The 64,220-nt window shown below is 36.7% G+C and overlaps 1 protein-coding gene and 1 non-coding gene across 2 annotated transcripts; both read left to right on the top strand.

The window, feature by feature from the left end:
* Positions 1–22,506: 22,506 nt before the first annotated feature.
* DGS1 (dgd1 suppressor 1) lies at positions 22,507–51,232 on the top strand. The gene is made up of 14 exons (XM_039046718.2): positions 22,507–22,947; positions 25,026–25,158; positions 25,862–26,065; positions 32,807–32,944; positions 33,052–33,207; positions 34,912–35,106; positions 42,468–42,568; positions 43,795–43,884; positions 44,720–44,792; positions 44,870–44,898; positions 44,991–45,114; positions 45,850–45,960; positions 48,773–48,873; positions 50,827–51,232. Exons 1-14 carry the CDS (start codon positions 22,739–22,741, stop codon positions 50,945–50,947), a joined length of 1,785 nt encoding a protein of 594 aa, XP_038902646.1. The 5' UTR covers positions 22,507–22,738; the 3' UTR covers positions 50,948–51,232.
* On the top strand, positions 47,398–47,607 carry LOC120089589 (small nucleolar RNA U3). The gene has a single exon (XR_005485263.1). It is a non-coding gene; the product is annotated as a small nucleolar RNA U3 (small nucleolar RNA).
* Positions 51,233–64,220: the final 12,988 nt, after the last annotated feature.

Below are 64,220 nucleotides of genomic sequence, written 5' to 3' on the forward strand. Positions count from 1 at the left end.
GGCTCATCGACATTTTGGTCAAAGCCATAAGATTTGGATGCAGTATCAAACCTTATATTCCAAGATTGAGATGCATATTTCAGTCCATAAATGGATCAAGTCAGCTTGCAAACCTTTTGCTTTTGACCTTGGACTATGAATCCTTTGAGCTGCACTATATAAATGGTCTCCTCAAGATTACCATTTAGAAAAGCAGTCATCCATTTGTCATATCTCATAGTCATAATATGAGGCAATGGATAGGAGGATGAAGATAGACTTTAGCATGGCAACAAATGAGAAACTCTCCTCATAGTCGACTCCCTCTAACTGGGTATAACCTTTTGCCACCAATCTAGCCTTGAAGGTTTGCACCTTCCCATCAGCACCCTGTTTCCTCTTATAGATCCATTTACAACTTATATATTTAACCCCATCAAGTTAATCTGCAAGATCCCAAACTGAATTGAAGTACATAGACTTCATTTCGAGATCCACGGCTTTGATCCATCCATCTCGGTCAACATCCTCCATTGCCTTCTTATAAGACAATGGATCCTCAACCTCACCATCAACTATCATAGCTAGTATTTCAGTTAAACTCATATAGCAAATAGATGGGTTCGCAACCCTCCCACTACGTTGAGGTTCCCTCAACACTTGAGGTGGATTTTACCTACTATATGAACCTACGTCAACAACTTTTGTTGAGGTAGTAGGCTCTTCAACAACTTTTGTTGAAGATTCAGTAGTTTCTTTGGAAAGCTCATTCAACACGATTTTGCTTCTAGGTCTGTGCTCCCTTATATGATTCTCCTCAAGAAAAGTAGTGTTTGTCGATACAAACACTTTGTTTTCTTTAGAATCATAAAAATAACCCCCTCGTGTCTCTTTTGGGTAGTTTACAAATAGGCATATCTCGAACGTGGTTCCAAATTCTTAGGATTAGCCTCAAACACATTTGCTGGGTAACCCTAGATGCGAAAATGACGTAAACTAGCTTTACAACCATTCCACAACTCCAATAGTGTTCTGGCAACACTCTTGGAGGGAATACAGTTCAGGATGTAAGCTGTAGTCTCTACTGCAAAACTCCAAAACGAGTCAGGTAAGGAAGTGTAACTCATCATCGACATCTTATCTGCGGGACATGTGGCATCTTGTCTAGGGCAAGTGGGTGATGACACTGGGGTATGCCCTAGTTTATTGTATATTGTACATGTTTTATATTGTATTGTACATTAGTCTCCCGAGGCATTAGGACAAGTGGGAGATTGTTGGGATTAGTGTCCTAATTCTCTCGGAGTCTCGTTGTTTGTAATTACACACATTGTTTTATGAATAAAATAACTGTTATTTCATTCTGGCATTTACTCATATCCAATAAACAAAGCTCCATGGTTATCTTATGTAAATTTAAGCGTGTATATGTGATATACCAGTGGATCATGCCTTAAGTGATACCTAAATAGGTCTGTAGTATAAGGATTAAGGTGAGATACCTGATCTTGGTGACGCTACGAATACGGAGACATGTGAGCGAGGGTGTCCTATACAAAGAGTTTGTATAAGATCGGACCACAAGATGACTAGACTTTATATATAACGTCGTTGATACTGGAGACTTACATCTCACCTAAACGACCATAGGTGACACGACCTTAATTCTGAGTGTTTTGGGAACTCTTGCCTTTGAGGGCAGTCCTTTGATTAGTATGAGTGAGAGTGGCCAGATTGCCAACTCAACATGTCTACCTTTTTGGGGACTTGTCTAATACGGGAGTTGGGAACTCACTTACACAAGATGGAATTCACTCCTTCCCTGAAGCAGGGGTAAGTAGATAGATTACCCCCCTAAGGGCTGATTCTAGGGCTTGAATATAGTGGCCATAACTTCTCTTTGGAAGAGAGGACTCATCCATAGTAGGACTATGACTTACGTTCATTAGAGAATTCAGTGGTACTTAAGAAGTTAGATGTAACTACAGGGACATAACGGTTATTGGCCGAGCTATACTTACTAGCAATCTGTGAAGGGTTGTCGCATTGCTCATTGGTTAAGATGGACACATAATATATCTGTTGTAAGGAAAGTTCAGTATTCGGTCTTTAGTAGAGTGTCTGATAGTTAATGAATGGTGGATCTCGTGACCAAAGAGTTTAGTCAGTTATTCACGTACCGTTGGAGCTTTGAGCTACAGGTCCATAAGGTCCCCTTGGTAGCTCAATGGATTCAAGCTGAGGATCAGTTCTTGGTGTTGATTTGAAATGTTAAAGTTTACAAGAGGTAATTTGATTATATATGATATGATCGGTATGATGTATGAGATATATCTAGTGGAGGATTAATATAAATGAGATTTACATTAAGTGTCATGGAATAGAAAAAGAGCTATGAGTTATATGTTTTATAAGATGAAATATTAAAACTATAGGTTATAAATATATTATGGTAAGTTAGTTATGTACGATTGTGGTTCCTCCGTTTTTCTGCCTCAAACCAAGTTCACACAAAGCCCACTCTCTGGATTCTCACACTGAGAATACCAAGGTAACCTACTTGGTGGTGTTTTACTCAACTCGACAATGTCGAGGTTCTGTGGACCCTATTCGTGGTGTTCGTGACCTTGGCAATCGCTTAGTTCGAGTGCGCGATGATCGTGTAGTGTAGTAGTCGTGTTGAACGAGCATTCGTGTGTTGTTGTGTTGCTGTGATCGAGTGTTCGTGATCAAGGAACATGAAAAAGAGTCTACAAAGGTTTGTTGATTCTTCCATTGATCTATTGTATAACTTGCTGTAATTTTTGTATTTCACATAACCTTATGTTTTTGTTTGTGATTGTAATTATGATGTTCACATACGATTGTAATTTGGAAAGATCTTTCCACTGCTCATGGAAATCCTCGTGTTGGTTTCCTTCATAAAATCTCTATGTTATGGAGGGAATTTTTTGCTAACGGCCTTAGCCTATACAAATTATTTTCCAATTCAGCCGAACATATATCATCACCATTTTTCAAAATAAACACTTTATTTACAGAAAAATTTAGGGTATAATTACATTCGAGTAAAGACTTTACAAAAATTAAGTTCCACTTTAACTCGGGAACTACATAAAAATCATTCAGAATGATAAACCTATTCTGTAAAGTCAACCGGAGATCTCCCACTACCACAGCTAAAACGACATTCTCAGTTCCAACTCGCATCGTCATCTCACCAACACCAAGCTGCCGTTAGGAACTAATTCCCTAAAATGAATAACAAACATGGTTAGTGGCCCAGAGGTAATAATCTAGGCAAAATCATCATTCTCCACTCAACAAGTTTCCAAAACTAGTAAATTGTATTTAGCTTGTTTGGCCTTCTTCTTCTCAGCCAAATAATGTGGGCAGTTTCGCTTCCAGTGCCCATCCTGATTGCAATGGAAACACTTCCCTTTGTCAACCCTCACTGGTTGCCTACCCCGTGGAGCAGCAGGTTGTGGGTCAGCATGCACCTTTCCCTTACTACCCTTCTTCTTCTTCCACTTGCTAGTGGCAGAAGAAAAAGGTGCAGATTTAGTTCCTGAAGTCGAACCTTTATGGAACTTTTTGGATGATGAAGCAACATTTGCCTCACCAACCTTCTTTTCCTTGCTTTTCAACAAAGATTGAAAAGTCTACAACTCATTTGTAGAGTTGTAAGGTTGTAATCAACCTTATTTAGAATAGCATTGCTTACGAAATGAAGGAAGCTTTTAGGTAACAACTCCATAATTATGCTAACCTGGCTCTGATACCAATTGAAGGAACTCTAATTACAAAGAACCTTTTAGTGAAAGCGGATTGTCCAAACCTCATTATGAACGAACTCATGCGTTTACAGTCATACAGAAAGATTATGCATTATAAACAAAATTACAACATGCTTTGAATGTAAAAACAAAGAATAAAAGATTATACCTTTGAATTACCCTTCTTCAAGATAATCCCTCCATCGTTCACGAACCCAACGAACAACTTGATATCCCTTGAACAAACAACAACTCGATCCTCGAACTAACCATACACTACCACTATATTACCTTAGTATTCTCGGTGTAAGAATACAGGAGTGGTAAGAATACAGGAGTGGTGGACTCTGGCTTATTTTGGTTAGAGGGAAGATTTAGAGTGGAGGAGGAAGAAGATCGAGTAAACGACAACAATATCGTGTAGATAAGAAAGTCTATCGCATAAACTAGATAATTGATAACGGGCAGAAATGCACGTTATTACAGTACTAAGTTATTAAACAATGTAGGTTTGCGTTGATAAAATAAATAAGATTGCGTCCAAAAAGCATTAAGTTCATAACATTGTGGTCGCACGCGTCCATCGCATGAAAACAGTTAACTTTTGTATTTTTGTGCAGAATATGCGTTGACACAAAGCGTAAAATGTGATCACAAGAAAGCAACGGTCGAGCGCAGCGTTACCGCAAGGCTTTGCGGTGATTTGTGCTCGTAAACATCTGCTCAAGAAAGATTGCCACATAGAGCCAGTGCAACTTGGTGGGCGCATCTGGGTGAAAAGCATAATTAGAGATAGGATATGATTATGTGCAGTCACCTTGTCTTTGTCTGCATCTTGCATCATCGTATAGGAAAAGAGTACAGACTTAGGAATAGGCTCTATAGACACTATTGCATTCAACACATGAGTCCTAGAACTAGGAGCACCTCATTTGCATTGGAAAATGATTTGCTGTCGTATGAGTGTAACATGATCGCATAGTTTAATGCATTCTCGGTAAACGCTAGCTAAAGACTTTCTCAACCCGTTCCTTCATATACTCAATGTATCTACCGCATAATTGATCTTTTCTTAAATCTGTCACATACATTTATTTTATACCGCAAACAACAACCCAAAAGAACTATTTGATTATTTGATTACCACAAAGTCTTCTTAGAAATTATCACCGTATACTGTTTTCCCTAGTCCCTGAGTTCGACCCTAGACTTACCAGGAAACTCAGTGGGGTTTATACTTAGAATCCACTGAGACAACTTGTTGCTCAACGTATTTCCATCACCGCATTTCATTCCATAATTTCACCACATAAAATAACGCATCAAGTTTTTGGCGCCGTTGCCGAGGACTTCGGCAAATCAGTGTGCTAACGATAATTTTTCTGATTTCTTTGCAACTCTTAATCTCTGGCGAATTACGACCCGGAGATTGAGAGGACGTTTCGATGAAGGCTAAGAGATAGCCGTCGACAACAACAACCAAATAAAGACGATATGGTGGAGTAGCCTGGAAATAGAGCACCAAACGAAAACAATGTCATGGAAAATCCAATTCTATTGGAAAACGATCGCAATAGGCCCATTCGGGACTATGCATTGTCAAACCTCTACGATTTCTCTCCAGGAATCATGAGGCTTGCCCTTGATGGATCCTGATTCGAAATGAAACCAGTGATGCTATAGATGATCCAGATTACAGGACAGTTTGGAGGAAGGCGTGGTGAGGACCCGCACACTCACCTCCGGAGCTTCATAGAAATCTGCAACTCTTTTTTGTTCCCGAACATCTCCACCGAAGAAGTTCGACTAACTTTGTTTCCATTTTCTCTATGTGATCAGGCACGAAAATGGGCGTATTCTCTCGAGCCGGGAGAGATAAATTCGTGGGAACAGGTCATGGAAAAGTTCATGAAGAAATATTTTCCATCAACCGAGAATGCAAAGAGAAGGAAATCAATAACAAATTTTGAACAAGAAACTGATGAATCGCTCAGCGATGCCTAGGCGAGGTTTAAGAGGCTGGTAAGAGACTGTCCACACAACGGATTACCAGATTGCTTGTAAATAGAGTTCTTTTATCAAGGATTGAACCCTGCTTCGCAGACCGCTGCCAATGCGGCAGCAGCTGGTGGTCTGCTCGACAAAACATATGAGGAATCCAAAAATATACATGACCGCATTTCCAAAAATCACGAGGACTGGCGAGAAAGCGATCAAAGATAAGAATTGGAACCAATGATGCAAACAACGGGGCCATCGTATCCCTTCAGAACCAAATGACTGCGATGATGAGTTTGATACAAGGCATCACAATTAATTGCATGGGAGCAAACAAAGGGCAGGGCAACGCAATTGCTCAAACGACCGCAAGTTGTGTCATCTGTGGAGACGCGCATCCAATGGAAGAATGCTCAGGAAACCTGTAGTCAGTATGCTTCAAAAAGAATAATCCTTATTCTGACACATACAACCCCAGATGGAGAAACCACCCTAATTTCGCATGGAAAAATCAACAACAAAGCTTTCAACCAGTGGTGCAAAAAGAAGGGCCACCCGAATTTTTCTCGTGAACCAACGGTCTAACGCACAGCCAAGCCAGTAGTTTGCAGACATCGTAATCTTCGTCCTTAGAAAGCTTGCTGAAGCAGTACATTGAGAAAAACGAATCAGTGCTTCAGAATCAAGCAACGTCCATCCGAAATCTCGAAATTCAACTAGGACAGATTGCGGGTGAACTTAAAAAAAGAACGCAAGAAGCTTTGCCGAGCTCAACTGAGGTCCCTCGCAATGCTGGGGGTACGGGGAAGGAACAATGCTTAACAGTCTCCTTGCTAAGCGAGAAAACGACTACGGAAGTAGAGGAGGAACCCATTACGACCAACTTGAATGTGGTAACAATCGAGGACTCGTTGACTTGTAATTCAGAAGAGCCCAAGCAAATGAAACCAGAAGTTGCATCCATCCTCAAGCCTCTAGATCATGAGATAGAAAAAGTCCAGCTACCACCATCTTCGCAAAGATTGAAAAAGAAGCAGAATGATGAAAAAACGATTGTGACAGTGGTAGTAATGCAAACTGCGATGATCCCACCAAAAATGTGTGACACAGGAATCTTCACGATACCATGCTACATTGGAGGGGTCTACAGTGGCCAAGCACTATGCGATCTTGGGGCGAGTATAAACATAATGTCGCTATCAATCTTCAAACTATTAAATATTGGCACACTCACGCCCATGACAGAGACTCTCCTACTTGCGGACAAATCCCGAATACATCTCGAGGGAGAGTTGAAAGATGACGCAATTTCAATTGATAAATTCATCTTGCCAGCAGACTTCATCATTTTGGATTATAAAGCGAACGAAAATGCATCCATCATATTGGGACGACCATTCCTCTCAACCGGTCGCGCTCAAATTGATGTGCACAAGGGGGAAATCATAATGAACATCAATAGGGAAAGGCTCCGGATTAAGGCAGTCAATATCCCAGAAGATTGAGAAAAGAAGAAAAAGCCACCATGGACGTGAAAAGCCCACCTTGGAATAAGCAGTCCTTGAGTTACTATGTGATTCAACCTCATCAGGGACGCAAACATTTTGAATATCCTTGTTCTACATCAATACTTCATGAACTTTCATCACCTTGTTATTATCTGTTATCACTTATCTACTTCTTTGCTTATCTAAAAAAAAAAAAAAAGCAATCGTGCTGAACGATTGCGATAAAAGATTTTGTTAAACTCTGTTTTTTTAATATTATCTGATCCTCTAATGCTTGATTTTATAAAGTGGAAATGTGGATGATATGTGTTGATGAAATTGCGTTGTGCACTCAAGTTTCCCTAGCGGAATCTAAGTGTAAATTCCTCTAAGTTTCCTAGTAATTCCAGGCTCGAACACAGGGACTTGTGAAAATAGATTGCATTGGTAATTTTTATGAAGAACTTTGCGGTAACCAGATAAATAAATAAGTTATTGGGTTTGTCATTTGCATTGATGAAAAATAAATAAATGCGGCGGCTTTGAGAAGAGGTAGTTGTGTGATAGATGCAATGAGTATACGATAAATGGGTTGAGAAAATTTTTAGCTAGCATTACTTGGGAATGCGTCAGACTATGCGATCATGTTACAACCATACACAGCAAGTCATTTTGTAATGTAAATGTGATGCTCCTAAGTCTAGGACGCATGTGTTGAATGCAAAAGTTTCCATAGAGCTTATTTCTAAGTCTCTACTCTTGTCCTATGTGATGATGCAAAATGCATGAAGGCAGGGTGACCGCATACAATCATATCCTATCTATAGGATGCATGCAATGCGTTAATAACAAATAGTGCTCATTCCTAAGTGTCTATCTCTTGATTATGCGTTCTAATCTGGCTCTCCCAAGCCTAGATTCTAATCTGACCTTCCAAAGTCTAGATCCTGTCCTTAACCTACCCTCCCGAGTATCTCCAATGGATGAATGAAGCATACATAATACAAGATAATTGCAAAGAATGAAGATTCCATAGTTGTGCTAGCTAAATGCTTCTCAACCCATTCAATTGATTTAGCAACTTATGCGTGAATAACAAAGAGTGAACAAATATAGAGAAGGAAATTCCATTTTTTATAAATGAGTTTGAGTACAAACTAACTATGGAAGTTAAAGGTAGAGAGCCTGGTCGCAATTCCTTGCCGACCGAGGCTTTTTACACTGAAATCTCTATTTTGTTATAAAGATGTTCCCGCTTCCGTAGGCGTCGGCCCTCTCTCTATCCTTGAAGCTTCTGGCGCTCTCCCAAGCTTACCGGAACGATTTACTGGCACAACTTCCTCCCTTGCGTCCGCCTTAAAATGAAAGAGAACTATGAACAAAAGCGTGCGAACTGAAGTATGAAATCTCTAATTGTTGAACCCCTTCTCTGAAGAATGCCCTTGGTATTTATAGAGAATCCATGGTGAAAGGTGGCTTCTCTCTCATGGTTGTACAGATGTGACGACTTTAATTCCTGACTGATGCACCGAATAATTGTCACCGAAAAGCTGAATGTACTTTGTGACCATTAGCGACTGTCAACTTAATTCGGATTCGACTATCATCAGCTTTCTGTCCCATCGCGCTTAATTAGGCTTTCACCCAGATGCGCCCGCCATGTTGCGCCAACCAAGTTGCGGCGATCCTTCTCAGGCGAATGTTTGCGAGCACGATCAACGCAGCCTTGCGGTGAAGTTGCACTCGACCAATGATTTCCTATGATCACAATTCCTCCATTGCGTTAACGCATATTCTGCATAAAAATACAAAAATCAACAGTTCTAATGCGATGAACGCATGCGACCGCAATATTATGAAAATGATGCTTAATGGACGCAAGTTAACATATTTCATCAACGCCATTGTTTAAGAACTTAGCACTATGATAACGTGCATTTCTGCTCATTATCACACCCCTATATTTAAACAATGCTTGTCCTAGCATAAGCTAAAGATTCCTTTAGCAAGTCAACTGCAATGGACGAATGAAGCATACATAATACAAGATAATCGTAAAGAATGGAGATTTCCTATTTGTGCTAGCTAAATGCTTCTCAACCCATTCAACTGATTTAGCTACTCATGCGTGAATAACAGAGAGTGAACAAATATAGAGAAGGAAATTCCATTTTTATAAATGAGTTTGAGTACAAAATAACTATGGAAGTTAAAGGTAGAGAGCCCGGTAGCAATTGCTTGCTGACCGAGGCTTTTTACACTGAAATCTCTACTCTATTCTAAAGATGTTTCCGCTTCCGCAGGCGTTGGCCCTCTCTCTATCCTTGAAGCTTCTGATGCTCTCCCAAGCTATCGAAACGATATGTCGGCACAACTTCCTCCCTCGCGTCCACCTTAAAATGAAAGAGAACTATGAACAAAAGTGTGCGAACTAAAGTATGAAATCTCTAATTGCTGAACCCTTTCTCTGAAGAATGCCCTTTGTATTTATAGAGCATCCATGGTGAAAGGCGGCTTCTCTCTCATGGTTGTATAGATGGGACGACTTTAATTTCTGACTGATGCGTGATGACATGCAGAAATGCATGTCATCTTAGGCCTTTTACTTAGAATTATGAAGGTTGTTAGGCAGAATATGCGTCGATCATGATAGGAATTCACAAGAATATGAGCTTGCGTCAATCAACATGTCGAATCTCAGCTAACCCGTTATTTTGGGTTAATTATGCGTTCAATGTTCTATTTTTGTAGGCAATGCAAGAAATGAATGAAAACGTGGAAATCGGACCATCGCATAGACAACCGCATGTGGAGAAACACTCCATCGCAAGGCAAATGAATGGATGTTGCTGTAATTAGCCGTATGCGTTCATTGCATGAGACTTGCGCTCGTCAAGTGATTGTGGTCATCATGTAGAGTTGCGGTATGAAGCAAATGTGGTCATTGAATAATTGCGACTGCGCGACAATGCAACTAATGGGATCAACGCAAGGTAGGTGGAATGAACGCATCAACGCATCTACCTCGAGAAAATCCAAAGACAATGTTGAAATTTCACCTACCATGCAGTTAGTAGCAGAGGTTCAGAAAGGACTAACGCGCCGAACGTCAGACTCAGAGCAGTCTAATTAATTTTATCGGCGACCCAAGCTCTATAAATAGAAGCCGATGAGTTGATCTTCATTTCATCCAAGGTTTTCGCCTAAGGTTCGCCTATGGTGGATCTTTGCGATCTAGAAAAACACATGAGAAGACGGCTGAGAGTTCTTCACCTCCTTCATCCATTCCGAAAGACGACCGGAGCCTTCAACTGGAGTTAGATCTCGAGAGAGTCAGCTCCTCCACCCATCTGTGGCACCACCAGCAACCTTGACGCACATCCGCTGAAAGCAAAGTTTTGCTTCTAGCCGGTCATTTCTTTTTCCTTTCTTTTCCTATATTGTATTGTATGACATTTTGAATTAAGAAATTAATATAATGTGTTTTTCAATGAATTTATCTATTCCTTCGACTTCATCTCCATCTTCTTACTTAGCATCATTACTATCATTGCACCACTTAGTGTAGATTAGGAATATGAAACATTAGCAACTCGTCGAGAGGTGTGCGTTGCGTGAGTGTGTGAGTAATCTTATTTGCTTAGGGTGAAGCTGCTGCAATGCCTGTCTATGGGGTAATGCATTGCTTGCCTATGAGTGAAGTCAGCAATAATTAACTGCTCGAGAGGGTAAGTGGTTGGACGCATTAAGCAAGGTATGCATTGTTCACTAGGATAGTAACAATCTTATGTCAACCAAGTTCATGCATTTTTCTAGTCTTTTGTTATGCCCAACACCCTTTTAGAGCTACTCGAGAGAGAATCTAAAGAAAGAACCTAATGACTCGAGAGAGCTAGGTTAGAATCTAGACTCGAGAGAGCAAGATTAGATCAACATAAGCAAGAGATAAGAACTTAGATATAAGCTCTGTTTGTCAACACTGCATTATATGCACCCTAGGAATAGGAATGATGATATGTGGTCGCCTTGTTTGTGTATCATCACATAAATAAGACTTAGAGGCTTATGTGTAGGCCCTACAAATACCTCTGCACATACATCGCATGCGTTCTAGTATTAGAAGCCATAGCATTCGCACCGAGAGGTGGTTTACTGTTGTATGAGTGTTGCATGATCGCATTAGTTTACGTTGACTAAGGCTGCCCTTACAATCACTCTTAAGTTTTGCAATGAAAACATCTTCGCATTTTATCTATTTTCCCACACATCTATTTCATGGCAAGGTTTGTCGCATCTCTACCTTTCATGCATATTCTCATTATGTTGTCTGATAGATAGGAGTAGGAGTAAAATTAACTTAACAACATCCCCTCCATTCTTTTATTCAACCATCGCATGCACAATCACTGCAAACATATAGTTACAAGCCCCTATGTTCGACCTCGGATTACTCGAGAAACTTGCGTTCATGTTATACTTGGCGTGAACGCAAGAAAACTTGTGGCAGGACGCATGATCATCACATACATTCATTAACGAAATTTTCATTCCAACACATGACCATCGACGCATGACTATCAATGCATATCTAGGAACATGCTTCGCATAACGCGTCCAAGGGAAGTTGGTTGTTGAGTAAAATTGACTTCCAATTTCCCGTCATCAATGCACGAATAATTATCACCGAAAAGCTGAATGTACTTTGTGACCGTTATCGGCTGTCAACTTAATTTGGATTCGACTGTCATCAGCTTTCTGTCCCATCACGCTTAATTAGCCTTTCACCCAAATGCATCCGCCATGTTACGCTGACCAAGTTGCGACGATCCTTCTCGGGTGAATGTTTGCGAGCATGATCAACGCAAAGCCTTGCAGTGAAGTTGCGCTTGACCAATGATTTCCTATGATCGCAATTCTTGCATTACGTTAATGCATACTCTGCACAAAAATACAAAAATCAACAGTTCTAATGCGACGAACGCATGCGACCGCAATATTATGAAAACGATGCTTAATGGACGCAAGTTAACATATTTCATCAACACAATTCAACATTGTTTAAGAACTTAGCACTATGATAACGTGTATTTCTGCGCATTATCAACCTCTCAACGTTTTTTTTTTTTGCAAATGATCAAGGTACACGATTGCAGAGGCACTACACAAAGACATAACTACTTTATTTCGTCACCGCAATCTAAAGATAGTAGATCGCTGCAAAGCAGAATGTGCCAACAAACAATGCGGGCGACAACACAAATTTGGGGGTTGTATTTCTCCTTGACTTTATTCCAAATTCTGCATTATCGCATCGCATTTTAATTTTGAAAATTTTATCATCGCATCCTCTTTGGTTACCGTAATCATTTAACGTTGATAAATTTAGTAAGTCACCGCATGCTTTCTCTTTGCCAATTATGATTTCAATAATGAAACACATGCTTATATTTTTTTTTTGTATATACTAGAGTCAACTTAATTTTAGGACAGTCACCTCATGAAATATTTCTAAAAGTTAGTGGTCTGCTAGCTTTCTTTCAAACTGACTCTTTACATAGCTTCCTAAGAACATCGCATGACTTCTTTCAATCTATTGACAATGAGGACATTGCCGCATTTTAAATTTGGAGGTGAGGTGTTTATTTTCGACCTTGCTATTTTCAGTTCTTAAAAAAAAAGGGAAAATTTTGAGAATAAGAACTCCACTGTCAATGCAATGGGGAAACCCATGTTGATAAGAGTTAAGATGTGAAGGGCACTTAACCGTAGTTGGATGTCCGCATGACACATGTGGGGGCAAGCCAAAACGAAAGTAAATTGCCAGGATCAACGCATAAATAAATGACCGCAACTCCACTGCCAAGTAAGTATGAGTTTAGCCTGAGAAAGAGTGCCTTGCTCTAGTTGAATGTCCGCATGACACACGTGGGGGCAAGCCAAAACGAAGGCGAGACATTTGGATCAGCGCAAGGTCAGAGAAAAACAATAATGTCAAAAATATGCAAGGATAAAAATCAATTAACACCCCAATGAAAAAATTTTATTGAAATAAATCATACGATGTCCTGGAATCTAGTAAAGTACTTTTGAAGGTTAAACTTGCGGTCCTTAGATTTTAGAAATATTTTAAAAAGAGACTTGAATAAGAATTAAGGAAATTTTGGTGTATAGGATTTGAATGAAGTATCCTTGAGAAATCTAGGAAAAGAGATTGCGGTCGACTTTCTAAAGGAAATCTTTAGCTTATGCTTGAGGGCAAGCATTGTTTAAATTTGGGGGTGTGATAACGGGCAGAAATGCACGTTATTACAGTACTAAGTTATTAAACAATGCAGGTTTGTGTTGATAAAATATATAAGATTGCGTCAAAAAAGTACTAAGTTCATAACATTGCGGTCGCACACATCCATTGCATGAAAACAGTTAACTTTTGTATTTTTGTGCAGAATATGCATTGACACAGAGTGTAAAATACGATCACAAGAAAGAAACGGTCGAGCGCAGCATTACCGCAAGGCTTTGCGGTGATTTGTGCTCGCAAACATCTGCTCAAAAAGGATTGCCGCATAGAGCTGGTGCAACTTGGTGGGCGCATTTGGGTGAAAAGCATAATTAATCATGATGGGACAGAAAGCTGATGACAGTCGAGTCCAAATTAAGTTGACAAGCCGCTAAAGATCTACTATAGCAAGTACACTCAGCTTTTCGGTGACAAATATTTGGCGCATCAGATAGAGAATTAAAGCCATTCCATCAGTGTAATCATAAGAGAGAAGACGCCTTTCACCCAGAAGCTCTATAAATACCGAAGGCAATCTTCAGTAAAGGAGTTCGAATGGTTCGGATAGTTCGAACACTTAGATAATTTTCTCCATAGTTAGAATAATCTTGTTTTTAGTTTTTCTTTTATTTAAGGCAGAAGCGAGAGAAGCGAGATTGTGATGAGAGATCGTTCCGGTGAACTTGGAAGAGTGTCGGAAGTGTCGAGATCAGAGAAAGGGCCAGCTCCTGCGGAAGCAGGAATATCTTTTGAACAGAATAGAGTTGATAGTGTAAAAGCCCTAGGAAGCAAGGGATTGCTACCAGGCTCTCTATCCTTATCTTCCATTGTCATTTTGTACTTAAACTTATCTATAGAAATGGAATATACTTCTTTATATCTTTTCACTCTCTTTTTTCTACGCATGAGTAGCTAAATCTGTTGAATGGGTTGAGAAGCACTTAGCTAGCTTAACTGGGGATCTTCATTCTATGTGATTATCTTGTATTATGTATGCATCATTCGTTCGTTAGAGATACTCGAGAGGGTAGTCTAAGGGCAGAATCTAGGCTTGGAAAAGTTAGGTTAGAATCTAAACTCGGGAGAGTTAGATTCGAACACATAATCAAGAGACAGGAGTTTAGGAATAAGCACTATTTTCTATTAACACATTGCATGCATCTTAGAGATAGGATATGATTATGTGCGGTCACCTTGTCTTTGTGTGCATCTTGTATCATCACATAGGAAAAGAGTAGAGACTTAAGAATAAGCTCTATGTACACTATTGCATTCAACATATGCGTCTAAGAACTAAGAGCACCGCAATTGCATTGGAAAATGATTTGTTGTCGCATGAGTGTAGTGTAGCATGATCGCATAGTTTGACGCATTCCCGGTAAACGCTAGCTAAAGATCTTTTCAACCCGTTCCTCTGCATACACAGTGTATCTACCAAATAATCGATCTTTTCTCAAATCCGCCGCATACATTTATTTTATACCACAAATAACAACCCAAAACAACTATTTGATTATTTAATTACCGTAAAGTCTTCTTAGAAATTATCACCGTATACTGTTTCCCCTAGTCCCTGAGTTCGACCCTGGACTTACTAGGAAACTCTGTGGGGTTTATACTTGGATTCCACTGAGAAAACTAGTTGCTCAATGCATTTCCATCATCGTATTTCATTCCATAATTTCACCACATAAAATAACGCATCAAGTTTTTGTTTGCCAGCTAATTGTTTGTTGAGTTTTGTGTATTTGCAGGCACCTTTTTATCTTGGGAGAATTACAGCTTGTGCGACTAAGTTGCAACCAATATTGAAGTGTAGACGATGCGTTGAAAGCCATTATTGACCCCAAGGTAGAAGGGCAATCAGTCACAAGAGCTGAAGGTAATTCTAAACATGATGGCCAATATGTGTCCAACAATTGCCGGAAGTTCCAATGGTCAAGGCATCTTGACCCAAGCAGTCGAGAGCAATCTCCTGCATGGGAGACTTCTTGTAGTGATAACACTCCAATTTTTCCAGGGACGTTTTCTTCTCTATCTTTATCTTGCTTTCTTAGTTTAGTTTATTTTTATTTTTATTGTTATTTTGGATTGTGGCTGCTTCCTTGATTGTGGTGCGTTTATTCCTTGTAGATGCAACAATAAGTCTCCTTGGTGTGCAGTTCAACGAAAGAATTCCCTCCATCCTTCAACGCATGGCTTTGATCGCGTGAATTCCAATGCATGATCGCATGCGTTATTCCGCTTAAGGTTCTTTTCTTGTTATCCTTTATGCATTATCCTTTTGAAATACTTTCTTTCCCGATTGCGTTGCTTTCGGTGTTTCTATGATGGTACATATAATTCACTGCATCTTCTAACTAAGCATCGCAAGGCACTCCTTACTTTTAATAGCTTCTTCAAATTTGAAAGTCTTAAGTTTTATTGCGTGTAAACCTTTGCTCAAACATTTATTACCGCATTCCTATTGAGTTTGCTTTTAGCTTTGCGGTGAGCTAAGTTTGGGGGTGGCAGCGGTCTCGGAGAAATTGCATTCATTACATTGCGATCATTTGAAAAAAATAGAGAATTTTGAGAATAACAACTCCTCTGTCAATGCAATGAGGAAACCTATGTTGATAAGAGTTAAGTTGTGAAAGGCACTTACCCGTAGTTGGATGTCCGCATGACACACGTGAGGGCAAGCCAAAATGAAGGTAAGTTACCAGGATCAATGCATAAGCGCAACTCCTCTGTCAAGTGCAAGCCTAATTAAGCAAGATAAGAGTTGAATTGAATATGGAACACCACCAAAGTTGGATGCCCGTATGACACATGTGGGGGTAATCCAAAACGAAGAACGTAATCAAGATTAACGCTGCATTTGAATAAATCATCGCAAATTTTTGAAGTGTTTTGAACGAATACATTCTCAAAAGCTAAACGCAAAGTTGTGGTGAATGAATAAAAAGTTTTTAAGCAAAGTCTTGTCAGATTTAAACTTGGTAAAGATCTTTTTGAAGAAGCAGCCAAAATGGAGGAGAGCATTACGGCGATGGTTAGAGGCATGAGTATTATATTCTAAGAAGTTGGTCACCACAAAGGAAAGCCGAAAGGTGAGTTAGAATTTCTTGAGTATAATGCATGCTTGAGGGCAAGCATGATTCTAAGTTTGGGAGTGGGATGACATGCAGAAATGTGTGCCATCTTAGGCCTTTTATTTTGAATTATGAAGGCTGTTAAGCAGAATATGTAGCAATTATGTTAGGAATTCATAAGAAAATGAGTTTGCGGTGTTCAGCATTGAGAATCTCGGCTAACCCATTATTATGTGTTATTATGCGTTCAATTGTCTATTTTTGTAGCTAACGCAGGAAGTGGACGTAATCGCGGAAGTCGGGCTACCGCATAGACGACCGCATGCAGAGATACTCTCCATCGCAAAGGCGAACGCATACGATCAATGCATGGGTGTTGCGGTGATGAGCCATATGTGTCCATCGCATAGGATTACGATCGTCAAGCGATTGCGGTCATCGTGTATAAGTTACTGTATTAAGCGAGTGCGGTCACTGCACTATTGCGACTACATGATAACGCATAATAGAAGGATCAACGCAAGGTTGGTGGAATGAACGCATTAACGTATCTCTCGGGAAAATCAAAAGATGATTTTGACATTTCACCTACCACGCCGTTAGCAGCAGAGATTCAGAAAAGGACTAACGCGTCACGAATGTCAAAATCAAAGCAGTCCATTAATGCTGTCGATGATCCAAGCTCTATAAATAGAAGTCGCTAAGTAGAAGTTCAAATCATTTAGGGTTATCCCTGTGATCCAGAAAAATGCGTGAGAAGAAAGCTTGAGAGTTATTCATCTCCTTCCTCCATTCCGAGTGACGACCGGGGTCTTCGACCAGAGCTAGATTTCAGGAGAGTCAGCTCCACTGCCATTCCATGGCACCACCGGCAGCCTTGACGCACATCCACTGGAAGCAAATCATTGCTTCCAGAGCCGGTCATTTCACTTTTCCTTATTTTCTTATAGTATTGTATTACATTTTGGGATTGAGGAATTAATACATTATGTATTCAATGCATTTTTGTGTTTCCTTCGATTCCATCTCCATCTTTCTTTACTTAGCATCCTTAACTTTTATTGTATCACTTAGTGAGATTGCTAGAGTATCACATACTTAGTCATGTGGATTAGAGATATGAAGCTTGTAGCAAACCACTGAGAGGTGTGCGTTGTGTGAGTGTGTAAGAAAATCTTATTTGCTTAGTGTGAAGCTGTAGCAATGCTTGTCTATAGGCGGATGCAACGCTTGTCTATGAGTAAAGTCAACAACAACTAATTGCCTAGGAAGGTAAGTAGTTGGTCGCATTAAGCAGTGTAAGCTATTGTTCACTAGAGATAGGAATAATCTTGTGTCTGTCAAGTTTATGTGGTTATCTTGTCTTATGTATGCGTCCACCACACCTTTAGAGCTACTCTGGATATAATCTAAATAAAGAATCTAAAACTTGGGAGAGCTAGGTTAGAATCGATGCTCGGAAGAGCTAGATTAGGTTTTCATAAGAAAGAATGAAGACTTAGGAATAAGCTTCGTTTGCCATCACACAGCGTATGCACCCTATGGAGAGGACAATGACTGCGTCCAAGAAGTAGGATATGATGGTGGTATGCGGTCATCTTATTTATGTGTGAGAGCACATGAGCAGGAATAGAGACTTAGGAACAAGGCCTCTCGACAGTTCACATACACATCGCATACGTCCTAGATTTAGGCACAAGTGTGTATAGCATGATCGCATAGCTTGCGCAGGCTGAGGTTGCCCTTGTGGTCACTCTTAAGGGTTGCGATGAAGACATCTTCACCTTTTATCTACTTTTCCATCCATTTATTTCACGTCAACGGTTGTCGTGTCTCTATCTCTCATTCATACTTTTCATTGCATTGTCTGTTAGTTAGGAGTAGGAGTAGTGTTAGCTTAACAACCCTTCCATCGTTTTTTTTATTCAACCTCCGCATACACATTACCGCATACATCTAGCTACAAGTCCTTGAGTTTGACCTCGGATCACCCAAGAAACTTGCGTTTGCGTTATACTTGGCATGAGTGCAAGAAAACTTGTGACAGGAACGCATGGTCATCGCATACATTCGTTAACGCATATTTCATTCCAATGCATGACCACCGACGCATGATAATTAATGCATACTTTAAAAACATGCATCACATATTGCGTTCACTTAATTTTAGTTATTAAGTCCTTGACGATTTGGTAATCTAAATTTTCGTCATTAATAATTGATCATTTAGATATTGAAACTATCGTATAGTCTCTCAAAGTAATCGTGTAGGCACTCGATTGATAATCTCGTCCGTTTATCACTTATGTTTTGGAATAATTAAAACAATTTTATTTATCTCACTTTTTTCATAAAACTTAATAACTACCCACTAAGGGTCGTTATGAAGAAAAAGAAATCAATTATCATATAATTAATAAATTATAAATAAATATGACAACTAACTTATCATATTATATTTATAACCTATAGTTTTAATATTACATCATATACGATATATAAACTATAGTTCTTTTTCTATTTTATGGCATTTAATATAAATCGCATTTATATTAAATTTAATAACTATGAATCTAATTCATAGAAAATATATTTGAATCATATTCAAATATTAGTTCCTCTAATCAAATAATAATGTATCAAATACATTATATCAATTATATCATATATAATTTAATTAATTTAATTATATCATATATAATCAAATTCTCTCTTATTAATTTGAAAATTTTAAAATAATTCCTGATTCTCAACTTGAATCTATTGAGCTACCAAGGGGACCTTATAGACCTGTAGCTTGAAGCTCCAACGGTACATGAATAACTAATTGAACTCTTTAATTACATTATCCACCATCCGTTAACTGTCGGGCACTCCACTAAAGACTGACAATTGCACTCTTTGCACTACAGATATATTTCTATGTCCATTGGATATAACTAATCAATAGTACGATGATCCTTCACAAATCGCTCGTAAGTACAGCTGAACCAAATTACCGTTTTGCCCCTGTAGTTACATCTAACTCCTTAAGTACCATCGATTCCTCTAATGAACCATAGATCATAGTCCCATCATGACTAAACCCCTCTCGAGCCAAGAAAGTGTGTGGTGCCACATTGTTCAAGATCCAGAATCAGCCTTTACGAGAGCAATTTATCTACTTACCCATGCATCGTGGAAGGAGTGAATTCTATCTTGTGTAGCTTATTTTCTAGCTCTCCAATAAGACGAATCCCCAAAATGGTAGGCTTGTTGAGTAGGCGATCTAGCCACTCTCACCCATGCAAGTCAAAGGACCGCCCTCATAGGCAGGAGTTCATAACTTACTCAGGATTAAGGTCATGTTACCTATGGTCATCCTAGTGAAATGAAAGTCTCAATTATGAACGCCGTTATATAATGAGACTAAACATTTCATGGTCCGGTCTTATACAAATTCCTTTGTATAGAATATCCCCACTCGTATGTTTAATACATGAATGATTAGGATTAGATCATTTGTAACACTTTACAATAATTGTAACACCTACAAAGTGGGCCATACTCATAGTGTCACCAAGATAAGGTATCCGGTCTTATCCACATATTACAGACCATTTAGGTTATCACTTAAAACACGATCCAATTGTATATTTCTACATACATGTTTAAGTTATAACAATAACCATGGATCTTAGTTTATTGGTTTGTGGTTAATGCAACTAAAATATCATATATTTCATAGACAACGTGAATAAAATATCATATATTATAAATCACAGAATGTTTGTTCATACAAGTGTTTACAAACTATAGGACCCTACAAGATTTAGGGCATCAACTCCAATAGTACCCTATGTCTCCAGTTATCTACTCGATCTTACCCTTGAAATGGGAGGCTTATTGAGCCAACATTGTTGAGCCAACTCTCACCCATGCAAGTCTAAGGATAATCCCGAATAAACAAGAGTTCATAGTTAGCTCATGATTCATGTTAAGTTACCTAGGCCATCGTTGTGAAATAGTCAGTCTCAAACAGTAAACAACATTTAGAGTAAGAGTGACTTATTTCATAGTTCCATATTGCGCAAACTCCTTACACAGGACGCCCCCACTCCTCATGTCATTACATGTACAAATTAGGATCACTTAGTCTGTAGCACTTTACAACTTCTTATAACAACTACAAAGTTGGTCGCATCTGATAGTGTTACAAGAATAAAGCACCAAACTTTATTCATATACTATAGACCATTTTGACTATTTACTCGAACCTGATCCACTTTTATGTCTCCACATAAAGTTCAAGTACTCATGTAATAATCATGAATATTTTAGTTTATTAGATTTATTTCTAAAACAAAATAAGTAATTCATATATTCAATAACAACTTTATTGAATTTTCAGAACAAGTTTAGTATTTACAAACCATGAGTTTTAGGACATAAAACCCAACAGTTTTGTAATTGAGTCTCAAACCAATTGTTCATTAGGGGAACAGTGGGACTTAAGGAGTAAGATGTAACCTTGGAGGTAAAACAACTTTTGACCTGACTGTTATTACGAACAACCTGTGAAGGGTTGATTTACTGATTATGGTTATATCAAGTAGACAGAAATATATCTACAGTAATGAGAGTGTAGTTACGGGTTTTAGTGGAGTGACCCGATAGTTAATGAATGTTATTAATTCAGTTTAAATAGTTTAGCCAATTAATTTCGGATTGTTGGAGCCCATGATCTTTAGGTTCATTAGGTCCCCTTACTAACTCACAAATGAATTAAATGGAATAGCGTGATAAGTAATTTTGAAGTGTTCAAATTCAGATTAAGGGAATCAATAATTATATACAATATAATTACATGTTTAATTATCAAATTAAACAAAATTGGAGAATTGAATAATGTTTAAATTTGATTTAAATATTAAAAACATGAATAAAGATTCATTTTTTAGGAATCTGTGTTTAATTAATTTAATAGTTGATATTAAATTAACTTAATTAATTAAATTGTTTCATTAATTATTAAGAATTAAATTTAAAAATTAATTATAGAATTAATCTTTGATAAAATTAAAGAATATTAATTATTGAATTAATAATTTCAGTTTATATTTGAAATTTTGATTTCAAAATTTAAAAATTGAATTTGGAATTCATTTTAAATAATTGAAATAATACTTAGTGGTTTTTTCAAACTAAAACACCTCACGTTCCATCTTGATCATGTAATCTTGGTGTCAAGCTCTCATCAAATATTGATTACATATTTAGCTTGACAAAAACAATTGATTTTGCTGAGAAATTAATGGATGTTGAATGTTAGAAGAGAGAAAGAGGGTTTGCTCATGTTCTTCAAACACCTCAAAATTCTCTATTGTTCCCTTTAATTCTAACTCATTTTGGAATCCACCTTCCAATCTAAAGTCTAGAAGATAGTAGAGAAGATTAAGTGATGATCTACAAGGAATTGTAGAAAACTCGAGCTGTATTTGGAGATTGGAGAGTTCTCCAAAAGTATAACTTCAAAATCCTATTTTCTCTTATTGAACATGCATGTTTCTATGCTAAAATTGATGGAAGTAGAGTGTTTAAAATCCTAATTGCTTTTGCTAATTACATGACTCCAATAAATATGATGTTTGTTTAGTATCATAATTAATTTAGTTTTATTTTTATTTATAAGAGGATAGATTTGAATCTTTTAACTTCTTAATCAATGACATACGTCTCAATTGTGAGTTAAGTTCAAGTCGACTTTTATATTATAATTTCTTTTTGATAATATTTGAGGTGGATGATCGAATGTCAAATCTCAAAATTGATAGTTTAAATTTGTACTGATTTTTGTATTGCTTCGGTGAAACCGATTAGGTTATGTTTATACAATCAGGTCATCTTATTTTTTTTTTCTTTCTTTATTTATCCCTTCTTTTTTAGAAAAACTTCACCATGATCCTTATATCTAGCAAGACACAAAGGCAAGCGGACGGTTCTTACGAGAGAAAAAAAGGTTGAGTGTTGTAATCAAAAGCGAGAAAGAATAAAGAAAAAAATGAAAAGACATTGTGCAAATTTGTTTTATTTCAACTTCCCAAGTTTCCAGGTGCTCGCTTCCTCAACATAAATTTGCTGAAGAGAAGAAGCACAGCTCCAATGGAGGCAACGCCAAAAGAAAGTGAAGACAAAGGCATCAGAACCTCAATTTCATTGTACTCCCTTCGTTTATGGAACCAAATTGTATCATTTTTGCCCTCTCGTCGTGATTCCAATTTTCTTTGGAAGCTTTCGAATCTCCTTCGTCGGAGGAGACGTAAGACTGGTCTTCCTCTTCCTCTACCTTTGAACTCGATAAACTCTTCTGTGTAAGTCGCTTCGGTTCTACACCTTTTTTGTGCCTTTATGGTTTGTTCCATTCTACTCTACATAGCATCTTCACTTTCCTTGAAATCTATGTTTGTATCGCTGTTTACAATTGCTACTGTTTTTATCGCTAATGACATGAGTCCTCACCAGGTTGTGCCGGGTGAAATGGATATCGATATCCTTAATTTGAAGTTTCATGAAAGACTAAGGCTATGATGTTATATGAAATTTAATGAAATTCAGAATGTCCACCATAAATAGAAATGGATTCCCTTGCATTTATTTTTTTGTCAGATAAGGGGTTACATTCGGTGGCTTCTATCGGCCCCCCTTGGATCATGGTAGTCCTCTCACTGTTCGTGAGTCTTTGGAGGTAGTGGGTCTTATTTCCATTGTTTCCGATAAAAGGGGTTTTGTCGGGAGAAGGGATGTTTGGTTTTGAATTCCTAATCCGTCCAAAGGTTTCTCATGTCGCCTATTTTCTCCTCATTCTTTGTTGCCTCCCATTTAAGAGACCTCAATTTTTGTCTCTCTTTGGAAGGTGAAAATTTCTAAGAATGTGAAGTTCTTTGTTTGGCAAGTCTTACATGGAAGAGTGAACACCCAAGATCATATCAAATGACATTCTTCCTTCGTTCTGTGTCTGCTGTGGTGTGCCCTTAGTCATTGGAAGGAGGAGGTTCTTGACCATCTTCTATGAGATTGCCAGTTTTCTTATTCCCCGTGGAGTCATTTTTTCGGATGTTTGTGGGGAGTGTGGATTGAGAGGAATAGTAGAATTTTTAGAAGTATAGAGAGGTTTTTGTAGGAGGTGTGGGAGGTTGTTAGGTTTAATGTGTCTTTATACGCGTTTGTTGATTGGTCTTTTTATAATTATCCGCTTGTGTTATACTTTTGGATAGGAGTTCTTTCTTGTCTAGTTGTGGACTTCTTTTGCGGGCATGTTTTTGTATGGCCTTGTAATTATTTCATTTCTGCAAAATGAAAGCTCAATTTCTTTACAAAAAAAAAAAAAAAAAAAAAAAGGAAAAGAAAAGAAAAGAAAAGAAAAAGAAAAGTCAACCACAATGCCAGTGACACAAGTTCCTATTGTGTTGAACCGCATGCTTTCTAGAGTTTACAGAGGTGGTGTTTGTATATATATTTTTAGCATGGTAAATTTTATCACCTAACTCTAATCTATCACTCGCATTTGGCATCGTGAATACGTTTATGCTTGCCGTTTGCACTCTCTACGACATGGTTTACTTACTTTGAACAAAACAATTTGGGAGTTTGGTTTGTCTGGAACGTCTCATGCTAAATCTTAATTTTTTGTTGAATGCTTTTAATACTTCTCAAGTTGCACACGACCATCTGGCCATTGAAGACGATCATTAAGGTTTGCCTCTGTAATGGGTTGCTAGTTATTGGGGAAGTGAATACCACGGAGTTTACTCAAATTAGATACAAACATTGTGATTTTGTTCATTATATGGCCTCTCGACTGGGTGCCCTTCAGGCCTTCACAAAGTATTGTCTGGTGACTACCTTGTTTCTGTCGATCAGCCTAGATTGGAAGGTTCTATATGTAATAGGTTTCCTTCGTGGGGTTTTAAAGCCCCTTTCAGTAGGTTGTTTTATTTATTTATTCATTTTGGTATGAATATATGATCTCTTAAAAGAGAAAAATTAGATACAGATATTATTGCCCCTTTTTTTAAAAAAATAATCTTATTCGCTTAAACCTCAATGAAGTATTACTTTTTATTTATTTTTAATTAATTAATTTTTATCTTCCTCAACAGAGTGTTTTATACCCAAGGGCAAGCAGAATCATTCATAAATCCATTGCCCACTTTATATCTAACCCGGCTTTCAACTGTTTGGTATTTCTTGAGCCTTTCTTTCAAGTCATGGTGCCAGTTACCCAAAACCCATCTCAACCCCTCTAAGTAGTAACATGTGATAAATTTTAATGATATTTAAATGAGGACAATTCATGATTGTGAAGAATGTCATTTTATATGCCATGTACATGTTTTGTTGACAAGTAGATGTATGTTTATCGTAATTGGTTCATGGAAACTGCAAACAGTTTAACAGTAACTGGCTGGGAACCAGAAGAGGCATCTAGACTGTACGATGTTTTGGGTGATCTTTTGGAGCACTGTTTCTTGAATTTACATAGCATTTGGAAGAACTTGCAATTCTGGCAATCTCGTGCGGAGGCAAGTTTTTTTGTTGCCTTGTGTTTTTAATCAATCTATTTTATGCATGTATAGAAGATGTCAGGAAGAAATAGGTCCAATATAAGTGTCTTCGAGTGTCTTCAAAAGAGCCATTATCCAGTGACATCCTTCTTTTAAAATTCAACACTAGTTTATCTTAATGTTACAGCCAAGATTAGACTAATCAGTCATACTCCAGTTGTTCCTTTAAGTTTCTATCTTCTTCCACAAACATCCGATCAATGTAAAGGGGTTTCAGTTTTACCGAAAGTATACCAAAAAACTGAGAACAATGTGTCCCCACTAAGAGTAGTCAGGAAAAATGATGAAACCTTCCCTCTTTTTCCACACATCTTCGTGGAGACAAATAATAAAGGAATCTTTTCCTGCAACGTATGTTTAGTAACAAACTTTTTGTGAGCAATGCTCAAGGAGAAGTTGAACTTATTTTTGCACTTTGGCCTACTAAATCAAATTTTTAGGAGTAAAATTGATTGTAATCTAAAGAACATGAAGAAGGAACCACAAGGAAAATTCCTCTTGTTGAAAGTCCTTCCCTCATGATTGGACGAAAGATCTGCCAATCCCTTTCAGTTCATTTTGCTCAATTACTTTTTAATGCTAAGCATGTGATTGTTATCTTTTTGATTCCTGTTAAAACTTGGTTGTGTCTGCTTTTGTAATTATTTTGATGAAATTTCAGGGTACAAATGCTCAAAAAGTTTACTTTCTGATTTGTGAGAGAGGTCCAAGGGAATTTTTTAGTCGAGCAGTGCAATTAATGCGCCAAAGTTTTAGGGGTGGTTTTTCCTTACAACATGTAGCTTGTGAGGCATCTCTTTACATAGCTGATCGGATAACTATATTGAGCAGCTTAAGATGTCATCTTGCAGTTTTTGTGGCTCAGGTTCGGTTGCACTTATTTTTCAAATGTAATCTCATCATTTTTGTGGTTTTATTCTATCCCTGAAAAGATAGTTGGCTTGCGCACACACATAATGAGGTGTTACATATTTTCATTTGGCAAGTGCTTCATGATGGAGTTAAATTCTTGAAACGTGTATTGAGGAAACTTTCCTATCTGATAGGGCCACAATTTTGTATCCTTTGTGGGAGAGTGTAAAGAGGTTCTTGATCACCTTCTAGGAAGATGTCATTTTGCCTTGTTGGTTTGGGACTGTTCCTTTTTCAAATGTTCAATGTGTGTTTGGCTTAACTTGATGTGTGTAGCTCTATGTTGGAGGTGTTTCTTCTTTTCTTGAGAAAAACAATTGTACTTTAGAGGTGCATGCACATGTTGCTGTGACACTGGCAATGGGCATTCGGTGGCTTTTTGGCATGATACTGTTAGGAACCCTCCTAACAAGAACGATACTAAAAAATATAGAAAAACTAAAGGACAATTCAATTATAGAAATATAGTAAAAATGTATTGAAATATGCTATAAACTCACAAACTAACAAGATAAACCCTAGCCTTTCGAGAGGGCTAGTCTCTTCCAAATTTCCAAATAGAAATTCCCACCAAATTCTTCACACCCCCCTCCAACCCCTCTCCTATTTATAACTAAAATCCCTAACAAACTTCATATCTAATTACTCATTTGCCCTTTCTAATACTTATCCTAACATTTACTAATAATCCTACTATTCCCAAGACTAGGGATCTTACATTACTCCGCCTTTCGAAGACACCTTGTCCTCAAGGTGTGCTTACAAAATACAATCACAAAATTGGGCAACTTCGTCGTCGTCTTCTTCCCCCCCCCCTCCTTTTTGAGAACCCAAAACTCAAGCCAGCATAGCCTTCTCTTCACCCTTGATTATAAATTGGGCTTTGATTTCTTGGCTTGGTTTAAGCCCAACAAACATCCCATGACTCCACTTTCTTCTTTCTTCATTGTGATTCTCTTTTAATGGGCGGGGCCCATTATTAGCCATTGGGCTAACAGCCCATCTTCACGCCATCTATCCTTGTTTTTGAAGTTGAAGTTTCTTCTATCTTCAGTTTTGGAAAGCCATTGGGCTTTAACTAATGCGCTTGGATTTGGGCCAATAAGCAGCCAAGGACCCCATAAACTTGCATAATCTTCTTTCTTCTCACAAAGTACGTGGCCCCAACTAACAAGTTGCAAATCTCTGGGCAAATTTCCATGCCATTTGTATTGGTCTTTAAATTTGAAATTCTTATCTAGTGGGCTAGGCCCATGATCCACATGCTGGTCCAGCCTCATCTGGGCCCATACCCTATCGTCCTTAAAAATAGCAACTAGCTTCAAGTGAATCCAGCCCAAAATAATGCTGCCACCTTTTCTGTTCTCTGGTCTCGAATTGTTTAGTTGATGTATTGGGCCACTTTGTTGCATTTGAGGTCCATATTGGATGACAGAACAGGCCATATCCCTAGCTCCTTTCCTTAACTCTATTTCTTTTTCTTTTTTACACGTGTTTAACCTTTCTAACCTTTTGTTGTTCTTCATATACCAGAATAGATGGACTTGTTTACTCAGCCCAAAATGCCTTACAAATTCAATGTGGCCTCCTTTTTCAACCGTTGGTCCCACCCTCCAAATTGCGTGGGTAAAAGATTCTTCTTCCATCTCATCTTTTTTTTTTTTTTTCCTTTTCCTGAGCCTTCTCGTCTGCCCATGGTCTTCCGTCTCCCTCTGCAAATTTCGACCCATCTTTCATGAAGACTCCCCCCACCTCACTTGCTTCTTTGCTGCCACCCGTATTTCGACGATCATCGTTCGTGCATCTGCTTGTTGACTTCTGTTGCACAACATCTCCTCTTCCTGAGAATGGTCTATCTGTTTACTCGTCTTTTTCTCGCACCACCGTCGCTCGTCCTCTTCGGCCATATACATTATTTCCATCCTCCTCGCCCACATATTCTTCGTCCTTCGCTTGCCATTTCATTTATTAAAGTAAGTGAAATCAATTAAGTTTATACCTCGTCGTTTCTCTGTCCGTACGCCATCACACCGGGAAGTTCTTCTTTGACACTTCTTATTTGTCCACACCCATTCTTGCTGTCGGTAGTGATCTCCTTCGATGGTTTCTTCATGGCTATACCTTTCTGATCCCTTCTCTCGCTTTTCTTGGAACTTATATCGGTGCTTTTTAAGAAACTTCATCTCTGACCCTGCTGATTTGTGATGCTTCTTCTTCCACTTGCCCTTTTTCCTTTTGGTCGGTATGTTTCTCCTTCCTCTATTCATCTTCGCCTTTTGCTTTGTTTTCTCCCTGAACGTGCTATCGAATTTGTTCTCTCGAATTCTCTGATCCTTACCTCCTTTTTTATTGTTTTGAACTTGTTCCCTTCCAACAAGTTTGATCGTATGCTTTTGTTCTAATTTTGTCTTTCTTGGTGATATCTCTTTCGTTCCTTCCCTCTTGGTTTGTCGATTGACTCTTCCTTGCTTTTTCGGAGGTGTTCTCAGGTACGATCGTCGCCTTCCAGCCACTCTTCGAACTCGTCTTAATAGTTTCCGAACAAGGTTCTCCTTCTCTATTTGGGTGACTGCCATCCTTCTCTCTTCTCTTTCTCTATCTCTTTGCAGAGACTCCTTGATCCTTTGTTGTATTGCCTTCAATTCTTCTTGTATCTCCAACAACCTTGAATCTAGCCTCTGACCACGATCCATAGCGAAACAATTCTCCCAAGAAAGAACGGCTCTGATACCAATTTGTTAGGAACCCTCCTAACAAGAACGGTACTAAAAGATATAGAAAAACTAAAGGACAATTCAATTATAGAAATATAGTAAAAATGTATTGAAATATGCTATAAACTCACAAACTAACAAGATAAACCCTAGTCTTTCGAGAGGGATAGTCTCTCCCAAATTCCCAAATGGAAATTCCCACCAAATTCTTCACACCCCCCTCCAATCCCTCTCCTTCTATTTATAACTAAAATCCCTAACAAACTTCATATCTAATTACTCATTTGCCCCTTCTAATACTTATCCTAACATTTACTAATAATTCTATTATTCCCAAGACTAGGGGTCTTACAGATACTTGGGTGAATTCTACCCCTTTACATGCTGCCATCCCTAACCTTTTTGCTCTCTCTCTCTTGCTAGGAGGCTACGGTCTTCGATTCATGAAAGGGTAGAGCTGTTGGGACCTAAAACTCCATAGGAACCTTACTGCTTTGGAGATAAGTGAATGGGCTGTTTTGTCCCTCTTATTAACAGATTTCCCGCCACAATAATCAGACGACAAATGGTTCTGGAAGCTTGAACCATCTGGGATCTCCACGAAATCCTTGATTGCCTCCAAACAAAATACAAACTCCACATATGCGAGGGCCCCTACAAATCAATTTGGTCAGACCGCTTCCCAAAAAGATAAACTTCTTTATTTGGAAACTATCACACAAGGCTGTTCTCACTCATGAAAACTACAACGTCTGCCTTTGATGACCATTTCCTCTGCCTGGTGCACACTTTGCAGGATGAGCAATGAGACACCAAGCCACCTCTTCGTCTTTTGTTCTTTCTCCAAAAGATTTTGGGATCTTAGTACCTTTAATTGGTATGTGGCTTTTCTTTGAGACATCTCTAGTTTCGTATGCCTCACCCTCAAGGGTCACCCATTCAATGGAAGGAAGAGACTCATTTGGATGCACCTTGTTAGATCTTTTTTGTGGTTGGTTTGGCTTGAACGAAATAGCTGGATGTTCAATGACAAATATCAACAAATAGACCCTTTCATAGAACATGTTATTTTTATTGCTATCACTTGTGTAAATTGTCTAAATACTTCATGTCTTATAGTTTTGATTCTCACTTGACCAATTGGACGTCTTTTGTAACTCCTTTGGCTCAAGGTTTTTTTTCTCCCTCCTCTTTTGTAATTTCATACACCAATGAAATCGTCTCTTATAAAAAAAATCGTACTTTAGAGGGGTCAAGAGGTCTTGGAAGGAGATTTGGGTCCTCATTAGGTTTAATGTTTCTCTTTGAGCCTCGGTGGTCATGGAGTTCTGTAATTGTTCCTTAGGTCTCATTTAACTATATAGAAGCCTCTTTCAGTCAAGATAGGTTCCTTTTCTGGGGCTGATTTTTTGTATGCCCCTTATATTCTTTTGTTTTTCTGTAATCAAAGGTTGGTCTTTCATTAAAAAAGAAAAGAAAAGAAAAGAAAAAAAAAACCCCCACCTCCTAGTTTGCCAAGGCTAGGATTTGCTTGTGAGGGGTTATTGGTCACTGCGGCCATATGGAAAGTCTATGGAAACTGAAGAGTGAAGTCCATCCCCATGTTTTGCCTAGAGGCATCTATTCTGTGGAACAAGCTGGCAGAGGTGTTTCATTTTATCCTCCTTTTTCCTTGTTTGTTTGGACTAGGGATTTGCTTGTGAGATTTTTGGTTTGCGCTCCAAGGATACAACCAAGTAGCTTAGTGTGGTTTTGATCGGCTTCTTTGATTGGTCTGGACTTGGTGGAATAGGAGAATTTTTAATGATGGAGTCATAAGTTTCGGACCAGTTTCTTTCATTTGTTCTCAATGTTTTGTTTTTCTATTTCAAGAAGGAAAACAGATTTAATTGAAGAATAAAATAAAAGGAGTAAACTCCAAAACACCTATAGGTAGATTACATGAAAAATTTCTAACAAGAAATCAGCTTTTCCTTTCTTTATTTCTTTTAATAGGAAATATATCATCAAAAGAACACAAAAGAATAGCCTAAGGGCAGAGGGTTGAGGAAACCCCCTCCCACAAAACTAATAAAGGAAACCCTCAACAATCATTAGAAGGCTATAATTACAAAGAATTTGGTGTAATTTATCACCACCAAGATGCGATATGTTGAACAAAAGGTAAAAAAGAATCAAAAGAGGCAAACGTATCTTCAAATATTGGCTTTTTACCAAAGGCACCACAAAAGAGCACGGGTAGTACATCTCCATAGGACGTTTTCTTTTGCCATAAAAGCTTCCACCATCAGGACCTTCCAACATCCATTCATCAATCTTCTTGAGAAGACAACCCTCCACCCCAATAGTATTAAAGAGATTAAGCCGCCCTTTAGAAGGAAACTCACAATGTTGAAACAAGTGATCCATTGTTTCCACTTCTCTAAGACAGACAATAGATGGATGGAGAAAGGGGTCAATTGGGGAACTTCCTTTGAAGCTTCAATTTAGGCTCGAGCAAGGGACTGCAGAAAGAACTTCACTTTTTTGAGGATTTTAAGCTTCTAAATAAAGCTAACTATGTCATGGCCCCCTTAGTCAAATTTAAGAACGTGGATTTGGTAGAGTACCTACCCGAGTGATCAATCTTCCAGCACATTCTATCCCTATTCCTATCCACCACCCTAGAATTTGAGGAAAATCACATACAAAAAACAATCAGAAAATGGGTTGTATCTTCTAAGCATTAGTCTCATTTTATTATATCAACAAAAAACTTATTTCTTGTTAAAAAAAATTTAATAACATTTACACCTGTACATGAGAAATCACCAATTCCATAAAACTGTAAAAAAAAAAGAACCAAAAACTATCATATAATTATCAAAAGAGGACAAAGAGTACCCAAAGAGGAACCAAAAAAACACTGTGTTAAGAGCTAGCTAAAGAGTCTTTCTTCTCTCCATGGAGGATTACCATCAAAGATGTAAGCAAGGAACTCATATGGAGAATTTGAAAAATCCAAGGACCACCAAAAAGCATCAAGAATAATGGCCCAATAACGAAAAGCATAAGAATAATGAAGAAAAAGGTGTCCCGGATCTTCAGAGTGAGCAACACACATAATACACCAAGATGGGAAGAGTGACAAACAACGCATACATCTTTGAAGCTGTGTTACTAGCTCCAAGACTGAGCTCCCAAAGAAAAATATTTATTTTCTTTGTATAAGAATCCAACCAAATCACCTTATAAAGATGGCTTGAAATATAACCGAGGAGTCCACCAAATCAACCTAAGAGATTTTACTGTAAAAGTATTGGACATTCAGCAACGAAAATTTGGTTTAGGGTTCAAGCCTCTTCACATTAGATCTATATTGATTTTATTTCTCTTGCTTAGTCCTTTTCTTCTCTATGTACTCGTCTTGAAAATTTTGAAATTTTTTTTCTTTTGGTTTCCTTTACTTTGAGCATTAGTCTCTTCTCATTTTATCAATGAACAGATGTTTTGTATTTTTTTTTAAAAGAAAGAGAAAGAAAAAAAAAAGAAAAATGCAGTAGTTGGAAATCGTTTGGTCCTTCACATTTTTTTTTTTTTGTATCCGGTCAATAGTAATTATCAATGTAGTAGTTTCTTATAACTTGAGAGCGGTTGGAGGAATCTTCGTATCTAATTGAAGGAACCTTTTGTAATCTTGTTTATAAGAGATTTCATTCATCAATGAAATAGTTTCTTATCAGAAAAAAATAATCCTTCAGAGTGGTTGGCTGGAAATCATTTTTTCAGAAACTATTTAGGACTTAGGAGCCAGTGATTGAGAAACTTCAAGGGCGTTCAAAGATAACAAAAACTTGCTGATCGCTTCAGAACTTTTCTCCCTGTCGTTTGCCTTTCCTTCCTGTGATATAATAACAGTTTAGCTGCTTAACATCACATTTTAACTCTCTCTCAATTTCTGGTCGGATTATTTTGATTTTATTCTTTTATGGTTCTTGTAGGTCTTTATGGAAATTGACAAAATTGGGGCAGAGGCAGTAAATGGTCAAGAAAATCCCTTACCATCATTATTGGTCACATTGAATGGCTTATTTCTCGATCTAGAGGCATCAATTTGTCAACTGCATGCAACACATCCTGTAACATTGACATTTTTTGTTAACTTTATTGTGAAAAATGCTGAAGCAGAAATTATTCTAATTTCATGTTTCAGTTCCCTATGTTTACTTTGTAAATGACCATGCAGACGGATTTTACCGATGGAAGCTTTTCAATTCCTCTATTTGAAAAAGTACCAGATGTGAACAAGGAGGGATCTCAGTGGACGGGTTGTGAAATTGGTGATGCTATCAACCTGCTTTATCAGAACCTTCACAACTTGGACTCTTTCATATCTATTCTTGTAAGATCTCATTTTGGACGCTCCTATTATTACTAATTTAATTTCCCACCCCTGAACTATTTTTTAATCAACAAGAATACTTTCAATCTTATTTGTTTCAACTTTTTGAGACCTGTGGCCACAAATTATCAGATCAAAGGGGATAAAGTGGTACTACTACATAGCCGTTTGATCATTTACAACTCACCTTTAAGCATGCACTATATAAGCACATTTACTATTTTGCTGGAAATATAGCTCAAATAACGTTGTCATGCATTCCAATTCTGTCACTTACGGTGACGGCTTGAGAAATTTGAGATTAAGTAGTAGTATTATCACCTACAAGGTAAAATTCTTTGCACTGACTTTGATGTAATAGTCTGATGTCTCTCTCTAGTTCTCATGATTTGTGCAGCAACTATTGTTAAATAGTTGATGTAATGTTTATTATGCTAAATCTTATCGATCAATTTATATTGTAGTGTTTTCTCCTTCTCCTTTTTAATTTTTAATTAAATGATCATAACCTGCCCTGTCAACCCCAATGAAAGCTAGGAATAGCAATATCGTTACTACCAATTTAGTGAAATTTTGACTCAACAGTGGCCACACCTCTATTTATGGATATATAATCACCTAAGATTTGAGACAATCATTATATTTTATTCCAGTCACTTCAGAATTTATATACTGTACAAGGATCATCTAAGGTAAATAATGTGAGAAGACAATAAAGGGCATGATGTCTAAGATATTAACAATAATACAAATTGTTAAATCACCCCTGAATTTCTGGTAAATTTATTTGTTTGTCATAATATAACGCTCCACTTTTGGGCTTGAAATTGGCATGAGGCTAGTACGTGGTGTTGAATATTATTATTATAATAATAATATTTATTATTTTTCTTGAAAGGAAACAATGCTTTTCATTGATATAATGAAAAAAAAATATATTGAGAGAAATACTAGAACAACAACCAACAACCAAATTAAACCTAGGGATTAGGTAGTGCACTTAGGAATCTCAACTAGGTTGACACCCCATTAGTCCATCATCATCTCCAATACACAACATCAAACAAAAATACGATGATAAAATTAGAAGCCCTCCATTACAATGCCAAGACAAACAAAATGCTAAATGCTAACTATTGTGCTGGAAAAATAAAAGCCTAAATTGACTTAGGTCTTGGAGAGAAAAGTCTGCAAAAGACTTGTAAAGGGTGCTACAAGAGGAAGCGGTGAGCCGAGCTGTCTCGAACCGGTCTAACCAAGGAGTGTACTTTTCATGAAACATTCTTTGATTCTTTTCAGACCATAATTCAACAAGCAAAACTTTGATGACGTTGAATATTAATTGACAAGAAATTACAGTCAATATAGTTGTCCAAACATACAGACTCTTGCTCCATGTTAAATCATTAACCAACGTAAACGCTTTAAGCTAATGGGTCACATTAAATATAATTTTATTCATAGTTTAACACAAAATACTAATACAAATATTACTATGCTCCCTCATCAGGTTGGTATTGAAAACAAAGTTATGGAGCATCATAGAGTTATTCCCTACAGTGATGCATTAATTTGATAATTTATGAATACTTACTAAGCAGTGTTCATTTAAGTGTGTTTTCCTCATATTCTGATGGTTCTTTTTTGTATTTTTTTCTTTCCTTACTATGAGGTATTGATGTGCACTTGTCTTTTCCTTTTTAGGTTTGTAAACATCGAAAGCCAAGGAAACTGACTCAATACTGGCTTAGATACACTTGTGGTGCGATTGGTCTTTCAGTCTGTTCTGTTTGGCTTATACAACATAGTAGTTTAACGGGGAGCAATGACATTGAGAATTGGGTTCGTGAAGCACATAATTCAGCAGCTAGTTTTTTCAAGGATCACGTAGAACAACCGGTATTATTTTTACTTTTTGGATTTGGTTTTCTTTGTCATGATTGGAAATTTGGAGCACCTTTGTCTATTTTCTTTACCATTTTATTTTATTTTTCTTGGGTTTGGTCTTCGGTTATGGTTGATTATTAGGCTTAAATAACTTTGAAGTCTCTCTTCATGTCATAATGGATCTTTTTTCATTTATCAATTGTGAGAGGAGATGCTTTGTTTCTCAATATGAGTGTTTTGAGTGTTTGTTCGCAGAGGAGGTGATCGAGGGTATTCTCTTTCTACTGAATTTTCTATGCACGATGACCTTTCTTGTGGTATGTGTCCATTATAAAGGATCTATGGACAGAGCTTAGAGATTCTTTTGGGCATGCTAATATTATTGGTTTCTTGGAGGGATCAGGGGTCTGTAATGTTGCTTTGTTTAAGTATTTGTTGTAATACATAACTCTTTCTTTTATTTCTTGTGATGATTTTACAAGAGGGAGCACCCCTTATATATACAACTATGATAGCTAAGTATGGAAAAACTTATAACAGTCAAATAATGTACATATGGTAAGAATAAAAATAAACCCTAATTACAGGGAATAAAATCATATGTACAAGGTAGGAGGAGATTTTCCATATTCAACACTCCCCCTCAAGCTGGGCGATATATGTTGATTAGGTCCAGCTTGGTTTTTAAGTCTTCAAACATATTCTTGAATAGGGCCTTTGTTAGTATGTCAGCAATTTGCCTTTTGGTAGGTATGTAGTTGAGTGAGATGCTTTTGTTTTCAATTTTTTCTTTAATAAAGTGTCGATCAATGTCCATATGCTTTATACGATCATGATAGACTGGGTCTTTGGTGATACTGATAGTAGCTTGATTATCACAGTGTACCTCCATTGGTTCTTTTGATTTGATTTTGAGTTCAGATAGAATGCTTTTGAGCCACATTCCTTCGCATATTCCTTGAGCTAGAGCTCTTAGTTCTACTTCGACACTGCTCCTGGATACTACAGATTGTTTCTTGCTTCGCCAGGTGACTAAATTCCCCCAAACAAAGGTGCAATATCCGGAAGTTGACCTTCTGTCTATTTTTGAGCTTGCCCAATCGGCATCTGTGAAGATTTCGATGTTTCTTCTCTTAGATTTCTTGAAAGTATAATCCCTCTCCTGGAGTTCCTTTCAAGTACCTGAGTATTCTGTATACAGCTTGCATATTGTCTTTTGTTGGACTGTTCATAAATTGACTTATAAAGCTAACTGCAAAACAGATATCAGGTCTTGTGTGAGTTAGGTAAATCAGTTTTCCAACTAGCCTTTGATACTAATCTTTGTTAACCATTTTGTGATTGTTTTCTTTGATTATGTGATTGTTTGTGTCAATTGGAGCATTAGCAGGCTTGCATCTAAGCATTCCAGTTTCCTTTAATAGGTCAAGGACATATTTTCTTCGAGAAATGCTCAAGCCTGTTTTTGAGCAGGCCACTTCCATTTCTAGGAAGTATTTAAGGTTGCCTAAGTCTTTTACTTCAAATTCCTTGGCTGGCTAAGAAAAGTTTTAGATTTCTTATTTCTTCTTCATGGTCTCCTGTAAGGATAATGTCATCTACATAGACAATAATAATTACTATTTTACTCGTGCAAGAATGTTTGACGAAGAGAGTATGGTCAGATTGACATTGTGAGTATCCGTTTTCCTTTACCACTTTTGATAATTTATCAAACCACGCCCTACGGGATTGTTTTAGACCATATAGGGATTTTTTGAGTTTGCATACCTTATTTATGGTTTGAGTAGATTCTACATCGGCCGGTATATCCATATACACTTCTTCTTCTAAGTCTCCATTAAGGAAGACATTCTTTATGTCTAATTTGTGAAGAATCCAATCATTATTCATAGCTAGGGGAAACAGGACATGAATAGTATTTAATTTTGCCACCGGGGCAAATGTTTCTTGATAGTCAATGCCATAGGACTGGATGACTCTTTTGGCGACGAGTCTATCTTTGAACCTATCTATTTCTCCATTAGCCTTGTACTTGATGGTGAAGATCCATTTGCATCCTACTGTTTTCTTTCCTGGAGGTAGGTCTGTTATTTCCCATGTGTTGTTCTTTTCCAAGGCCTTTATTTCGTCTAATACAGCTTGCTTCTAATTAATGTCCTTAAGGGCTTCATAGACATTGTTTGGAATGTAAACTTGGGATAGTATAGTTGTGAATGCTTTAAACTTGGGAGATAGGTTTTTGTAGGACAGGTAGTTTTGGATGGGATGCATCGTACAAGTTCTTACCCCTTTCCGTTTTGCAATAGGAAGATCAATGTCTTCAGTAGGTGTTTCAGCTGTGGAGTTGGAGACATGATTTTCCTGTATTTTGGTTGGATTTTGATTGAATACTGGTGCATGTTCAAGGGTGTTCTTCCTTCTAGTATAGACTATAGGATCTTTCCTACTTTTTGGTGGGTCTTGATTGGGAATATCGATTTCATGTATATAAGGAACATACGGAGCACTCTCTTCAATGAGATCTAGTTTTTGTTTCCTTCGTTTTCCAAAAGTTTTTCATTTTCTATGAGGGTGGGAGGTTCAGTGGTGTCTTGCTTTTTGAAGTAAGGTTGGGTTTCAAAGAAGGTTACATCCATGGATGTATAGAACCTTTTTGTAGTTGGTGAGTAGCATTTGTATCCCTTTTGGCTTGGAGCATAACCAAGAAAGATGCATTTTATTGCTTTAGGATCTAACTTACTCCTATTGGGTCTATGATCTTGGACAAAAACTGTGCAACCAAATATTTTTAAAGGGACTTGAGAAAATAATCTATCATGAGGAAATACTTCCTTAAGTTTTTTAAGGGAGTTTTGAAGCCTAATATTCGAGAGGGCATTCTATTAATATGGTAGGTGGCTGTTAGAACCACTTCTCCCCAAAAAAAATTGGCGGGTGTTAGCGTGACACATTAAAGCTTTAGAAACTTCTAGGAGATGTCTGTTTTTTCTCTCCGCAATTCCATTTTGCTGGGGAGTGTTAGGACGTACTCTAGTGGGCAATACCTTTTTCGTTTAGAAAGTTTTTCAAGGAAGTGTTAAAATAATCCTTAACATTGTCAGTGTGAAGGATTTGGATTTTGGTGTTAAAGAGATTGAGAATCATGGCAAACAGATTCTGGAATATGGAAGTAACTTCAGATTTTTCTTTCATTAAAAACACCCAAGTAAGTATAGTGTGATCGTCGATAAATGAAACAAACCATTTAGCTCCTGTTACATTCTGAACTCTACTAGGTCCCCAAACATCACTATGCATCATAGAAAAGGGATAAGAGGGTTTATATGTGCTTACCGGATATAAGGATCGAGCCAACTTTGCCATTTCACAAGACTCACATTGAAACACCTGAGAACTTTTATTGAAAATATCTGAAAACATTCGTTTCAAATATAGAAAATTGGGATGTCCTAAACGATTATGCCATAACTTATTGTACTATCATAATTGTCTTTAAAAGCAACAAAAGTAGATGTACTAACATAATTATCTTTAGAGACAACAAAATTAGATGTACTAGATGCACTATCATAATAGTCTTTAGAAATAAAACGAGATTTGCTAAGACCTAACTCCTTGACTTGTGGCTTAAGAGCATTTAGTATGTAGAGACCCGAGGTTTCCTTAGCATTGCCAATCATCTTTCCCGAATTCAAATCTTGAAATATGCAATTATGTGAGTAGAAAGTTGCACTGCAGTTTTTCATAGACGTTAGTTTGCTTATGGAAAGAAGATTGCATTTAAGATTTGGGACATGCAACACATTCTCTAATACTAGATCTTTAGATACAAACACACTGCCAATTCCCATTACTTTAGTATAGGTACCATCGACAATCTTCACAGTAATTTGACTTTTACAGTGTGTGTAGTTAGTTAAAAGTGAGATGTTACCTGTCATGTGATTTGATGCACCAGAGTCAATAACCCAAGTACTACAATTTTCTTTGGTTGCATTAAGGGCCCAAAGAAAGTTATCTGATTGTGCCATTGTTACTATGCTAGTTTCTGATGTTTTTTGAGTAGGTTTCGGTTGGCCGAATAATTTTTGGAGAAGGTCCAACTGTTCCTTAGTAAACACATTATATTCAGGGTTGACGTTACCTTCTGATGATGTACTTGCTTGATAGGCCTTTCCACGTCTGTTTCCTGCACCTTTGTTGGGCTTTCAATCTGAAGGTTTTCCATGAATATCCCAACATACTTCTTTAGTGTGTCCTGGTTTTTTTACAGTGTTCACACCATGGGTCTTGGTTTTCGTTGCCAATTCTCAGTTCCTGTGTAGTTCTGGTTTCGATTGTAATGGTTATCGTGAGTATTTGTATGTACCTCATTACCAAGGTTTCGAGCAAATAAGGCTGATCCTTCAGATTCAAAACTTGCAGTCACTCCTAACATTAGTTTCTTCCTACTTTCTTCTCTTCTTACTTCTGCAAACACTTCTCTGATATTAGGTAATGGTTTAATAGCTAAGATTCTACCACGTACCTCATCAAGTTCTTTATTAAGGCCAAGCAGGAATTTGAACACTTGTTTCTTTTCAACTATCTTTTTGAATGTAGCTTCATCTGCAGTGCACTCCCACTTATGGCTTTCAAATACATCCAGTTTCTACCAAATGCGAGATAGTTGAGTGAAATAGTGAGTGACTTGCATATCCCCTTGCTGTAGTTCATGAATTTTTCCTTCAATTTCAAATGACTCTGCAGTATTTTCTTGATCAGAATAAGTTTCACGGACTGCTTCCCAAATTTTGCTTGCAGTTGAGAAGAGTAAAAATCCTTCACCAATCTCTGTCGTCATGGAGTTGATTAGCCATGACATAACCATATTATTTTCCGCTTTCCATGTCTTGTATCTTTGATTAGTTTGGTCTGGGATAGGATTTTTGCTTGACAGGTAGTCTTCCTTTCCTTTTCCACATATGAACATCATGACTGATTGTGACCAATGTAGATAATTCCTTCCATTTAATTTGTGATTAGTGATTGGAAAAATGGTCCTTTCAGTATTGTTAGAATTTATGGATGCCATAGAAAAATAGATGATTTGCAAAACAAGAAATTAAGGACGAAATAGGGAAAAAAAAGGAAAACTTATAAAAAAAACTCTCCAGACTCGGTTTCTGTCAAAAAACCCACTCTAGACCCGGTTTCAATTGGGTTCAAAAATGTTCCAGACCCGGTTTTGTCAAGGAGCTGCTCCAGACCTGAAAATTGCTCCAGACCCGACCCGATCAGGTTAACAAAAACTTACCGACCGAATTAGGTTAAAAATTGCTAGACTCTTCACGATCCTCCTTAACACGATCCGACCCACGATATTTATCGACCCGGTTCAGCAATCGGTTGTCACTCTGCATCCACGATTAGTGGCCACCCACGATTGGAGACGAGGCTTACGAGAATCGGCACCCACGGTTGACGACTTTGAGCCACAATTGACGACTTTCGGTTGATGAACGAGCTTCGTGGTCGTCGGTCGAAGAATGTGTTTTCGGCCGAGAATGCTTCGATTAGTTCCGATTAACTGTTTAGACGCGATTTGATGCGTTTTGGCCGGCCGTTCGTGAGAGTCGGAGTACGAATTTGCTTCGGACGTGAAGCTCCAAGGAATCTGATGCATTGCTTCAAGGAAATCGGTATGTTTGAGATTTCAATGTTCTGTTTTTCTTTTCTAGGGTTTCGGACGTGAAACCTATAGAAAAGATTCAAAAAGATGGCTTTGATACCATGTTGTAATACATAACTCTTTTTTTTATTTCTTGTGATGATTTTACAAGAGGGAGTACCCCTTATATATACAACTATGATAGCTAAGTATGGAAAAACTTATAACAGTAAAAAAAATGTACATAATGTACATATGGTAAGAATAAAAATAAACCCTAATTACAGGGAATAAAATCATAGGTACAAGGTAGGAGGAGATTTTCTATATTCAACAGTATTGATGTAATTAAATTTTTTAAGGTATGGATATAATTAAATTTTCTTTAATCCAATTTAATATATTATATTATCAGAGTAGGAGATCTTGTGTTTGAACTCTTGTAATGTCATTTCTTCCCAATTAATATCAATTTCCACTTGTTTGGTCTTCTACAAAGTATTGATATAATTACAAGTGAAGGAGATTGTTAAAATGTTGATATAATTAAATTTATCATAAGCCATCAGCTTGAGCTCTTGTATTGATTGATGAAACATGCTTGTTGGGTTGAGAGGGCTGAAGAAATAGAAACATTGAATGCTTGGGAGATTTATTGATGCTTGCGGCTTGGTTGGTTTTAGTCTGATAAATGGTTGTCTCGTGCATTGAATCTTAGGGACTGTAGAATTAGTTTGAGGATTGCTTTGCTGGAGATTCTCCCTAGATTAGGTTCACAAGCCTTGTTAGGACTGCATTCAATCCTTCCAAGAAGTGAACCCTTAAAATGGTGCCCAACTGTTTTAGATTAAAGAGGACGTGGGTTAGGGACAAGGGATTTGAAAGGGGGTTTTGCATTTTGTTTATTTCATTACTTCAATGAAATTTGTCCCTTATTTGAAAAAAGGGTTTGCCAGGTTTTTGCTCTATGGAAATTAGAGGTTATGAATCAACTACAGGAAAGTGGCAGTTTGCAAGACTATATCGTAGATGATTGCTAGTGTTTCTTAGCTTGATCTTAGGGAATCTGTAAGGTATCGCCTTACTGTGTATTGATATAGCGGAAAATGGAAATAGTCTGAAGGCTTTACAATACTATCAGCCTACTGAAGAGGCTGAGGACTCCCGCGAGATACTTCTTAAACTTTCTAAAAGCATGAAAATGTAAACTAGAGCAATTCTCCTTTTATATACTCTCTTCCCCCCATCAGAATTAACAACGTGATGGTCCCCACACGACATTCCCTTAAACCCTCAGCCTTACTCCTCATGTAACAAACTTGTCTCCCTATCATCTTCCAACTTACCCTTACCCTTCTTCCTATTGGTGGCCTAACAGAATCCCACTGTCTAAGAACTTAAAGCTTGATTTATCAAATCTTGACTGAAACTTTGGACAGATTCTACCGAGTGTTTTGCACTAATACGGCATTGTAGATTGAGCTAGATTAATCAGGGCAACTTTCTTTTACCAAAGTCGCCGATAGGCAACTTTCTTTTACCAAAGTCGCTGATGGCAGAAGAAAGTGATGTTTGATGTAGTGAGACTTTCCATGTAATAGTTCCCATGATATAGGGCATCAACGATTGATTAATGTAACTTATAATGATTGATTTTCAATGACTGAAGTGACAATTCAAAAACTCTATGGAATTGATATTCTAACTCCGTACTTTGCAGCTTATTTCAATTAGAGACGAACTTTTTGATACATTTAGAAAGAGACATAAAGGTGTCATGGAGGTTCAAGAGGTTCAATTAACTGCTAACTCGCTGCACAGGTGATTGTCTTTCACTGGCTTAATTTTTCTCCAAGTGAGAACTAAACTATTTAATTTGAGCTCCAGTTTATTGTTGGAAACGAGAAATGTCAGTCTTGCACAGCTTAGGTCTTTCTCCAATGGTAAAATCGAAGATTTTTTTAGAAAACTATTTTAGTGAAAAGTTTTGTATCCTTATCTTTTTTTTAAAAAAAAACAATTATCTGTTTTTTTAATAAAGGAATTAAAGCTTTTCATTGCTAAAATGAAAAGAGACTAATACTCAAATTACAGGAAACTAAATAAAATTACCAAATTTACCAAACTTTTCATTGATGGATGAAAAGAACAAAAAAGTCCAAGATACAAAATTTGATAGGGACTGAAAATGGAAACAAGAAAAAAAAAAGTTACAATACAACAAAACAAACGAGCAAAACAAACTCTGTAAACCTAAGGGAAAAAACTAACCAAACCTAAGTCACCAAGCACTGATTCCTGAACAAAACCAGCAATAGAAAAAAACCAACCAAGAAAAAACCCAGCCTGCAAGGCTCTGTAAAAATCAGCTGAAAACAAGATCCAAATGAAAACGTCTGCCTCCAAATACTACCATTACAAAACCAATTTGCAAACAACCCTCTAGTTTTTCTTTCATCTTATTATTTTATCTATTTATTTATTTACTTTGATTGAAATGCTGAACTTTCATTGAGAAAGATGACAAAATTCAAAGGACATACCAAAAACCCCTCTATGGGTTGAGTTTGATCTGTGTCAATATGATGGTGGTTGATGACATTTAGTTAACTTTTATTCTTTCCACATGATATTTTCTTCTCGCATTGACTTTTCCTTTAGACTAATAGTTGATAAAGTTAAGAATTTGTCTTGAAAAATTGTTAGTTTAGCAGTTGTCGGTAATTGTTTCCCAAACTTCTTCAAAGAATTGTGATTTACTATATATGTTTCTGTGGATATTGGAAATACTATTCATAAACCCATAATTTTGGGAGAGAGAATAATTTCATTTGTTCTAGGAAATGTTAATTTGGAACACATTAAACAAAACAATAAATTTAAGAAAATAGTTATCAGAAACATGTTTCACTAGCATGTTAATTGTGGAAAACAAAACTATTCTATAAACGATTCTCATACAAGGCCTAAATTTACAACAACATCCATATGGTTTTTTTGTTTTCTTTTAATGAAAAAAAATTAAATAAGCATCCTCTTCTTTCCAGAATGTTACTTGCTTTTAGTGAGCACACGAAAGGTCAGAAGTTTCCAGACGATGCATCATATCAAGAAATGCTTGCTATAGTCATGGCCAGGTTATCCTCCATATCTTTTTTGTAGGTTTATCTACCGTTGAACTTTGCAAGGTGCATGAATTTGTTCTTGAAAACCGAGGAAGGCTGGCGTTTCTTATAATTGGTGTTATTGCATCTTCTTTTGACCATATTTCTCTTGATTCCTTTGATTCCAAAATTAGTGCTTTGGCAATTGAGCATTGATGTCATCAAGTCATTGGTCTAAACATCGACTAGTGTGTCATTCTTCATATTATGTCCTGAATTCAACTTTCTCCTCTTGGGTTTCTAATGAGTTCTTCAATCACATTGGGTCATTTCTGTTGGCTCTCATATTGAAGTTTACATGAATAGCTTGGTTAATATTTATCAACATGCATATTTCCATGTGGGGGTTCAAATGTTATTTGACATTAGATGCTTTTCTTCCGTTCTCTCTCTGCAAATTTGGTGGAAGATAGTGAAGTTGTTTAGGGGTTAGCTTGGCTATTCCTATATTGGTTAAGGAATGCATTTACAGCTTGTTTGTGGAACCTGTATATATGGAAACGGAAAATCCTTTGGCTAAATACTATGAGAACTATAATGTGGAATGCTTTGCTAGAAATGCACAAAAATATTTTCAGAAATTCTACAAAGAATTTGTGTGTGCGCGCGTGCGTGTGTGCGTTTTTTTCTTCCTAGCGAAGCTTTCACTTAAAATTTCATAATATTCTTCTTATATTAATGCAATTTTTGAAATCATGATTTCTATGAAAAAAACATTGTAATAATCTGATATCAACGTATGTTTATTCAGTTGATCTAATGGATGATTTTTTTCAATGATAGATATCCATTGTTTTTCCTAATTTAGGTATGAGAAAGAACTGATGCATCCCATTCAAAATCTTCTCAGCGGAGAGCTGGCCCGTGCTTTGCTTATCCAGGTTGTTACATGTTCAATTATTATCTCTATATGTACGGATACGTTGTACTTTATAGTTTTCCGTTTGTGTTGTTGCAGGTGCAGAAGCTAAAATTAGATATTGAGACGTAAGTTCAAAAAGTTGCAACTTTTGGTGTACAATACATTATAAATCTTCATCTTCCTTTTTTGGTTTCATATGATGATGGCTTTTAAACAGGGCAATGCTTGAGCTTGACCAGATTCTCAAGGCAAATGAAATCAATTTTGCTGTTCTAGCTGCATTGCCCGCATTCTTTCTCTCACTTCTTTTGCTGATGCTTTTGCGTGCCTGGTATAAACAGGTAAGTGAACTAAAAGCAAGTTTAGTTTATATCTTTTAAAGTTAAATTCAAGTGTGATGTTGATTTTATTTCTACCTTTCTTTCGAGTTCCTCTATCAAATTAGATTTTGTATTCCAGGAAGACGTTGAAGTAGTAACACAGTCGCACTAGAGTGCTCAACCTCATCTGTTACATGGTCATTAAGTTGAGTGGGTAGTGGGGCCATCAACTTACCTACTACTCTTAAACTTGGTCGAAGTATCTAAACCCCCAAGCCCACAATTCCATAAGAACATTTTTTGGGTGTGTATAGATATTCATATTTCTAAATTGCCTTAATCATCTAAGCTTTAATAATTCTTCGACTCAAAAGGAACTAGACAAAGTGAGATGTTACAATCCATCTACCCAAGAGAATCTAAAAGCCAAACTCAAGCATCCTCTAGTTGAAATTTTAGGTTATTAAATTTATCTTCTATTGAAAGTAATACACATACATATTTATGTATGTACATTTATTTAAACCCGTTTCATAACAATTTCATTTTTAGTTTTCTGATTTTGAAAATTGTGCTTGCTTCCTCCGTCTTTTTACTATATTTTTCACCTCTCTTCATGAAACATTTAAAATCTAGGCCAAATTTCAAATGCAAAAAATCCTTTTTGTAATCACCTTTAGGTGTCGGGGTCTCCCCTTATTTCATTTATTCAAAGAAATTTCTTCTCTAAAAAAATCTACTCATTATGACATTTAGGATACTAGAGCTGAAGGGAAGGGAAGAGCTGCTCGGCTTCAGAGAAGGCTACTAGTTGTGGAGGTGGAGAAAGCAATTATGCAATACCAGAGTTTTGTTGACCAAGGACGTGTAAGGCATTCAATCTACTTGTTGGCTTCTCAAACATGTTTCTTCTCCGTTTATTCACATTTTGTTTCCTATAAAATAATTGTTTTTAGTTTGCAGATCAGCATGAGAATATAAACGTAATGGAACAATTAATCCTAGCACATTAAGCCATAAGTTTTTACTATTTATTTGCTATAGGGATACACTCGTTAGATAAGAGAATATCAAAAAAAGAAAAAAAAGAAAAGAGGAGAGCGGTCTAGTAATCTAAATCAACCTTCAAAATTAAGGGCATTAAGTTAGAACTTCCAATTGGTTCAAATAAAACAAGAGTAGAGAAAAAACTGTACTATTTCCTTTTGCCGCCTCGAGAGATATGTCAACACATGCTGCTCAGTTGAAGTCTATTCTATCTGGAAAAAAAATCCTATTTCTTACTATCCAAAAATTTCTAAAAACTGTACTACCTGCAAAAGTCAAAATATAGTACTCGTCTAGATGATTTAGCCTTGCTTTTAGGGTTGGATAAATCTCCCACAATATGGAGAACATTGAACTTGTTACAGTGACCCTGGCTTTCTTCTTGAGAGTAGGATTATGGATGGAGGAGGCACTCTTCCATCCCCTCCTTCCGCAATAAGGGGCAATGTCCCATGGTATTTTTTTCTTTGCTGTTATGGTTGAAGATAGGGGCATATATGAGTTGGGTTGGATTGGAGGTGTTTTCTGAACCAACCCGAAAATTTGGTTTGATTGGGTTGACAACCTAAAAGACTCAAATAAAGTCTCCAACCCGACCCAACCCAAACCCTTAAAATTCGGGTTGGGTTGGGTTGGGTTGTCGGATTATAATTTATTTATTTATTTTTTAATTAAAAATATGTAAATTTATCTACAGTACATGACTAATAATTAAAATCTTATAAAATTCAAATGTCAAATACCAAATATGTATGATATTTTTTACAAACTTTAAACAAAGACAAATATCATAACAATTTTAAAAGAAAAATATTAAAAATTCACAAATTAGTCAATACAGAGTAATCAAACTTTAAACAAAGAGAAATATAAATATAATTTGGGTCGGGTTGGATCAACCCAATTTTTTTTAGCCAACTTGCTACCCCACCCAACAAAAATAGAAAAAGTTTAACCCAACCCAAAAACAAAATTAATCCAACTCAACCCTTACATTTTAGGTTGGGTAATTTAGATTCTTTGGGTTGCCGGGTCATTTAAACATTGAAGAGAAACTGGACAAAAATTTAAGAGCTTGTGAAAACTTGGGAGGAGGTGGAGGTGTGGTCGTTGTTGGGTTAAGCATCTTTCTATGGTTGCTAATGACTAAGACTTTTTGTAATTATTCTCTTGATTTGGTCCTTTTAAATGGTCCTTTTTTGATTAGCCATTGAAGTATTGTTATAACTAAGTGTACTATAATCCACTAGTTCAAGCACGACCTTACTTGAACAGGATCTGTTCTATAGGTTGTACAACTGTGTCCTTGAGTTCTAAGGAGACAAGAACCAAAGTCTGGTGGATGAATTGCTACCTTGTGACTAGAGCGTGATTAGTAACCAATGGGCCTCGGTCCGGTGGTTGTAGGGGATCGTTCTCAGCAAGCTTCCAACCTGCTGGGATGGTTGCAAGGTGGTCTGACAGACTTCAAAACTTTATAATCCACTAGTTCAAGCTTTTGGGTTGATTAGTGATTTGATGTGGTATCGGAGCAAGAGGTCTTGTGTTTGAATTTTTGTAATATCATTTCCTCAATTTTTTTTTAACAAGATACGAAACTTTTCATTTGATTAAATAACAAGTGACGAATGCTCAAAAAATAGCAACAATAATGAGACAAGATTACAATGAAAAGATAAAGACATTCCGATATTACATATATCCTCTAAAGAGAAGTCAACAAAAGATTTGGGAAGAGAACACTCAAGTGAAGCCTTAAGACCAGCTGAATCAAAACTGAACTTTTCAGTAGATCAACCGATATACATCAATTGATCGAAAATCTAACCCAATCGAGGGGACCATTAATGTACTGATGTAATTACATTTACCAGAATCCCTCAACTTAAACTTTTGAATTGATTTGTGATTTTCTTTTGAAACGGAAACAAAACTTTTCATTGACATAAGAAAAGAGCAATAGCTTTACAATGAGACAAAATACAAAGAGACAATATAACAAACCAAAACAAACAAGAACTGAAAATTGAAAACTGAGGATCAGCAGGTGCACCCGGAAATCTCAACTATGTTGACACCCCCATAGCACCCTCATCATTTCCAATACGAGATACAATAATTCAGAGATTATGAACAAACTGAAAAATATTTTGGATAGAATAATCTTCAAAATGCTTGGATTGTGAACTCCAAGTAGAAGCTAGTAGTCGGGTTGACCCTCCATTTGTTGGGCCAATCTATGAATTTATCATGAAAAACACTTTGGTTACCGTCAAACCAAATCTCAGAAACCAAAGCCCATAATATCTGAGCTCTATAGGCAAGAGAAGGGCCAACCAACAAATCAAGAATGTTGTTGATTTAATGATACTTCTTTTGGGTTGGGGGCAGTTGGACTTGTTGGGCTAGTTTTTTCTATGCCCTTTTGTACTCTTTCATTTGTTTTCAATGAAGGCTTATTATCTCACAGAAAAATATTATTAATTAGCTACTTGTGTTTCAAACATAGCTGTTTCTCCATCCCAAAAAGGCAAACACAATATACAAGAGAAGAAATTGTTTTTCTTCACGTTGCTTCATTGAGTATCTTGAGAGCTGATTGCGAATGTTTCCATTTTCCATTGATTTGCAGGTAAAAGATGCTGAATGTAGGTTTGGGTTACTGTTGTATAGTTTGGGTCGGTTGTACCATGCTTCCGAGAAGCATGCCAAAGCAACTGGTGAATGGCTATAGTAAGTCTTAGTTCGGCTTTTCTTTTCTCTTTCTAGGCAATACTTTCCAATCAGCATGTGTTCCAGGAAGAGAAAGATGAATAACATGTCCTGCATTATATACAGAATAATTGTTTTTGGCAGAATTTGACATGAAACCATGCGACAATCTTCTAGGTCACGAGTTGTAGCCTTTTCATTTATATTTACCTTTTTCACGCATCTTCTCATACAAATCCTCTTTAGTCTTAAACCAGGAATCTATTTAAAGAGAAAAATAGTCTACAGGTAAGAAGGGGCCAAAACAATTATAACATGACCCTCAAAACACTATCTACAATATTTTAAAACAAAAAATGAAATTTTTTATTGAATAAATGAAAAGAGACTAATGCTGAAATATATACTCCATATGGGAGTGAAAAAGGAACAGAAATGAGAAATAAAAAAGACAAGGAAGTGCCCCAAAACCCAAAAAAACTGAAAGAACAATCTTGCAAATAACTTGAGGCTTGACCCAAACTTTAACCTTCAAAAAAACCTCAAAACACCATATACATCAGGACATCCCATCCTTTGAATTGAAAATTAAAGGGGTGTCAGTGAGTATTTACATAAAACTTCGTTTACAAGTGCAACCTTGTAGTTCTGCCCTATCTTCAAATTAATCAGGGACAGACTTCGATGGATATAAGCCTGCAATGAATGTTATCCAATATGGCATTTCGGGAGGCACTTTTTTTTGTCTTACGACAAGTTCTAGAAGAAAAATGGTCTCTCCCATATCTTCCTCCTCCCCCAGCCAGGCTTACCTTCTCACCTTCTTTTGTAACCATGGACGTTGATCAAAACTCTCATAATGGTTGCTTGCCTCATAGCAGTTAAATGCGCTAAAGAACAGAAGGTTTTTGTTTTAGATTTTGATAGTAGGAAGGGCAGCAGTGAGATTTTCCTTTTTTTAAAACTTTTGATCAATACCATCTCCTTGCGATCATTCTATGAAGAGACCTTGGGAGATGAGAAAACTATGAGAAATCTCTTTCATACAATAGATCTACATCACCAGTCGTATTCCCATGAGCCATTATTGAAGTTAGGAGGTTAATATCTTCGGAACCTTTAGCCATAATGAAATTAGAAAAGATAAGAGTAGAGATTAAATGAAGGAAAATAGTCTAACATGAGAAGAATCTCTTTCATACAGTAGATCTACATCACCAGTCTTATTCCCATGAGCCATTATTGAAGTTAGGAGGTTAATATCTTTGGAACCTTTAGCCATAATGAAATTAGAAAAGATAAGAGTAAAGATTAAATGAGGGAAAATAGTTTACATGAGAAGAACTTCACGGGGCAAGACTTTTAATATGCTTAACTAAAGAAGGGATCAAAGTAAATTTACTCGAAGATAAGTTAAGAGGATGAGCAATTTGATGAAATTCTACCAAACATCAAACAATTTGGGTTATCTAATAATTCAGGCACATTATGAGATTAAGATACATGAAGTAGGAAACAAACATCCTCTTTGAAGGCTCTTTCTGTAGTTTGTTGCTTGGCTCTCCCTTTTTTTGTGGACTTTTTTTTTCTTTTTTTCTTTCATTTTTTTTTGGGAAAAAGAAAAGCAAATATCCTCTTTAAAACAAGGAATTACTCGACCCCTGGCCGTCATTATTATCATCTCCTTGCTTCGTCGTTCTTTTACTTTTTGTGGTTTATTGAAATTTGAGTTTCCCAAATCTTGCGCTTGATCTTACCAGAGATGCTATTACGATAAATCACATCCTAAGATTATATTCATTGCATGCTCTTCACTTGAGTTTTCAATGTGAAACTGACAGAACAAGCAGTTTGTTGCAGTGTACACTGAATTCAACACTAAATAGTCACTTGTACAAATATTAAATTCGGTTATTCGGTTTTTCCGCAGTATAGTGCATTTACATTAAAGTTGTTATCTAACTTTGTAAACAGTTTGAGGCAGGATATTCTGGATTTGGGGAAGCCCAGTCTTCCAACGAGAGATAAACTCAGAATTACCTGGCGCATGGAACGGGTATACGATTGTTTACTTCCTGCCCTGAAACGTTCATAAACACGCCTTTTTCTTCTATTCAACTCCCCCGGAACATTTTTTTATTTAATTAATGGAAGAATTTTGCTCCCACTTCCAAGCCTAATGCCTTTTTCAACCTGCATTTTTGGCCCCTGGTTAAACCCAGTTTGCGTTTCCTGCATTAGTTTGTTGTTGAGGAAGAAAGATGTACAATGATGTCTGACCTTTTACCTTTTGTTGTGCTGATAACTTTAAAATTTGTCTTCATGTTAGTATTGAACTTTGTAAGAATACTCTTACAAATGAAAGAACTGTTGAAATTCATTGATGGATTCATGAATGTCGGGCAACCTTAATCATAGTATTGAAAGTAATTGTTTTTGGGGGAAAAAAATAATGTAGTTTCTTTTTTTCTTCTTCTTCTTCTTCTTCTTCTTTTTTTTTTTTTTTTAATACTTGTTTTCATGAAAGATGATAATCAGCAAAGTACCCTTGTTTTATTTGCTTGGTTGTAGTTTCTTAGTAACTAATGTAATCTGTCTATTGATTAATTAAGCTACTCAACCCAATATAATCAAGTATGTTTTCAATATTACTTTACTTAAATTGGATGTCTTATTAGTTTTGGTTTGGTATGACAAATTTAGTTAACTATAACTTAGTGATATTTCACTGTTGATTTTATGTAATTGGATTACTTTATCCAATAAGAACTGTGAAATTTGAAGAATTTTTGAAATAGTTTGAATATGCATTCTTATTCTTGCCATGGACGTTTAGTGAAATTTTTTGCCATTTATTTTGTGCTGAAAACTATTACACTTTTCTAATTTGTATGTATTTAAACAATATAATAACTGGACAGTCATTTTTGGTCTTTTGAAGAAGTGTCATTTGATTGGATAAAACCATCTTAACCAAAATGTAAATAGAATTTAAACTACTTCTACCATAAACTTGATAAAACTATCGGTTTTCACCTGAAGAAACTTGATCAACTATTAATTTTCACGAGAAGGGGGTGTTTGGTGTTCAGAGTTAAGTTGAATCGGTAATTATTATTTGAGAAGTTAAATTATCTAGAGATTTAAATTGTTGTGTTCATGGTGTTGTGTGTGTTTGGAGTATAAAGTTAGTTGAGTTGGGTTGGATATCCGGTACAGTTTAAATAAAATTGGTTTTGTTTTTTTTGTTATTTTTTATTTTAATTTTCAACTATATACATATTTTTCAATTTTTCTTCATTCTTAAAATATAACAAATTCTCTACAAATATTCTTACTAAATACAAAATTTTGAATTCAATTTTTGAACCTCAATGTTCCATTTCTAAACATCAAACATATTCTGAATAATGATAACTAAACATAAAACATGATAATCTTAAAAATTGGACAATATATATATATATATATATATATATTTGCAAATGTATTGTAATTAAAGTGTGGGGTGAGATTCAGATCACGAGGTTGATATTATGAACACTAGACTCTTGTTGGCAATTGGACAACATTTTTGTTCTCTTTTATTGAAGAACGTAACATATTTAATTTTAATCACACAATTTGAACACTCAATTGCAAAACAATTATATTTTTTTTGACTCAAATACATGTCATGTTCCAATAAAATGAATGTTTTCCCTTTTATCTGATAATCACTTTTTAATGGTCAATTACTTATGAATTGATTTTTTTTATATATTTAATATTACTAACATAACATTATTATAAAAAATTAACATGTTCCACAAATAAATGTTAAAGCACTCAATAACTTAATGGTTTATATTTATATAATATGCGTCGTTTATGTCAAAATGAAAGTGTGCATAGTACATTTACCTTTCATATCATAACAATGTTTACACTGTGCTAGTATAGTAAAGTTACATTGTTTTTACATCACAAAATAATATAAGATGACCAAACATGTGTCAGGTTCAAAAAATAAGTTCATAAAAAAAAAAAGAGAGGGATTTGGGTTGAAAAATTAGGTGGTTAATCTAAAGGGTTCGACAAAGTAGATGGATGCAATGTCGTTTTTGTGTTTTTTCGGTAAAGCGAGAAAATAGTCCGTCTTTTGTATGTCTGTGCCAATGATGTGAATAAGGTCGCATTTATCATCATTAATTAGACTGTCAATAGCAAATATAGCGCCAACTACCTCCTTTTGATATCCAAGTTCCACTATACGAGTCTACCCATGTGTGCTGATTGCATATCAGCGGTTGATCACATGATGTCAATCATTTCAGATTGGAATGTCAGTCGTTTACTCTTACTCCCTCTAGATGAATTTGCTGATACACTTGCTCTGCCTCTAGAGTTATCTGGTACACCCGCTCTCCCCATGGACATTTCTACCGTCTCTTCATCCACTACATCCTGAGGCAACTAGGTTTCGGTTTGTTGATTATTTGGGATAGGGCAGTTGTTCGGAGAAAAAGGGAAGAGGAAAAATGCACTCGTCTTTTGATATGCATTAATCTCTATGCGTCAATGATCATGTGTTGGACTGAAGAATATACAGGATGCGTTAAGCATGTATGCGATGACCATGTGTTCCCGTCACAAGTTTTCTTATTCTTTCACCAAGTATAATGAGAACGCAAGTTTCTTAGAATGATCTGAGGTTGAACACAGGGACTTGTAACTAAATGATGTTTGTGAAGTAATGCGTTTGAGGCGATGAATAAAAGTAAGAAGACAGAAGTTAACGGATTATGCGCTACTCCTACTCCTAACTAAACAGATTGAGCAATGGAAGTATGACTGTGAGAATTGGAAGAGATGCGACAAATATTAACGCATATTAAAGTGAATGAAGGACCAAAATTATGGAGGGAATGAATTCGCCACTTCATTACGCTTGGTCGTAAGAGTAATCCCAGCTCGCCACACTAAAACATTGCACACATCTTGGTAGTCAGCCACATGCTTATATCTCTATAACGCATGATTGCGTTGAGCATAAGGTCGCTCATATCTCTAGGAACACTACTTACTTTGCTTTAGTGTGTTCCACTACTGACCCTCTCAGGCAGTTCGTTGTAGCTAATCAGCTCATAGACAAGCATTACGATAGCCTCACACCAAGTAAAGAAGATTAACTCTCTATACTCGCACAATGCACATCTCTCGATGGTTTGTTACATGCGTCATATCTCTAGGTCGCATGATTGAGTATGCGATTCTTGCAATTAACACTTAACTCAGCGATGAAGTTAAACAATGATAAAGAAGAAGAAGAAGATGAAGATGGTGCTGAAGGAAGTAAAGAGATGCATTGATCACAAAATGTATTAATGTCTTAAGCCAAAATGTAATATAATACAGAGATAAGAGGAGAGATGAAGGGTTAGATATAAGCAATCTCTTGCTTTTCATCTGAAGTGCGTCAAGGCTGTTGGTGGTGCCATGGATGAGTGGTGAAGACGTCTCTCTTGAGCTCTATCTCCGAAAAAACTCTGGTCATCACTCGGAAAAGCTTGTGGAAGTGAAAAATTCTCAAAGAATCTCTTGCTCATGCTTTCATCCATGATCACAAGAATCTGCCTAAGGCAGAAACTCAGATGGTTTGAAGTTAAGCTCCAAGGCTTATAGAGCTCAAATGCTGATAGCATTGATGATTCCATTCTGACTCATTACTACTTCTGTCGCGATATGGGAAATGTCAGCATACCTTATCTTGTTGATATTCCCAAGGTATGCGTTCATGCTTGTTTCTCTTGAAGTATCAATGCATTCCACCCACTTGGCGATCAATCTTCTATCATGATTATCACTCTTTGTAAGCAACATTCCATGCGACGAACTAGTTTTCATGAAGATCAATGCATGCAATCAATCTTGTGGCGGTCTGGGATCGACGCATGCGATCAATTCCCGCAATAGCTGCAAAAATAGACACTTTGATGCATAATAACGCATGATATAGGGTTAGTGAGGATTTTTGGTGCTAATCGATGCAAGTTCACTTTTTTACATGAATTTTTGGTACGCATATTCTGCTTATTAGCCCTCATAATTCTAAGTAAAAAGCTACAATAGCTTGTACCTTTACAAGCTATCACACCCCCAAATTTAGAATCATGCTTGTCCTCAAGCATGTCTTATACTTAGGAAATTCAAAACTTACCCTATGACTTTTTCTTTGCGTTGACCAGCTTTTCAGAATATAATTCACTTGCACCTCTAACTTTGGCAACAACACTATCCTCAAACTTAGCTACTTCTTCTAAGAGATATTTTCTAAGTTTAATTCTTGCAGGCCTTTGCTCAAAACTTTTTACTTATCGCAGACAACTTTGCTTTTAGCTTTTTACAATGCGTTCGTTTAATACAATTTAAAGTGTTGCAATTCATTATTAGATTGAGGCATTGAACATGGTTATGCCTTTCGTTTTGACTTGCCCCCACGGGTGTCATGCAGGCATCCAACTTCAGTTGCGTGCCATATTCAACTCAACTATTGTCTTGGCTAATTTGGGTTGCGCCAGACAGAGGAGTTGGTACTATGCGTTGATTTTGGTCACCTATTTTTCGTTTTGGCTTACTTGCACGAGTGTCATGTGAAGTATCCAACTACGGGTAAGTACCTTTCACAACTTTAACTTTTATTTGCTTGGGTTTCCACTTTACATTGACAATGGAGCTTTTATTATGATTTTTTTTAATAATCATTGAAAAGTTTAGAATGGACGCATTTGCTCAGACCACTGCCACCCTCAAATTTAGAGAGTGGCAGGGTCCTTGCCAAGAAGCTAAAAACAAACTCGTTTAGAAATGAGGTAAAATAGGTTTGAACAGAGGTTTGCACATATAAAACTTAAGACTATCAAACTTTGAAGAAGCTACTAAAGCAAGGTGAACCATGCGACGTTTAGTTAGTAGATGTAGTGAATTTACATAAGTATCATCATGGATGCTAATCTATTAAACGCAAATAAAGCAAGTGGACAAAAGAGAATTTTAAAAGGATAACACATAAAAGATAACAAGAAGATAAACATATAAGCAGAATATCATTTGCGTCAATATTTAGCACTCATATGGAGGAAATAGCCATGCGTTGAATGATGGAGAGGATTCTTCTTTCGAAACAACGCACCAAGAAGAAATTATTAACACATATGTGAGGAGTGAATGCACACCTCATCCAAGAAGCCAGTCACAAATCCAAAATGACAATAATCAACTAAATAAACTAAAGAAGTTAACTAAGAAAACAAAGTAAAGATAGAGTAGAAGACACCTTGGAGAGATTGGAGTGAAGTCACTGCAAGGATTCTTTCATGCAGGAGATTGAACTCGACTGCTTAGGTCAAGGGACTCGTTGTCCTGACCATCGGAGCTTCCAGCATTCATTGGCCGCATGGTGGTTAACATGCTTCTAAGACTACTTCCAGCTTGTGCGACAGATAGTCTTTCTATCTCAGGGTCAATATTGAATTTCGGCGTATCACCTTCACTCAAATATTGTTTGCAACTTGGTTGCACAAGCTACAATACGCCCAAGACTAAAGGGGTGCCTGCGTAAACACAAAACTTAGCAAACTATTAGTTGCCAAGTCTCCGGCAACGGAGCCAAAAACTTGTTCAAAGAAAAAGGGAAGAGGAAAAATGCACTCATCTTTTGATATGCGTTAATCTCTATGTGTCGATGATCATGCGTTGGGCTGGAGAATATGCAATATGCGTTAAGTGTGTATGCGATGACCATGTGTTCCCGTCACAAGTTTTCTTGCTCTCTCGTCAAGTATAACGAGAACGCAAGTTTCTCGGGATGATCCGAGGTCGAACACAAGGACTTGTAATTAAGTGATTTTTGTGAAGTAATGCGTTTGATGCAATGAATAAAAGTAAGAAGACAAAAGTTAATGGATTATTCGCTACTCCTACTCCTAATTAAACAAATTGAGCAACGGAAGTATAACTGTGAGAATTGAAAGAGATGCAGCAAATATTAACGCATATTAAAGTGAATGAAGGACCATAATTATGCAGGGAATGAATTCACCACTTCATTACGCTTGGTCGCAAGAGTAATCCCAGCTCGCCACACTAACGCATCGCATACCTCTCGGTGGTCAGCCACATGCTTATATCTCTATAATGCATGGTTGCGTTGAGCATAATATCGCCCCTATCTCTAGGAACATTGCTTTACTTTGCTTTAGTGTGTTCCACTACTGACCCTCTCGAGTAGTTAGTTGTAGCTAATCAGCTCATAGACAAACATTATGATAGCCTCACACTAAGTAAAGAGGATTAACTCGCTATACTTGCACAACGCATATCTCTCGATGGTTTGCTACATGTGTCATATCTCTAGGCCACATAATTGCGTATGCGATTCTTGCAATTAATACTTATCTAACGTTTAATTAACTAATTAAACAATTTTTTAGAGAGAGATATATTTAAATATGATTTAAATATCAATTACATAAATAGGGATTCATGTATGAATTAGGTGTTTTAATTTAATATTTGATATTAAATTAATTAATTAATTGAATTGTTTAATTAATTAATAATTTATTTATTTATTTAAAATTTGATTTTATGAAATTCAAAATAGATAATTAATTTAATTTTATTAAATTAATGAATTAATAAATAAAATCAAATTTCCTTTTAAACTTAAATTTAATTTAATTAAATTTGAAATTGAAAATTGGATAATAGGATTATCCCACTTAATCCATTAGCTTTACACCTAGCCAAATGATTTAATGGGAAATTGAGTGTCAATTTCTCATTAAATCAATTTGCATGATTCAATTATATATATATATATGAGTTTATTTGTAAGAAAATGGGTTCATGCAAAATTGAATTTTGAAGGAAAAATTCTGTCATTTTTCCTCTTACAACCTCTCCAATTTTCACCTAAAATTCTCTCTCAATTTTGGTTCCACCACCCAATCTAAGGCCTGAGATTAGTAGATAACTCTTGTGATGGTTTACTTTAAAGATTGAAGAAGAAACTTAGGAGATTTGAAACAAATTGGAGGATTCATCAAAGGTTGTATGTTTAAAACCCTATTTATGTTATTTTATGAACTTGCATGCTAATCCACTAAAATTAATGTAATTAAAGTGTTTTAGATCCAAATATCTTCCGCATGTTGAATGTCAACTCTATCAACATCTTTGATATTCCGGTATATAGCTTCTTCAAACTCCTGACTTTACATTCAATGGTATTTTAATTTAGTCCACACTTGGGCAATTTCTCCTCCATCATTCGTTCCAAATATTGTAGATATCCTGATTGAAACGTCCCATTGTTAGACTTCCAATTAGACTCTACCAAAGAGACTAGGGCATTCACCAACCCAGCATCCTTGGCTCTCGTCCATTTGTGTTTGATCTTTTTACATCACCTGCCATTATGATACATGCATATGTATGTGGTAAAGACATTCAAACTCAAAACATCGTGCACCACATTGTAATAAAAAACCATGAAGTTAAATAGATGAATTAAGTCTGTCCACAACATAATTCGAATATGTAAATATCATTCAATAAGTAGACAACATTTTCAATTTTTTAATTAAAAAACAATAATTATGACTGTTGCCACTAGAAAAACATTTAGGTTGCAAAATCATCTTTAAATTGGGTCCATTCATCTTAGGTCTCAATAAATTCGATATTCTCCCCCTTCATAACAGCAAATGCAAAATTATTGTCTATGGACTCATCATAGCATCTATCCCGATCTCCCTTGTGACCAGGTTGTGAATCAGGCAACATGCAATAATCGGTCAACATTAGACCTGTATCAAATAGAAGGATTTGCCTCTAAGAATTGCCTATCACCCCTTCAATAATCCAAATGATCGCTCGATAACATTCTTTGATGAAGAATGCTTCATGTTAAAAAATTCCCTCGGAGGAGTTGATATGTTTCCTGCTCCATGCCAGTCTGAAAGATGGTGGTCTTCCCCTCTATACGGAGCTAGGAATCCTTTAGCATTGGGGTACCCAACATCACATAGATAATAGTATCCTATACAAGTTTTGGATTTTCATACATGTGTATTATTGTATTTATGCATATTTCATAATGTACATGATTGATTCTTATACCCTTTGGAACCCTCAGTCCATGCGGTCAAGCAATTACATCTTCGAAAACCCAACATCACATAAATACGCACTCTCTGTTCTATTTACAGATTGCAAGAACATTTGTGGAAATTTTTCCCTTTCTCGTCCAATATCGTGGTGAATTAATGACATTAACATTCACTTTGATGTATGTGTCGTCCAATGCACCTAGACAATTTTGTTGGGATTGGGTTAATTATGATAATTTGAGACAATGTTAGTACAAGTTATTTCAGATGCATTCATGAAATAATACTGGAACTTTTTTGTACTTGAAACCATTTTCATTGTCCATTGGTACATGTACTTGTAATCGATTTGGGCGTTTTCAATAAGATGACGTGAAGTTATATCACTGCTCTAAGAACTGCATTGAAATATCTTGAGATCTAAAAAATGTGTGCGTACTACTCGATTCTTGACATTATGAGCAAGAATGTGTAGGAATAAATCCACCATCTCTTTAATACAAATACATCTACTTGATTCCAAACATCATGTCGTCCTAAGCTATAAGCCCTCGATTTCTTTTCTCTCCACTTAGGTTTAAAGATCACTAAACAGTCATTGGAGTTAAGAATACTTAGTTGGAATGCATGCTGAAATTTTGGAGAGTAAGAATTTGGCTAAGTGGAGTTAAGAATACTTAGTTGGAATGCATGCATGCTATAAACCTTAGGATGGTGGTACTAGGGAAAATTTCTAGATATTAAGACCATGTGGTTAAACTTGGGAGTGAAATATGCATTGGACTAGAAGAGAAAAAGGAGAAAATTTTGGTTAAGTATTGGGAGGAAAATGTTGGAATGTAAAAGTTGGAAGTGTAGTAGGTTGAAGTCGGAATTTTAGATAAGCGATCAAACTATGCTTTGAACCTAGGAAAGCTTATAGGAGAAGGGCATTTGTTAGACTAGAGGAAAATGAGGAGTAAAATTAGTTAAGTGTTAGACATGGGGGTTGAACACATGGTGTAGTACAAAATTAGGAATTTGACTAAATGTTAGTAGGAAAAGGAGTAGGACTCAACATTGGTAGCATAGTTGAGCAAGTTTAACCCATCATCCTATGGTTGGAAGTGTAGTTGAAATTATTAAACTCATTATCCTAAGGTTAGAAGTATAGTTGAGGAGATTCAACTCACCATCCTAAGGCTGGAAGCGTAGTTGAGAAAATTCAACTCACCATACTAAAGTTAGAAGCATAGTTGAGGAGATTCAACTCACCATCCTAAGGTTGAAGCGTAGTTGAGGAGACTCAACTCATCATCGTAAGGTCGGAAGCATAGTTGAAGTGATTCAACCCATCATCCTAAGGATGGAAGCATAGTTGAAGTGAGTTCAGCTCAAACCTTGTAGACGAAGGGGATACCTTCCAAGGGAACTTATGTTACTTCTTGGAAGCATTGAACACAAGTTTTGGTCAAGGAAAGACCACTTAGACACATGGTTAGACTAATCTAGACGCCTAGGGACTAGTTGGATGCATAGGTCACTATATTAGACCACATGGTGGATCACTTTGGGAACATGACCTCAAGAGATTGGTCTTGGATATATAAATGAAGGAAGGATGCGTTGACATCTATTTGGATGCATAATAGGAAATTTTGGGTGCATGGTTGACTATGATGAAGAATTTGGTTAAGTATTAGACAACACATAAGTAGGTTTAATTCATCAAAGTGAGTAAATCCATAGGACTATGTTGGATGCATGGAAGGGTGTTTTAGATGCCTAGAAGGTTATTTGAACACTATCTTGGACACATGGGAAGCATAATTGAAGCATGAAACAACTACCTTGAGGAGAGTTGCACCAAGAAACCCTAGGAAGACTTCTTGAACGCATGCTTTGAGAAGAATAAGAGCATTGGACGTATACTAGGAGAAAGATAGGAGTTTGGACGCATACCTTGAGGTGTGACACTAGATATCAACACTAAACAAGAGGACGAAAGACCATCTTGGATGCATGACCTCAAAGAGTTAGCTTGATACACCTTGGATACATAGAAGACATCTTGGAAGCGTAAGAGAACTAAGCTTGGACACATACTTGGAATGTAAGAAGGATGAATGAGCTTGAACACCTAGGAAAATAATCAAGGGGAGAAACCATACTATGAGAAGGACTCAAAACCAAAGAAAGGAAGAAAAAAAAACAAGTTGGGTATGAACCATGTGTCCAAACCTAGGAGGTGGGATGCGTTGAGACCAAAGTTACTTGGGGAGCAAGGACAAGTTGACAGCTAGGAGGTGTAGGTAGCTAATTTGGAGGAAGTCTTGACTAAGTTAAAATAGAAGGTGGACGCCTATGGAGCAAGGAAAAACCATGCAACGAGCTGGTGAAGACACCTCAAGAAGGGGGGGGGGATGTACTGGGATGTGCATGTGAAGATACATAGGCATGCATGCAAGGAGGAAGTGTCTGTTTGTTGCTATCGTGATTCGCTCTAGGAGTGTTTTGTATAAAATCAATTGGAAGAATAAGTTCTAAGTATAAGTGATGCGTTTATGCTTTGATGCGTTTAAGTAATTGTAATGTGTTGGGATGTTAGATATATGTAGCAGAATGCACACAACTCCTTCTAATGACGTTCAAATTTTCCTAAACCAAACCCAAGTATAAATCTAATTTAGGTTCTTGGTAATTCTAGGGTCGAACTTAGGGATTCAGTTAACCAAACGCAGACCTTGCGTTGTATCTCGGTAGGAGTTTTCCTAAATAAATGTGAGAAATGTGTTATTTACACTAAATTGCTGTGCCTGTGTAAGAGATGCAAAAGAGTTAAGTAGTTAGTGATGGATCATGTGAGAATGGAGTTTAATGTAAGTGAATGCATCGGTCTAAGATAAATGTACACAAACCAGGATGTGATGTGGATGAGATGGAGTGATTTGCTTATCTTTTGTTTATGCATTAGACTTCATTCAACATTTCTCAAGGCGAATAACATACAAAACCTATCTCTAGGATGCATGCGTCTAACATAGAATGCAATAAACACCAGTAAGTCTATCTCTAGCTATACTAGGCGTCCTACTTGATGCAACTTAGTTATTCTTTCGAACAATCTAAGTTAAAGACGTTTTTTACCAATTTGTCAAGTTGGCTTAAGCGTTGAAATGAAGTTTGCATAAAGTATTAATGCTTTCAACATAAACAAGGGCAAAGTGTGATGGATCAAATATATGAATTTTATAAAGAAATAGAGAGTCTATATAAAACCAATATTTAATCAAATGGAATGAAAGCGATAAATGAGAAGAAAGAAACTGAGTCAAGCCAAAGAATACAATCTCTTGTAATTCTTTAGCTCAATCTCGTTGTGTACAATCACTTGTATAGGAATTGGACGAAGTGTCTTTCTCAAGATTGGCTTCCTCTGCTCCCTGACCGGCGGTGGTGGTGGTTCTCAATCTGTTTGATCGTCTTGGCACCACAGTACAGCTTCTAAAAGACTAAAATTACAACTACGCTATACAGAGAGTAAAGATCTTGATAATTTCCCAACTTCTTCATTCTGGAGGGACTTTATCTGTTTAAAGGCGTTGGTCATGTCCACTTGGTGAATGGGTAGCATTAAAGTCCATGCCCTGGTTAGCATTAAAGTCCATGCCCTGGTTAGCCGCCTGACTCTCGGAAGCTTTTCAGACGCCGCCTGCTGCAGGTGCCCATGCTTGTAAGTGGTGATGTGACACAATCAGCCTGGATCAATGAATCTTCTCTGTGTTGAACTCCCTCCGACACATGGCCCATGCGTTAGAGCTTTCCCCGCGGCACTTGTCTAATTCGTTAGCGTTAATCCTTGTGTTGAAATCCTGCAATACAGTGCGTTAGCGCCGCGATATTTAGTATAGCGCCGCGATATTTAGTAATAAAACTTCTTTTGCATGAGTTTGCTAATGTTTGAATAAATCCATGCGTTTCTTCTAAAAATGAGGAGAATTTATCACTAAAAACCTTAGTTGTTCCAACTTAAGAGCAAAAATAACTTGTATTTCTACAAGTTATCACCACCCCCAAATTTGAACAATGTTTGTCCTCAAACATTCCAAAATAATTCTTCGTTATCTTCTTTGTCTTAAGTGTGCAGAGTTCGCCTCTCATCATATTTAGTCATAAGCTTGAGATAAGAGTTTGGAAAGTATAACTTGGATTGACTCTTTTCTTAAAAGGACTAATGTTTAGTTTCAAGTGCAGCAGGCCTTTTATCACAACTCCTTTCATTTCTCAAAACATTCCCCTTTTTTCTAAACCAGTAGTGCGTTAAATGCTCTTTTTTTTTAAAAAAAAATAAATGCCGGATAAAAAGAAAAAAAATTATGAATTCAATTACCCATGCGTTGTTCTAGGTATCTCACTTTCATTTTGGCTTGCCCCCACGGGTGTCATGCGAGCATCCAACTACGGGTGAGAACCCTTCACAACTAAACTCATATATAATATTCATGCATTTCAAGATATAATTTCTTCAGACTAGCTAGAGGAGTTCTATGGGACGCATTAGTCTAGGAGACTTAACTTCGTTTTGCCTTGCCCCCACAGGTGTCATGCGAGCATCCAACTACGGCTAAGTGCCTGTTCCAACTTAACTCATGCCATTTTGAGGTTTTTCTTTTGAAGTAATGACATGGGAATTGCGTTTAACATTTTTCTTATTTTGTTCCCTTTTCTTTATGATGTACTCGTTTGACGCGTTTTAACTCGGATTTCCCTCATCCCCAAATTTGGAGATGAGCTATATTCATCCCAAATTTGGAGACGAGCTAAATCCTCATTGCTAAAAGAGAAACAAAATTTCAAAAAGGCTTTGAGAGTCTAAAAGGAGTTTAAGACTTAAAGCTTGCACATTAGAAGGTAAACATAACCTTTTTAGAGAAGTTCAGGCCTTGTTGATTTTCTTAACGCTACTCTATACTTATAGATTCCATATAGTTGATATCATTGAGGTTAGGCAAAGCACAAGACTTAGAAAATATGTAAAGAACAAAAATCAACCAAGGTCAAACAAAAGGAACAAAATGATAGGAATTTCTCATTCATTTTCATAAATTCACATGAAGTAAACAAACAAGTTAAGTAGATACAAAAGAACAATTAAATCAAAATACAAAAATAATCCAACACCCTAAAACTCTATTGTGCTGGCGCGTCATCTTTGCATTCTTCCTCAGGGTCTTC

Source organism: Benincasa hispida, chromosome 10, assembly GCF_027475165.1.
Source record: "Benincasa hispida cultivar pf3 chromosome 10, pf3_genome.v1.1, whole genome shotgun sequence".
Lineage (NCBI taxonomy): Eukaryota > Viridiplantae > Streptophyta > Magnoliopsida > Cucurbitales > Cucurbitaceae > Benincasa > Benincasa hispida.

Bases quoted from the DNA above. Each gene is read 5' to 3' on its own strand.
- DGS1 (XM_039046718.2), top strand. From the start codon at position 22,739: ATGGAGGCAACGCCAAAAGAAAGTGAAGACAAAGGCATCAGAACCTCA. The intron at 35,107-42,467 runs GTATTATTTTTA...CGTACTTTGCAG, and splicing joins AGGATCACGTAGAACAACCG to CTTATTTCAATTAGAGACGA. The intron at 44,899-44,990 runs GTAAGTTCAAAA...GCTTTTAAACAG, and splicing joins CTAAAATTAGATATTGAGAC to GGCAATGCTTGAGCTTGACC.